Source organism: Cucurbita pepo, chromosome 9 (assembly GCF_057944985.1).
Source record: "Cucurbita pepo subsp. pepo isolate OVF chromosome 9, ASM5794498v1, whole genome shotgun sequence".
Taxonomy (NCBI): Eukaryota; Viridiplantae; Streptophyta; class Magnoliopsida; order Cucurbitales; family Cucurbitaceae; genus Cucurbita; species Cucurbita pepo.
This window is the reverse complement of record NC_141806.1, coordinates 7,272,074-7,344,162: the sequence shown is the minus strand read 5'-3', so window position 1 is coordinate 7,344,162 and position 72,089 is coordinate 7,272,074. Positions and strand designations below refer to the sequence as shown.

Below are 72,089 nucleotides of genomic sequence, written 5' to 3'. Positions count from 1 at the left end.
TTTAATAGACAAACATGAGTGGAAAATCGAGGATCAATATACCCAGGAGGTTGTTCCATATGAACACGTTCAATAAGAGTTCCATTGAGAAAAGCATTCTTGATATCAAGTTGTCGAAGAGGCCATTTATTTGTGACTACAATAGAAAGCACAACACGGACAGTGGTAGCTTTGACAACCGGACTGAAAGTGTCAGTGTAGTCAAGACCAGGAACCTGAGTATAACCTTTGGCAACAAGACGAGCCTTGAAACGCTCGATGGATCCATCAGGCAAATATTTAATAAGAAACACTCATTTAGAGCCCACGATGTTGGTGTTGGCAGGGCGAGGAACCAAAGTCCAAGTATCATTTTGTTGTAACGCTCGAATTTCTTCATCCATGGCAGCCACCCAAGCAGGATTCTTAGCCGCAGATTTGAATCCTTTTGGCTCAGTGGATGCAAGAAGAGCAGAAAGAAGTCCAGATTGCATTGTAAGTCTACGTCCGCTGGGGCTCGAAACGCGCCTCTGCCCGCGCGTTGACCGCGTTGACCGCGTTGACCGCGCGTACGCCCTACGCGTGGAGCCCGCGCGTGGGTATTTGTGCATGCACGTGGGAGTCCCCTGTAAGCACGTGTAGGCACGTGAGTTTCCTATTTTCACCCGTTTTTTCGTCCCGATTCCAGTGCTAATCCTATTTTACTGTGAACTTGGGGTCTGAATAGATAATTTGTAATTTTGGACTCTGTTACAACTGTAATCAAGCTCCGGAAGGCACGCAACATACTTGTAAGTAACCACACGGATTTAGGAAGTAATACTTGTAGGGTACGCTTGGTTTTGCATGCATGCTAGAGCAAATTATCCTTCGGTGGCTAGATCTAATGATCCTCTGTACTTAGGGAATTAAAAAAATATCTGTTGGACTTGCTGCCTTGATGAGATTTCGTACTCGATGTTGGTATGCTTGCTGGTCTATCTTACTACTGCTTTTATTTGTTCATACTATGTTGTTGGACGGGAGAGTTTGGTGTATCTACGCTCCGGGTGTTGATAGATGTTACCGCCGCGCTGAGCTTGTATGATTGTATGCATTGTTAATCATAAATAAACTCCTGTTGAATAATTTGTGTATCTGCGCTCCGGGTATTGATGGATGTTACCGCCCCGTTGAGCTGGTATGATTGTATGCATTGTTAATTATACATTCCGTTGAATAATTTGTGTATCAGCGCTCCGGGTGTCGATGGATGTTACCTCCCCGTTGAGCTTGTATGATTGAATGCATTGTTAGTCATACATAAACTCCTGTTGAATGATTGTGTGAACTTATGATATGATTGATAAGCTGTAGTGTTGTTCTATGCCTATGGTTAACTCTTGTAGGGATTGAGTTGGGTTTAATTAGGGGACCCTCCTGATGTTACAGTCCATGGTGTCGTGAGCGACGCTTAGAGGGAGAGACCCTTTAACTCTGGATTGTTATGATCTTGGAAGTATTGATTGAGTGAATCTTGAAGCCAGGACCCCTAACTCAATAGTTTTAACTACCCTTGAGATATAGAGAACCACATTAGGACCCCGAGGTATAAAGAGATGACCTCTTAGCCGACAGTATCTGGTTTAGCATTCGAGTATGCCCCGCTTCCCTTCCTACTCCAGTGTGGTACTGTTAAGCTAGGCGAGACGCCAATTAGGGAGGTGTTACTCTTTCCTTCCTACACTGGTACGCCACATTAGGACCCCAAAGTGTTACGCGATGGTAGATCGACTACTCTGCATGGGGATCCGTCTTATGGTAAGATGTTGATCACGCGAGTGGGTCAAGGTTGCCTGCATGATGGGTTCGTCCTGTGGAAGGACGTTGACCATGCATTGGCTAGTTCTAGCTAGGTTGTACGAGGGGTACATGTAGTTATGAGAGAGCACCTCATCCTCAAACGCTGAAATACCGCTTCAAAGGTTAAATCATTCTACCCCGATCTGTGTATTGAGAGTATTGAGACTCTAGGGTCTAGAGTATAGTTGGTGGTTCTCTCCTAAACTTGGATGCGATTAAGAGCCTACAAGTAGGTTGCTTAAGTATATTTTTATACTCACCTCGTTTTTCCTTCTTTTTTTCAGGTACCGGTCGAAGTGGGGAGGTGTTCGAGAGCTGCACTGTCACAGAGGAGTGTCGTTCCGGAGCGTTAGTCCCTTATCGGTTTTATAGAGTATTTAGTATTTCATTTTATACTTTACCTTTTTTATTAATTTGAAACAAAACTTTTCTCTATTTTGTTTTAATTAAATGGTATTTTTACGTTTTACTTTACTTTTCTTTTATTTTATTTTTGTTTGTTTTCGATTTCGTCTTTTTAGTCACAGTTCGGTTTTTCGAAGCCTAAAAAATTGGGTCATGACTGATAGTTTGAGTTGACCGAAACCAAACAAAATCTTATAAAACATATTAAGATGTTTGTGTGAGTATGACGGAAGTGATAATTTGGTGGTACTAGTAATCCTTCCATGTGCAAGTTTGATTATAGCCCCATACACTATCCGTTTTATTTTATTATTTTGTTTAATTTGTTTTATATTCTTTTATTCTTTTATTATTTTGTTTAGTTTTGGTTGAAGAAATCAAATATCATTTTTATTTCATATTATTTTTAAACACATAATTTATAAAGTAAATAAATTTAGTCTTACTTTTATAAATTATAATTTATGATAAGTTCATTGATTATAATTTAGGCAAACAAGTTCATTCATTATAAATGTTATGTTAGGAATAAAAATCATAAGACCTCATGTATGTATGTATGTCATATGCATCGGGATACTTCCCCGTTATGTTATATGCTAGTACAGACGCATACCTTCGACATTTATGCATGATATCATGCGAATCTTTTCTTTTTTGAGGCGTCCGATGACGTGTTTTGTGTTCTGCCTGACAAAATCAGGCCTAAGGGGCACGTTTACCAATATGCCTGATGGGTCCATGTATGCGTACAGGGGCCGTGTGTGATGAAGTACCATGCATCCAACTCTGCCCAGAATTAAAAAGAGCTTAAGGTCATGTTACGGTTTAAAAGATAGGTCCCATTCATGTATTGTGTGTAATTGCATTACTAACGCAATAATGGATTGACTTACTGAGTATTTCTTAAAACACTCCAACCACATCCTACCCTTATATTTTTTCAGGTAAAGGTAATGTTCACATGCATAGACGATAGTGAACGTTGAAAAGACAATGGAAGTAAAGATGTGTCATGAGAGAGCACTAGAACGCATTAAATTTCATTTTGTTTTGGATTAAGTATATAAGTCCATGACATTATTTTAAAAGTATTTATTTTGAGTTTTTTTAAGGCTCGATGACTATTGGTGGAGGTGGAAGAGCGTTTGACAATGTGTGATCACAATGGGAATAGTTTGTGCATCACATATTGATTAGCCATCCAAGATGGTAGTTTTCTTCTCGTGTTGATAAATGAATGGCCACAAAGTTGTCTCGCCTCTTGCCCTCAGGCAAATGTCTTAAATGCCTTGAAAACATTGGAAATGACACATCCAATCGTGAGGAGAGTTGTTGAAAAGGAGTTGTGTTTGTATATCCCAAAACAATTTTTGCCTTTATAAAAAATTTTAATAACAAGGTCTTATAATTAGATATTATTATCTTTATTTAAATTTAAATTTTATTGAATTTTCATCTTTGTTATTTTATTTTTCTTTTCATTTTATTTTTGTTTTTTTCTTCATATTTTACTTTTTCTTTTTTTTTTTTTTCAAGAAAGAGGGTGGATGGAACTAAAATAATATGTGACACTTTTAATGTGCCTACCATTTGTTTTCAATTTTATTATTCTAAAATGCAAAATAATAAGATATATGAAAATTGAAGGATTTTGTCTAGCATCCTATTTTAAAATCGATGTGAAGATTGCAGTAACATGAGCGTTTAATGCCTATTTTAGATTTTATTATTCTAAACTTTCTTTAAGACTAGTTAATAAAAATCATTATTTTTTTTTAGTTTTAATTTAAAAACAATATTACAATTTTGAAAATTTATATTCATATACAAATTTAATTTTTTTTTAGGTAATTTAAAATTTTGAAGAAAAACACACTTAATTATCAAATATATTTCTATATACAAAAAGTAAAGAAAAGAAAAAGAAAAAGAAAACAACAACATTCAATTCCACCAAAGGTAGATAATAAAGCTTCTCTATCTTTTATAGATCCACTTGTGAATCAATTCATCAACATTAGCAACAAAGTTTCTCAAGTAAATTCCATCATCTTTAGCCGTCCAAATACAAGTTCCTACAGTTCCACGTTTGCACCTATCACGGAGCCATAGTGCTGCGTTTCAGGCCAAAAGCTTTCAAAAGAGACATATGCATGTGGCGTCTCCAATTTGCACCAATAGAGGGTTGTTCCCCAAAAGTTAACCTTGAAGTTCCATTGGTAATCATCTCCATGATTAAACAAACGATGATACCCCAAGTCATCGTCTTTAGACTGACAATGCACAAGCAACCCAAGTTTGCTTAGCCCGTTAACCACATGAATGTAATATCTAGAAGGTACTGGTAGTGGTAACGCGACCCTTGGAACCTGAGCCCCAACGAAAGCCACCGTGAAAAGAAAGAAAACGACAATATTCTTTATCATTTCCTAATCAACCTTTAGCTTAACTATCAATTTGTGTTGGACATGTGAATAAATATACATACTTATAGTACATGCAAGAAACTATGTAAATGCATGCTGTGGTTGTAGCTAATTTCCCTTATGCAACACATTTTAAGGTTAATTTTTGGATAATTTTAGAGATTTATTAGATTTTCAATAACAAAATTCCTTGAATAGATAAGATTTGATTTAAGTTGTTATTAGTCCAAAATAATAAATATTTCATTAATTTTTAAAAGACTTTCCTTGGACAACAAAATATCAATTTTTCTAAAAAATAGAGAAAGCAATTCAGAGATTACATCAAGTCCAACAAAGTATTAAATACTTGATTTTTTTTTTTCTAAGTTGAACTTTCAAACTTTTTATAAGGCCTTGGAAGTTGAATTTTATGGTTCAAGTTCAAAAAATTCTAGAACTATAGTTTCAAATAGGAATTGCGCAAGACTTCCTTCTAAGAATTACTCGATGCCTTTTGGGAGAACCATTCTCGGGTTTTGATTTCTTCATGTCACACCATGAATTTCTAGGAAAACTTTCGCCAAACAATGTGTATAAAATAAGAGGGAAATCAAAGTGTGTATTAATATATGCCAAATTCATGTAATGAGGGAACGAGGAATGAGATACATGATACCCCAGGTCCATAATTCCTCTATTACTTTCGAACTCTAGAGGACCCTCTCGTCACGATGAGAAACTTCATGGACCTAAAAAAAAAGATGTATTAAGGAATGAGTATGAATATACCGATTAAGCAACCTACTTGTAAGCTCTCATCACATCCTTAACCTAATAGGGAATCAATTGTTTACTTCGGGCTTTAGAGTTTCAACACTCTTGATACAAAGACCTGGGTAGAAAACTTAGCCTTCACAATGGTACAAGGTGGGGGACAACATGGTGAGTGTTAGCCTACTTGTCATCCATGGGGGAGTTAGCTGGTGAACCCGTCCCACAGGCCATGAAGTAACCTAGGTAAGAGGGTGCTACCCCCCGGTACATGCCACATAAACTAGTTACTCGCATGATCAACACCCTCCCATAGGACGGATCCTTCGTGCAGGGTAACCACTACCTAGCTTCGTGATTAATGTCCTAAAACACGACGGGTCAACAATGCAGTGTAGTTGATCTACCACAGATTAACACAACCTTCACAAGTGTCACGCCTAGCTCGAAAATATCGCATCAGAGTACAAAGTGTAGTGGAAGATCCTCAACCACCATACCGACTGGTATCAACCTGGGAACCTATCTTTATGTTTAAGAGATGTCAAGGTTGTCTACTAGGTTTCAAGGGTAGTTTGGCGGTCTTGATAGGGACTTGCGTCTCAAGTTTCATCAAAGCCAACTCCTTAAGTTTGTTATTGCCAGTAGTTATAGGGTCTCACCCTCTGATTGTCCTTCATGATTCCACTGTTCTCAGACCTCTAAAGGTATTCAATCTTAAGTCCCGACCCACCAATCTACGTGCTTACCCTAGATTTAACTCAATTTTGATGCTTATTCTCAAAAGGGAGGGATCACACAATCATTCACCAGGAGTCACACATGCTCAATGGGGCGATAACATCCATCTAGTACCCAGAGCACTGATAAATAAACATCCCATCCACCGTCATAGTATGATTACTTACTAGCAGTAGTAAACTATATCACGACAGTATACTGGGTCAGACAAGAAATTTCAACAACTAGCAAGTCTATTTTCACACTTGGAAATTTCCCTAGGTAGTTGTTAATCAAGACTGGCTATCTAGGATTAATTTTACTAGCATGCATAAATAACCAAGCGAATCCTACAAGTACTGCTTTATAAATTTTCATGTTGTTACTTACAGGTTTGTCGCGCCTTCTCGAGTAGGACTATAGGACAAAAAGAAACTCCATACATGGTGATAAGATAAGGAATCACTACAAGGGGAGTAAGATTCGGATTACCTTGTTGATCGAATATCCCAAGGCAAGAACATTGTTTGAGATTTGAATCACTCCACAAGCAAGATCGATCATGTCTAGCTTGAATGATTCTTGTTGATCAAATATCTCAAAGCAAGAATACTTGCTTGAGATTCGAATCACTCCACAAGTAAGATTGATCATGTCGAGCTTGAATGATTCTACATGCAACCTAAACTACATAGAATTGCAAAGAAACTTAGCCATTGGCTAAAAGAAAAGCACGAATGCTTCATTTAATATATTCCAAGTCTGCTTACAAATACAACATACAAGGCTTTTATATAGCCTAAAAAAATGAAACTATTAAAGGCCTCCCAAGAGTTGTAACATTCCTACTTTATGGCCATAATTAGCCATGATGTAAATGTAACCGAAATTAAATAAAAAGTCTTAAAATACAATAACTCTAAATTACTCTAAATTGTAACCCACCCAAAATTTACAACAATCAAACTTCATTCTTCTTCAATGTGGCATGAATTGAAACATCTTTTGATAATTTTGACAACTTTTTCTTCACATCTTCATTAAAGTATATTGTATGATTGATGTCTCTTGGTTCATATCACATGGGTTCACGTGCTTTTCAAGCACAACAAAAGAAGTTCTCTTCGCACGTTTACCACACGCCTGGCGGAGCTACAGTTTTGAAACACATGTCGGGGGTTAGAGAACAGGTCGGGTAGGATTTTGAGCACGCGGATCGAACTCCAGTTCTTTGGTACTATTTGAGTCGATGAAGGACTAGGTTGTGTGCAGTTTAGCGAGTCAAGTCGTGTCTCACAACACGTCCTCGTTGATTGGTTGACCCGTCATTCCTGCCACGTTGTGATACATTTAACCTTTTTGCTAATATGCTTTTCTCTCTTTTCCAGCAGCTGTGTATCCAAGGTCGATTATTCCAGTGTTTAATTTTTCTAGATTTCGTTTAGCGACACGTTTCAATCTATTTTTTTGGATTGCTTTTTATCTTCCAATCCTTAACTAGAAATGACTTGGTTTCTTCACGAAAAATAAAGATCTCGAATCAACCAATTTGATGCGATTTTTTTTTTTTTTAATTTTTAGGAACACACACCTTAATAATTGAGTTAAAATTTTAGAAAAAATATAGTTTCTTGAAATTATAAATCTCTTGATTCTATTTCTGAAACAAATCATGGTCGAGTTTCAACACAAAACTGGTAAGAATCCTTTTCTGGAACATCGTATCATAGAGTGAAATTCCAAGAAAAAAAAAAGACCTGTAGACTAACCTTATGTTCTTGCTCGTTTCTTGCTAACAAAACTGACACTCTTCGATCCTCTTACTAAGCCTAGAGATAAATCTTTGGCCAAAATTTTCATTCAAGTGTCGGATCATGGCGTTCTCTTTGCTTTCTTCTTCTTCCTCCTTCCACAAAAACTCAAATTCTCCCTTCCTCTCTCTTCTTTGCTTTCTATCCACCCAGCCTAGACCCCCCAAATTATAAGGTGGGGAAAATTACCTTTTTGTCCTCGTGGACTTTTATCGGTAGGAAGTTACAAAATTTATAAGAAATTAGATAGGTAATAGAAACCTCATCGTTTATGTAGAATATTGAATGTTGGCAAAAAGGGAGAAAGCACGCGTCAGACGATGATGGCGGCAGTGCATCTGAAGCTGAGTATAACAAGTGGCAAATGCTGAGTGGAGAGACTCATTCGGCTACTAATTGTGACATGTATGTCCTCCTTGTAAAGCATGTTTATCTACACAAAGCTAGAGCTTAGAGTTAGGTTCGCTTGATGATGACCTAGATCACGACGCCTCCAATAGACTAAGCACCTTAGGATCGTGAGCGCCCCTAGCGCTCCCATACTAAGAAAGATTGGAGGATTCAAAACAAAGAAACCTTGTACTTGAAGTCTATGTTAAGCCACATTGCCTCTCAAGGAATCCAATAGACCTTCTCAACTCACAAAAAAGACCCAAATGACGTTTAGATCATGCTATCTTATCCATTAGGCGATCAGTAAGTTTATTTCCCTAACAAACATGCACTAGAGAACCTTGGTAAAATTAGGACGCGATAGCGTGTGTAGTTTATATGTTGACCAAGGTCAATAGGTTTCTAGTAGACTAAATACCCAAGGAAAGTGAGCGGTGATAAAAAAATCTAAACCTGTGTTTACCTAAAGATGTGATAATAAGCCCCTAATAAAATAGTGAATCTCCATGACTCCAAAGAATGACAAAGGTAGCTATCTAGGCTATGAGAAGCATGAACGCTACTTTATTTTTAGACCCTCGATACCTTTTACACTCCAATACTAATACTATTGAGCTAGGCACATACTAGTTAGGGTACTTTGAGCTTCTGTTTCGCTGAATGGCTAGTGATCTCTTGAATATGCCCACTATGTTGTTAACTTGTTCCTTAAAGGGGAGTGTGGGACAACATCAGATAGCCTAGTAGCTGGCTAATGAAAAAGGATCACATCCCCCAAATATAGGTGACTTTATGGTCTTAAGGAATAAACCAACCAACCTCTTTTCGATGATGTTCAAACTAGAAATCACGGTATTGTCTGATTAGAATTTTATGAGGACGTGAATCAACCTAGATATTTGATCCCTTACAGCATAAGCAAAGCAAGTTGCCATGATCAAAGAATAGAAAGATGGTACAAATAAGCAAGAAAAGGTAGCATCGAGGTCGTTAGCCGTTGGTATGGTGTCAACATTACTACAACTTCCTTTTTCACTTTGGTACAAGTACCATCGAGCCAGGCCTAGGCCAACTAAGATTGTGTGAATGATAGTTCATTTTGATTATCTTGCATAATAGATCAGTCAAGAGAGGGGACGTAGGATTATGCGGGTAATCTTAGTAGTTGACAAGCATAGGGGATCACTTCCCTATTCTTGGGTGACCAAATTGTCTTGTGGGTAGGGTTCGCCAACGAACCTCCCATGGATGATGAGAGCAGACTAGCACTTATCATGCTATCCTAACTAGAAAGAGTTTTACGAGGTGACGCCTCAACCAAGAATATAAGTTACATGGTGCTTAGGCAGAGCAAGCTACCTAAGTCTAAAAACAAGAAAGTAGTTCACCCTAGAGATAAGATTTGTCACTTAAAAATTTGCGATAGCTAAAATTGGTGAACCACCCTCCCAGTACCAAGAGTGGATCCAAGAGCAGCTAAAGTACCTAGATGCTCAAACTTACTAAAGCCCAGAGAATAGTTTGTGGATATCTACTAGGTTAAGGATGTGACGAGAGACTATGAGTAGGTTTCTTTTTTAGTATATTTTTATACTCACTCATTTTTCCTTTCTTTTTCAGTGTTCGCATGTTTGGTCGAGATGGAGAAGCATCTGAGAACTGTGCAACCATAGAGGTCGTTGAGAAGCCTCAATCTACTTTTAAATTTTGGAGTCTTTTATATTTTGATTAATCTTGCTTTAATTTTGCATATACTTTTGGTTGTTGACGTTATTTTGATTTAGATTTAATCAAATTTTCATCTTTAATTTTATTTTACTTTTATTTTTGTTTTCCTCTTCTTAGTCACATTCTAATATTCAAAGCCTAAAAAATTTGGTTATGATATATGATACAAAAACTTTGGTGAGATCATCCAGATGAGAATATTCTGTTGAGTACATGTCCATTTTTTATAAATTAAAAATATAGTTAAGGTGAGTAACGACAATACTTTTAACGTGTTATTGTTACAAACATATCTTGGAAGCTTTTAAGACAAGTTCAAGTAAAAATAGTTGGATTTTAAAACCTTTGCAAAAATACTGAAATTATTTTTTGGGTTCTAAGAAAACTTAGATTAAATCAAACAACTAAGTAAAAATGAAAAGCTAAACAAAGTAACCTACTTGACTAAAATAAAAAGTGCGGAAGCTAGCTATAATGAATCGTGAGGACGATCATAACTAATGTCATCACTTGTCTAACTGGAAAAAAGTTGATATTTTATAAGTACCAAAAAAAACTTGTGTCATGCCTAGTATGACGGCTGATACCTAAAATATTGAAGCACCCAAATTTTAAAGTACCAAAAAAAACTTGTGTCATGCCTAGTATGATGGGTGATACTTAAAATATTGATGCACCCAAATTTTGTTGTAAATAAAATACATACTTTTGAATTATAAAATAATTGAGAAAGAAATGCATAAAAGAATATTTGAAAATAGAAATAGGAAAATTAGAACTAGAGGTTGTGAAATCTAAATTTCAAACTTATGTTCATCCATCTTTAAGCCATAATTGGTTCTTACTTTTTTAGGGTTTTTGAAGAGAAATTCCTCTTCATCATAGTTTCCGTGGATTTAGAGAAAGAGCAAAGAATCATATTCACGAGCAATAAATTTTATGGTTTAGAACTAATTATTTTCTCAAAATTGTCCATCCATAGTGCTCCTCAGGTATCATTATTGTACCTTTAGTTTAAGAGGAAGATTGTGCACACCTTTCCTTAAGGAAAGGAAGGATGAAAACCTCTAAATTAACCCATTTGAGCACTGATGTATCTTATCGTCCATGTGTCACACCCCAAAATTTTGAGGCATCAAAAGATCAAAAGTGATTCAACTTACTATGCAATGCATGAAAATGAAATAACACATTACAAAATTCAATTATAAAATTTCCTTGTGAGTTTATAACTTTACAAGTAAGAAGTTGGAATAAAAGTATGTTCAGAATATATCTATACATATGCAAAGTTCATATAACCGGAAAAGGGAATAAGGATACATGGTGTATGACAAATGCAAATTATGCGTAAGTAATCTAGAAAAACTCTCTAGGTCGACATTTCCTCTATGACTTTCGAACTCTCGAGCACCCCAACGCCAGAATTTGTAACTTTCCAGACCTAAAACAAAGTGTAGAAAGGGGTTAGTATAAATATACCTAGTAAGCAACCTACTTGCAAGCTCTATCGCATCCCCATCTTAGGAGAATGCTCTAGATCATAGAGTCTCAGTACTCTCAGTACACAGATCGAGGTAGAAGAATCTAACCCTCGTAGCAGTTTTTGGCATCTAAGGATGAGGTGGGAGACATCATGATGAGCACTAGCCTACTTGTCGTCCATGGGAAAGTTAGTTGGCAAACCCATCCCATAGGCCATGAAGTCACCTAAGGATTGGGGGTGCTAACCCCCGGTACAAGTTAGCTCGAACAGGTCACCTACGTGGTCAACATCGTCCCATAGAAAGGACCCGCCATGCAGACGATCTTGACCTACCCGTGTGATCAACATCCTTCCATAAGATGGATCCAACATGCATAGTAGTCAGTCTACCACTAAGTAACACGACCCTATCAAACTAACACCTAGCTCGACGATACTGCAAAATAGTAGAAAGGGAAGTGGAAGGTCTTCAAACACTATTCCAACTCCTATCAACTAAGAAATATCTTTCATTCAACTTGGGGTTTTGAGGTGGTTCTCACGATATTAGGGGTGGTTGGGTGGTTTTGATATGGGCTCTGACTTCCAAATTTATTCAAAGCTGACTTGCCGAGCCTGTAGCGGTCTGGGGTTAAAGGGTCTCACCCTCCAGTCATCCCTCACAGTGCCATTGAACTCGATCACTATTAAAATACAACCTACACTTAACTCAAACACTACTTATCGTCCATAGAATAAGTTTACACAATCAATTAGCAGGAGTTTATTATGTTTAACTATGCATGCAATCACACAAGCTCAACGGGAAAATAACATCGTTCGCCAACATAACTCAAGGATCCAGAGGGCATATACACAAATACCCCATTTGCCAACATAGCATGATTAAATATAAGCAGCAGCATAATATTCTAGATAGAAATACAAAAGTCAAAATTTGAAATTCCATCGAGTAGCAAGTCCATCCCATGTACTATTAATTTTTGAAGTAAAGGTGTTTCAGATCTAACAACCTAAGAGCAATTTTCTCTAGCGTGCATGCATCACCAAGTGCAACCAAAAAGTTTTACTTCCTAATTCCGTGGGGTTACTTACTTTTTTTTATCACGTGCCTTCCCGAGCTCAATTTCTAGCTGTATAGGACTCAAAAAATTAAGAATTCCTTTTGTAGACACCTAACTTATAATAAAATAGGATTAGCATTGAAACTTGGACAAAAAACTGACAATCGAAAATCAAACGCCAAAAATTAGGGTTTCTCACGTGCGCCCTCCACACATAAGGCTCACGCAGGAAGAGTACTAGTATATGTAAACTTACCCTTTGAATTTTGTTGGTGCGACGTGTGGTGTGTAGGGGTTGGCGGTAGACGTCGAGTTGGACAGCTGGTTGTTGGATGACTTCACGACATGCAGGTCGACAGTTTGGGTAGCAAGTGAGCGACATATTTCCCCTCTCGCTGGCCTTCGTGTGTTTGCCGTCGATTGCCTACAACATTTTTATTTTCAAAATTGTGGTAAGTTTCGCATTACAATGTATTTATTTCTGATTTTTGAAACTTCAAATCCATAATTCAAATCGACTCGCTTCTTTGACAAAAATTCAAGACCTCATGTCTACCTATCCATATATATTTTTTGTTGTATTTATTTTAACTCTCTTTTATTTTACATTGAGAAAAATCTAATTATTAACTAAAGTCTTACGCTTCTCGATTCTGACTTCCGACCAGTTTTGGACCAAGTTTCAACATAAAATTTGCAAAAATCCACACTTAAGATAATTTTGTTGAGTATTAAGAACCAAATAAAATAAAATAAAATAAAATAAACAAAAAAAAAAAAAAAAACCCTAGATCTAGGTGGAATCCCTAAACAAAAGAACCATGGACTTACCTCGTCAATTTTCATGCTTAATCACAGGTTTGTATTGAAATTAAAATAATAAGAGAAATAACATAAAAGTAAAATGTCTTGTACCAACCTATATGCTATTAAATGGAAATGCAACTAACCTATGCTAACCTATTTTAGACTAAATTCAAATTGCAAAACTATCCTAAGCATGTGTCATAGTCTCCCAGTTGTGATGCCACCGTTAACCGTACATGGGAATCTTGCCTTTACCAGAAAAATGAGAGTAGCACATGACTCGAATATTTTAAGAAATACTCAGTAAATAGGATACTTGATGTGACTTATCATTAGAGTCTATTTTCCTACGACGACTATCCTAAATAGGATACTTGATGTGTACTTAATTTTCCTACACACGGTCCACACGTGCGAGCATTCTCCTAGGCCCCATTCTGGTAGGGCGAGCATTCTCTGGTAGCTTTTGATACCAGATACTCATTAGGAATAGCGATCGTTCGACAACATTATGGTAAACATAATTAACGCATCCATACTATCGTGAAAGGAGAAGGAGTATCTCCCGATGCATGAGCACAAAATAATACATGAGGTCCCAACATTTTTCCATTTTCATTATCATATAATACAACCTCTACTTGTCCATCATTTTGCATGTCAATCATATCATATCATATCATTCATATTAGACACATATGTCATATCATAACATTTTCATGCTTCCAAACATAACAATCATCATGAACAAATCATATCATTTCATATATCACAACAGTCACATAACATATCACGAGTCATGCCTTCAACATATCATATCTTAACATATCATATCATAAACATATCAATTCACGCAATGCAACATAGCAATCATATAGCATAACAAACCATACCATAATATATCATCTCATATCAGTTTGGATATAGCACGTGCGAAGCGACGAGCACATGTCATCATACAGCACACAATTATAACCAAATGACGGTAGAACCACTTACTTGGTTGGCCTTAGCCATCATAACGTTTCCATGCTTCCAGACATAACAATTCTCATTATTCATATCATATCATATCATATATCATAACAGTCACATAACATACTATGAGTCATGCCATCAACATATCATATCTTAACATATCATATCATAAACATATCAATTCACTCAATACACATAACATAACATACACATATCATTTCATATCAATTTGCAGCGAGCATGTGTCATCATATAGCACACAATTATAACCAAATGACAGTAAGGCCAATTACTTGGTCGGTCTTAGCTGACATTTTTTCTAACTTGAGTACGCTGTTAGGTTGAATGGCACTATGACCTAGGGTCACGACCTCATATATTCATAGATATGTATAATGAAGATTACATTCTAAATCATAGATTTAGTAACAAACCATGAAATCATAGATTTGGTAACAAAACTATGAAATCATAGATTTGGTAACAAAACTATGAAATCATAGATTTGGTAACAAACTAGTAAATCATAGATTTGATAACAAACTAGTAAATCACTAGATTATCTTACTCTATACAGATATGATCTATTCTATGTTTAACACCCCCCTCAATCTGGACGATGTACTACTAAGTTCAGATTGCGCCTAAAATTGCTAAAGAAGAAGCTGGCAATGGCTTTGTCATGATATCAACGAGTTGATCCTTGGAGGAAATGAGTCGAACATCAAGCTGACGAGTTGATACTCGTTCACGAACGAAGTGATAATCAACCTCAACATGCTTCGTCCGTCGATGAAAGATTGGATTGGCGGACAGGTAGGTGGCACCAATGTTGTCACACCACAGGCTAGGCGCTCGCGCTTGCGAGATCCCGAGCTCACGCAAGAGAACTTTGATCCAAATTAATTCGGCGGTGGCATCAGCAACTGCCTTATATTCGGCCTCCGTACTAGAACGAGAAACTGTAGATTGTTTCCTCGAACTCCAAGAGATAAGATTGCCACCAAAGAAGATCACATAGCCTCTAGTGCTTCGACGATCATCAGGATTCCCGGCCCAATCAGCATCCGAAAAGGCACTCAACAAATCAGTGCTGGACTTTGTAAGACACAAACCCATATCAATAGTGTCATGTAGATAACGGAGAATTTGTTTGACTACCGCCCAATGTATAGATGTCGGGGAGGACATGAACTGACACACTCTATTGATACAGAATGATATATCAGGACGTGTCAGAGACAAATATTGGAGAGCACCAACGACACTCCGATAGCGAGTAGTATCCTCAGGCGAAAGCTTTTCACCACCATCCAATAACAACTTCTCACTAGGAAGCATAGGTGTGTGCACACCTTTGGAGGTGAGCATATTGGTTCTGGACAATAAATCTTGAATGTATTTATGTTGTGTCAGAATAAGTCCATTGGAAGTATGGCGGACCTCAATCCCAAGAAAATAACTCAAAATGCCAAGATCCTTGACGGCAAAATCATCCTGAAGTTGTGTAAGAAGTTTCTCAGTAGCCGTAGAAGATGAGCTGATAATAATAATGTCATCAACATAGATGAGAATATACATCTGAATGCCCGTCTTGTTAAAAATGAAAAGAGAAACATTAGCCTTTGAAGGTGTAAAATCCAGCTGTAATAGTTTGGAGCTAAGGCGAGAAAACCAGGCACGCGGAGCTTGTTTAAGGCCATAAAGCGACTTATTCAGTTTGCAGAGATAACCAGGGTGTTGAGAATCCACAAATCTAGGGGGTTGCTTCATATAAACATCTTCATTAAGAAAGCCATGAAGAAAAGCATTTTGAATATCAAACTGCCGAATAGCCCAACCACGAGAAATAGCAAGAGATAATAAGAGACGAATGGTAGTGGGCTTAACAACTGGACTAAAGGTATCATCATAATCAACGCCATACTGCTGTTTAAAACCTTTAGCAACCAGACGTGCTTTGTAGCGATCAATAGAGCCATCTGGCTTTTGCTTGAGTTTGAAAACCCATTTACAATCAATAACGTTAAGACCAGCACGAGGAGGAACTAAGTGCCATGTCTTATTTTTTTGAAGTGCCTGAAATTCATCATTCATTGCCGGACGCCAGAGGGGATGCTCCATAGCAGTAATATGTGAAGTAGGTTCAGAGGCAGAAGACCGAGCTACAAGATATGTTACTGTTCCATCTGTACGCACCTTGGGTTTCTTGATATTGTGCTTCAATCGAGTACCATACGGATGAGTAGTAGGTGCAGGATCCACATTTGAGGGGACAGCCGTATCAGCCGTTGCGAGGGGAGCAACCGATGCTACAGTAGTTGGTTGACCAGCGGCCGAGGATTCGACCGGACATTGCGCAATATCATCTGCTGGCGGAGAAGCCAAGGCCTCAATCATTGGCGGAACAACCAACGTCGATTTGCATGGCAGCGACGCAGAGGATTGCTGTGGCAATTTCGAAGCTGATGTAGACACCAAATTTTCTGCATCCAAAGAGTTAGTAGGCCCAGACATATGCATGTGATTATTCTCCAAATTAGTACTGCTATTACCCAAATGCAAGGTGCACAAATCAGGGGCATTATGCGTCGACTGCATGATTGGGGAAGAATTAGGTGGGGCTCTCTTGAATGGAAAAACATTTTCATCAAATATGACGTCTCTAGACATATAGACACGACCAGAATCGGTGTCAAGACACTTATACCCTTTATCTAAAGAACTGTAGCCTAGAAAGACACATTCCTTTAGTCGAAAAGAGAGCTTTTGTTTGTTATGAGGACGAAGATGAGGCCAACAAGCACACCCAAATTTTTTTAATAAGGAGTAATTTGGTGGGGTATGAAAAAGAAGCTTTAAGGGGCATTTTTTTATCGATGACATGAGTAGGAAGCCGATTGATGAGATATGTGGCTGTAAGAAACCCGTCGTTCCAAAATTTAATAGGTACATGAGCATGAGCTAGAAGGGCTAGGCCAGTTTCGACAATATGACGGTGCTTGCGTTCAGCAGACCAATTTTGTTGATGTGTGTGAGGGCACGAAACACGATGAGCAATTCCAAGGGAACGAAAAACTATGTTATGAATTTTCTGATATTCTCCACCCCAATCAGATTGGACCCACTTGATTTTAATATCTAGGAGGCGCTCAACATGAGCTTGGAATTGCAAAAATATACGAGGAGCTTCTGTACGATCATGCATCAAATAGATCCACGAAAATTTACTGAAATCATCAATGAAACTAATATAATATTTAAAACCTCCAATAGATGGAGGTGCAGGGCCCCAAACATCCGAAAAAATAAGTTCCAAAGGTGACGAAGACCTATGGGAAGAACTAGTATATGGTAATTGATGACTTTTTGCTAACTGACACGCATTACAAACTGACAAAGATGACTCACTAGCACATGAAATATTATTGAGACGCAAAATTGATTTTACTACTTGAGATGAAGGATGTCCAAGACGTGCATGCCATTGGGCGTGAGTAGTAGATCTGCTCACCAAGGCGTGCTTGAGATCATCGACATCGGATGACTTAATAGGATAAAGATCAGATTCACACCTCCCATTTAGGAGACTTTTCCTCGACCGTTGATCCTTTATAGAAAAGTGCCAATGATGGAATTCAAAAAATACGTCATTATCACGAGAAAATTTATGAACGGAAAGAAGATGTTTGGAAATTTCAGGCATATGCAAAATATTACGCAATGCAAGAGGACGAGTAGCAGTATTAATTAGAGAATGACTAGTATGCAAAACACGCAAACCTACTCCATTGCCGACTTGAACTTGTTCAACTCCATGATAACGTTCACGCACAACGAGACGATCCAGGTCACTGGTGATATGATCCGTAGCGCCTGTGTCGCTGTACCAATTTGGGTCAATCTTGTAAGAGGAAGTAGCTGCCAGTGCCGTAGGAGGAGCAGAAGAAGGTTCATCTTGATAGGACTCATCCATCCTATGCCAGCAGCGGATAGCAGTATGCCCCACTTTGCCGCAGATCTGGCAGGAAGGACGAGCAGAAGGGCCACGACGATCACCAGCAGGACGAGAGGGTGCATAACCTTGAGAACGACCACGACCACGATCCCTACGCCCACGATTCTTCTGCTGACCACCACGACTAGCATAATTGGCAGAAGATCCAAGATTTAACTGAAGTTCAGCACGACCAGTATAATAGGCAGAAGATCCCAGATTTAACTGAAGTTCAGCCTGGTGTTGTAGTTGGCGAGCTTCATACGTCATTAGATGTGCAAACACATCATCAAGCGTGAGGGCTTCACTCTTGGTAGTCATTGAGGTGACGAAGGGATCATAGTCAGCGCCAAGACCAGCGAGAAGATACGCGAACACATCATCATCCTGCAAGGCAGAGCCGGCAGCAGCAAGCTCGGTGGCCAGCCCTTTGATCTTGCGAAAATAATTTGTAGCAGATTGATCTCGTTTCTTGGACGTGGCGAGCTCAACACGAATCTGAGTAGTGCGAGCACGAGTTGACGATGAAAACATCCGCTGCAGGGTATCCCACGCCTCCTTGGACGTAGTAGTGGCAACCACATTGTGAAGAATCTCCTCAGACATGGAGGAGAGAAGGCCGCTAAGGACCTGTTGATCCTGATCATACCACTGATTATAGGCCGGATTAGAGACCAGTTCAGCACCAGCAGCAGTTGAGGAAGGGACCAGCTTGGCAGGTGCGGCATTTGTGCCATCAAGGTAGCCCATAAGCTTCGTACTCCATAGGTAAGGGAGGAGCTGGGCGCGCCATATGATGAAGTTGTTTTTGGTTAGACGAATTGTGACAGCATGGTGTAGAGGGATTGGACCAAAGGTCGCCATGGTAGTTGAGACGGTGTTGGAGATGGTGGATGGAGAGGAGGAAGAAGATATGGTAGACATTTAAAAAATAAACCTTGGCTCTGATACCATGTTAGGTTGAATGGCACTATGACCTAGGGTCACGACCTCATATATTTATAGATGCGTATAATGAAGATTACATTCTAAATCATAGATTTAGTAACAAACTATGAAATCATAGATTTGGTAACAAAACTATGAAATCATAGATTTGGTAACAAAACTATGAAATCATAGATTTGGTAACAAAACTATGAAATCATAGATTTGGTAACAAATCAGTAAATCATAGATTTGGTAACAAATCAGTAAATCATAGATTTGGTAACAAACTAGTAAATCACTAGATTATCTTAGTATATACAGATATGATCTATTCTATGTTTAACATACACCACTTACTTGGTTCGCCTTAGCCGACATTTTTCTTAACCTGAGTACGTTCGCTCCCATTCCTCTAAATTGCTCCAATTATCATCAGTTGTCCTTTTCTATTAAAATAAGTTGTCCTTTTCTATTAAAATAGTCATCTCATATTATAACCAAATGATGATAGGTCCACTTACTTAGTTGGTCTTAGCCGATCTATTGAGAAATTTACCCTTATCTTAGACCTTTTGCCTAAAACAAGGTCAAAGTCAGCTTTGAAATGGTGAAAACGGTGAGAATTTGCTCATTTTTCCTTTATCCAGTCGAAGGAGCGAGTTCTGAGCCGCGAAGCCGAGCCGTTTAAGTCGACTGAGTCGAGGAGGTTTTTGTTGCAGGCCAGGGGTTGACGCGTGGGGCATAGTAGGTAGTGGATGTGTGTTTGAGGCTTGGGCCAAGGGTGTGTTTGGGTCGTGGGTTGTAGGTGGGAGCACGCACAGATTGGGCCAGGTTTGTTTGTGTGTTTGGGCCAAGTTTTGTCGTTTTTCCTTCGGTTCTTCTTTGTTGATGGTAAACACCTCAAATGTGTTAAACTAACGTGATAACCAACTGGATCATGACACCATATGATTTACAAGTTTTATTTTTTATTTTTTATTTATTTATTTATTTATTTTCCTATATTATGATACAAGGTTAAAAAACCATAACTGGAGTAAACATTTTTATGAATATTTGAAGGGACTTTAGTGAGGATATGTGTTCTCTAAATGAAGGTCGAACATTTTAGTCAACCACAATGGGATTCAAACCCACGACCTTCTATATGCTACTTTGGAAATCAATGACAACTCACATGATCAATGCCCTCCTATAAGACAGATCCAATGAGTAGGGCGATCAAATAAACTATCAAATGATCATGCCTAACTCTATGGTTCCACACGGGAGTTGAAAGGAAAGTGGAAGCTTTATAGACATTGTATCAACTACTGTTAGCCTACATGCTAACTTGAAAATAACATCAACGGTTTTTTCCCTTTAAAGGCATTTGCTTTAAATGATTTTTTCCCAAGAAGCTATTCTACCCATTTTTTATGGATGCACTAATGCATTTAATAAATTGGAACTATATGAATAAATATCTAACATTCTCCGTTCGCAGGATAAGATTTATTTTAATAAAAAATATAATTTTTGTGCGATTCGATAACATAAATTAGTGCCCAATAGTTTTCACAAATCTAATATACAACATCTAATCATCCACTTTCTTCATATACTTCTACCCAACCTACATAAAAAGAATTTGGACATATGAGACTATAAGTAGTGGGTAGGTAAAAAGAATACCTAAGGGTGCGAGACAACTCTCTCTAAGGAACTCAGCAAAATAGCCTCGTAACTTCGAGAAAAAGGGTGCCTTCTCACAAAGAGGGTCGCAGTGACCAGGCCCGGGCGACTATTTACCAAAAATACAAGTCTCCACAAAGTCGTAAGACCATGTATGGGGGCTGACGCCTGCCCAGTGCCGGAAGGTCAAGGAAATTGGTGACCTGATGACAGGAGACCTGGCGACCGAAGCCCCAGTGAATGACGGCCGTAACTATAACAGTCCTAACGTAGCAAAATTCTTTATCGGGTAAGTTCCGACCCGCACGAAAGGCGTAACGATCTAGGCACTGTCTCGGAGAGAGGCTGGGTGAAATAGACATGTCTGTGAAGATGCAGACTACCTGCACCGGGATAGAAAGACCCAATGAATCTTCACAGTTCCCTAAGATTGGCTTTGGGCCTTTCCTGCACAGCTTAGGTGGAGGGCGAATAAGGCTCGTGATAAGTAGAGGAGTAACTATAAATGTCTTAATAAGAAGCAATAGAAACCGCTTAGAAACTAAAAAATATAGATTTTAATAAATTGACATTGTCTATCCAAATCTTAACATTCAATAGTTTTACTTTTGTGTTCAAATGTGTGACTAAACTGAAACTATCAAACTAAAACTTACATTATGTAATAACTTCAACTATTTTTTTTCTAATCCTTAATGTTATTACACCTATTCGTATAAATAATTTTAAAATAATCAAACTTTGCATCGAAAATTGATAATACTATTTGCACATGGATTTCATTAATATCCAAATCAAATAAATGAATGAAATAATGATGTATTAAATAAAATTCTTTTTGTCATAAGTGGGCATTTGGTCTAGTGGTATAATTCTCACTTAGGGTGTAAGAGGTCCTTGTTCATGTTTATCTTCTCTTATTAATTCTCCTTTTCTATCCGAGGTACATACATGAGATTGTAGGTAGTAGTGTAAAATATGATATCATATTATGTTGTAAACATACACAAACTAAAAAACCGAAAGCAATTGCATTATCAAACAAATCAACTTACAAACGCTTTTATAGCCTCCTTACAAACTAGCAAACGTTTTTATAGCCTCCTTACAAACTAGCAAAGGTTTTTATAGCTTCCTTACAAACTAAACTAACAAATGCTTTTATAGCCTCCTTGCAAACTAACAAAGGCTTAATGGTTCTACCCTTCTTAGGAGTGGACATCCTAAATTTAGTGGTCTTAACATTTAATTTAATGGTTGTACCATTTCTAGGGTGGACATCCTAAATTTAGTCGTCCTCACATTTAAACAGACTAATTAATCTAGTGGTCCTAACATTCTTACCGGAATGGACTTCCTAAATAAATGGTAGTCATTCCAACTGTAGAGAAAAGGTATAGTATGACCATCTTTAACAATTTCTCCCCTAAACTGATTGCATGGATGCCTTCAGTTTACTCGTGTTACTACACACATACCCACATTAACTCATTTAGTTTTATGAACGCATCAGCTTTAGTGGTTTTGTCATAATATCTGCAACTTGTTCCTGTGTGACACAATGCTTCAGCTCAATAACTCCATCTCTGGTCAAATCACGCAAGAAAAGAAACCTCACATCAATGTGTTGTTAGGTTTTATGTCCTAAAACTCATAGTTTGTAAACAAAAACATATTCTATTTTCAATAAAGTTAGTGTTGATGTTTATTAGTAAAGATTGTTATTGAATAAAGTAAATTTTACGATTATTAATCTAAATCCAATAAACTAAGAACACTCTAACTATAACATGATTACTTGAACTATATGTAGAGACATAAGAGTGGATCAAGTTTAAGTATATAGTCAAAATGATCTATAGTATAGGGATAATAAGGCTAAGTACCTTATCCTGGGGACACTATGGATGCAGCCCACTTTTGTATATGATATAAACAATGTGACCACTAAATTATACATGTGGAGACATGTGAGTGGGGGCGGTCTATGCAATGAGTATTGCATAAGATCGGACCATGAAGAAAATCACTCTCACTTTATAATGTCGTTTACTATTGAGACTGATTTTTTCATTTGATGACCTAGGTAACTCGATCTTAACCCTGAGCTAACCATGAACTCCTGTTTATTCAAAATTATCCTTAGATTTTCATGGGTGAGAGTGGCTCGAGCTCGCAGACTCAATAAGCCTCCCATTTCAAGGGTAAGACTGGGTGAATAGCTGGAGACATAGGGTGCAAGATGGAATCCACTCCTACCCACTTTTAGGGATAGGAGAGAGATTGTTCCCTTAAGTACTAACTCTAGGTCTTGATCAAGGGGCTCCACACTCTCATTGGACTGAGAGGGATTCGATTTACTAGTTGGACCACAAACCAATTGTTCATTAGAGGATAAGTGGAACATAAGGAACAAGAAGTAACTTTAGGGGTAAAACGGTAAATTGACCTAGCTCTAGTTATGAACAACCTGTGACGGATCGACTTACTAATCATGGTTATATCAAATGGACAAAAATATATCTATAGTGAGGGGAGTGCAACTACTAGGCTATAGTGGAGTGTCCTAGTAGTTAACGAATGTTGGTTAACAAGGTTAATGAGTTTAGTCGGTTAATCTTGGATCGTTGGAACCCATGATCTTTAGGTCCATTAGGTCCCCTGCTAGCTCATATCGGACTAAACCATAAAATAGTGTAACGAATGAGTTCGAAGTGTTCGAATTCAAATTAGGGAATATGCGCTAAATAGAGATGATATATTTAACCGCATTTTTGTTTTATATACCAATTAAACAAAAAGAGAGAATTGGAGATATTTAAATAAGATTTAAATATTTTAATGAATATGTGTCATGGGATTGACATTTGAATTAATTAGATTATTTAATTAATCATTTAATATTACTTTAATTTGAAATTAATTATTTAAATTAATTGTTGAATTAAAATGGAGAAAGTCAAAACGTTGACTTCACTTCATGAAAAAATTCATGCTTGAGTTAGTGGAATTTTGTCAAAATTTGGTAATCTCAAATTTCCATGAACATGCAAATATGACAAAAATATAGTGATCAAGAAGTAAACCGGTTTAGTCACCAACTCAAACATGAAAAAATCCATGTTTGAGTGGGTGGAATTTGCATGTACATGGAAAGTCTTCTTGCATGAAAAAATCCATGTTTGAGTGGGTGGAATTTGCATGTACATGGAAAGTCTTCTTGTGAAAAACTTGAAGAAAATTCCTCACAAACTCTCCCTTCACATATACTAAATCCCTTCCAAGTTTAGTCACTCATCGGATTCCACAATTTCATTCTAAGGCCAGAGAATAGTAGGGAAGACACTAGTGGTGGTTCAAAACCGGTTCGTGAGGAAAAAGGAATTTGAACTACAAAATGTTAGTATTCAAACTTCTTGAGTTTTAATGCTTAAGAACATGCTAGCTAATTTACTATAATTGATGTACTTAGAGTGCCTAAGATCCAAATTGCTTCCGCATGTGTTATAACAACACCATCATATGTTTGCTACGTCCATGCATGATTGGATTCTTGGATAGCTTAACAGTGGAACTGTTATCACCTAACCTAGTTTTTCATAAACTCTCCTCATCCACACCCATTGACAAGCACAAGAGGCGGCTGCCACAAATCCTGCTTCAGTAGTAGACAAAGTAACTACACGATGTTTTTTGGAGGACCAAGACACAACTCCATCATTGTGTAAGAAGACATAACTAGAAGTGTTTTTCCTATCATCTATATCTCCCGCATAATCATTGTCAGTATATGCTATCAACTCTCCATTACTCCTTTTCCAATAAAGAACTCCCAAATCTAGAGTACCTTTTAAGTATATCAACACCCTGTTTGCAGCTTGCAAATGCAACTCTGTTCGATTTGTCATAAATCTACTAATGAGAGACGTTACATTCATTAAATCCAACCTTGTTGCAGTTAGATACATAAGGCTTCCAATCAATTGTATATACATGGTAGCATTGATCTTGGCTCCTTCTTCATCCTTTGTTAGTCTAACCCAGGAACAACATGGTTTTTCACACTATTACTTTTTTCATCATAAACTTGTCCAAAACTTCTTTTGCATACTTTCTCTAACTAATATAAATTCCTTCTGAATTTTGTAAAATCTGAGAAAATATTTCATTTTTCCCAAATTAGACATTTCAAATTGATGTTTCATGGAATTCTTGAACTTAACAAACATGCTCTCATCATTACTAGTAAAAATTAGATCGTCAACATATAGACTAATAATTAAAATTTTACCTCTATCTCCTGTTTGTATAAGTATGGTCATAGTTGCACCTCTCAAATCCTTCTTTGACAAAGTGTGCTTCAATTCGACTATATCATGCACGTAGGGCTTGTTTAAGGCCACATAATGTCTTCTTCAATTTGTATACCTTGTATTCTTGACCTTTTTTCTCATAACCTTGTAGTTGCTCGACAAAGATGACTTCTTTTAACTCTCCATATGAGAAAGCACTTTTTACGTCAAGCTGATATACGTTCCAACTATTTCGAGTTGCTAAAGCAATTATCATTCGAACAGTATCCCACCTAGCCACAGGTGCAAACACCTTGATATAGTCTATACCATGTTGTTGTGCATAACCTTTTGCTACCAGCCTAACCTTATATCGGTCAACTTTGCCATTTTCATTGAGTTTGATTTTGAAAACACATTTTACTCAAATCTTCTTCATTCCTCTAGGCAAATTTGTCAACTCCCAAGTTTCATTTCGTTCGATGGCTTCTATCTCCAAGTCCATTGCAGCTCTCCATTTTGAACTTTGAACAGCTTCTTCAAAGGTAGTCGAATCTATAGTTGAGGTTAATAGAACTAAATTGTTGTGCTCAGCTTCTTCAAAAAATTCTCCCCTTTTCACATAATCTTCCATCCATAATGGTGCTCTTCTATTCCTCACTTCAGGTGTGTTTTCTTCAGATGTTGAAAATTTTGATTCAGATGACTCGTTGGAAAATATACTAACTTCCCATTCTTCTTCTGCTATCACCTCTTCTAAAGATTTTTCCTCACTTTGGTCATGTTCACTTCCTTTTATATTACTATCTTTCCATTCGAGGGTATCAAGTCTAACTTCTTCATTACTTTTCCCCCAATTCCAACCTTTGTTTTCTTCAAAAAAAAAAAAATCACATATTTGCTTACAATTATGTTCTTCGACACTAGATCATAGAGTCTATATGTTTTAGACTCTTCACTCATCCCTAGTAGCACACACTTAAAATTTTTATCATCTAAATTCTTTCTCTTACCGTTTGATACATGAATAAATCTCCACCCCTATTTGTTTGTAGACAATGAATAAAATCTCTGGTCTCTTTCTCAACAAGATTTTTGAAATTCCTGAAGATGGTAAAGGCTTTAGATTTTTCAGCAAGAAATATATTCACACATTGCAGCTGTAATCATCCGTAAAACTTATAAAATACCTCTTGTTACTGTTGGAAAGAGGTTTGATGGGTCCACAAATGTTTGCATGTACCAGTTGTAGCCTTTGCATTGTTCTCCATAAACTTCTCTTTGGAAATGCACCTATGTTTCTTTCACATCATGCAATTAATGCATATTTTAGACGATGTTTTCAATTGAGGTAACTCTCTCACCATTTGCTTATGTTGCAATGATCTCAAACCTTTGAAACCTAGATGCCCATATCTGCGATGCCAAAATTGAGTGTTGTCTTCTATAATTGTTTGGAAGTAAGTGGCAGTTTGTTGCATGATTCTTGCAAGTAATATGAACATTCTATTTGCAGACATAATTGTTTACATAATAAGCCTCTTCTTGGGATGATAGATTTTGCATTCTACATATTGTATCAAAATAGATACCCCTCTTTCTTGCAATTGTTCAAGACTTAATAGTTGGTTTTCAACTTAGGTATATATAAAACAACAGTGATTACCTGAGTGACTCCAGCAACTTGCAATCTAATGTTACCTTTTCCTAACACTGCCATCTTGAAATTGTTTCCAAGCTTCATTGATTATCAGAATTCCTCGTCAAAATCTGAGAACCATTCATTGTTTGCACACATATGATTGCTACCCCTCAAATCAAGGAACCAAACATCTTCCCTCCTTGATTGATTGAACTCCACGTATGACATCAAAGACATTTCTCTTCATCCTCAAGTTCAACATAATTTGCTTCTTTTGCCCATTGAGGACACTCATATCTAAAAAAGTGTCCTAACTGATGACACTTATAACACTCAACTATACTTTTGTTGAATGGATGTCTACCTCTTCCTCTTCCTCTACCTTTTCCTTGAAAAGCTTCACGAGCTCGATCACCTCTTCTTCCACCGAATCTATTATCGTATGTCACCTTTAGTTCTTGTTCATCACCTACACGTCCATTCAGTCTTTGTTCATGTACCAGCAAGCTACTTTGCAATTCATCGATTGTTAAAGTGTCTAAGTTACTAGACTCTTCAATCAAACATAACATAGTCAAATCTTGTAGGTCATTGATCTCAAGATTTTTTCAATAATCACCATTTGTTTCATGTTTCACCATGAATTTTCATCTTGTTTGCAATGGTGAGAGTTTGAGCAAAATATACATCAACACTCCCGCCCTCTTTCATTTGTAAGACTTCAAACTTTTCCGTAAGAGCTTATAGTTGTGTTCTTTTGACTCTTGTGGAACCCTGGTACTTCTGCTTCATATGGTCTCAAATTTGTTTTGCAGTATCTCTATTAAAGATTGTTTTCATAATAGTTCGATCAATGGCTTAGAAAAAAAATAATTCTTGACCTTTAAGTCTTTCAGCGTCTGGGAATTGTTCTTTGTTTTGCTTTGATAATCTCTACTCCTTTGGCTACGACAGGGATTCCGATCTCCACCAAGGACCAATGTTCCTTTCAACGAAGAAAGTTTCTATAAGTTTGACCAATGATCATAATGGACATCAAACTTAGGAAGTGACGGTTGAACGAAATTGGTTTCAACTGTCATATTTTGAATTTCTTTCAACTCACTCTTCAAGAAAAAAGACCATAGTTTCTTCTTCTCACAATTAGGCCTTGCATTGTGGCTCTTATACCAAATGACACTCAAACTAAAACTATCAAATCAATTATGTGATCAAATAAATCAACTTGGTTGACTTCTTGGTTGACTTTGGTTGACTTCTTGGTTGACTTTTATAGCCTCCAAACTAACAAATTTAGAAAGATAAAATAGCAAACTCCAAAAAAATAAGAAATTCAAACCCAACTTAATTAAGTGGTCCTAACTTTCCCAGACAAATCCCAGAGAAAAGGTCTAGTATGATCTTCTTTAACCATGTACGTCTTGACAATCTATATTTTATTTGTATGTCCTTAGAATGCGAGTTGAGATTCTCAACGTGACACACATGGGAGAATAACTTTCGTTGTTTTTTCTTTTCTCACTATTAACTTTGTATTTATTAGAGGTTGTATTAATAAGTTGAGAATGACCACACTAAGTAACTGTTTAGATCTAAATAGTCATGGACATATAATACGTAGCACATGGGTTTCATTATTGTCTTCTTTTTATAAAAATAGAGTAAACACAAATAATTTGATTTTTTTCAAATAAACTTACATAGAATAAACCTTTAAAAAATGTGGAGGGAAAAACTTATTAAATAAGCATCTTTCTTTTAACATTAAATTTGTTTCAAAATTACCTTTTGTCAACTCTATTAAAGTGGGATAGAAATGAGTGAAGAAGAATGGTTGCATAATTGTACCCATGATCTAATAAATTATAAATTAATTAATTTATTGGGTTAAAACCCTATTAAATACAAAACTAAAAACAAAGACAAATAATTTTCAAAATTTAGAGTTCTATTAAAAAAACAAATAAGATACTATTATTCTTTTTAAAGTTTATAGATTTATGACACACAAGTTTTTAAATATTTGTGGTCCTATGGTCCAGTGGTTAGGAAATTTGACTCTGACTCTGAATCCAATAACCCAAGTTCAAATTTCGGTGGGACCATTTCTATATTTCTTTACCTAAAATTCACATACATAATAGATATGTATAAAGTAATTAATTTAACATCTATGGTCCCCATGGTCTATGGGAATAAATTAGGAGATTGTCCTATGGTCTTTGCTTTGAGCATTTATTTCTCTTCTCGATCTCTTTTTGAAACTTAAAAATGGTGATGTCTTAAAGGTGGTCTTAATTTTGGAATATGATCCGTTATTAAAGAGAATATGTCCCTTATTAAAGAAAGCAGAATTTTGTTTCCTTAGTCAACCTTATCTAGGACGTATTAACTCCCTATTTCTTCATTAAAAGCGCTCAGCGTAATCTTCTAAAGCTAAAGAAAGGCTCAATTTTGAAGAAAATAGATTGTAAGACTTCGATCTTTACTCCCAAATTTTAAATGAAAATAATTTTCTTGAATTGGACATGCTCTGAATCTTGTTAACCTCCGTGGTCTTCTATGAAAATATTCCTTGGAGGTGCGAAAATCAAAATGATAGATTACTCTTGAAAAATTTGCATGTAGGCTCATATTTAATTTTTGATCTTTAACCATCTTCCTTTAATGGCGGACCAAATTGGGAAGTTGTGTTTGAGGTAAATTTCATCACCAAACTTGTGGATAATCTCATTTAGAAGGTGTAAAAGCAAGTTTGATGGAAAATGGTTAACTATGGCTCTCAAATTTGGAAGAAATCTGAGAGTAAGAAACTCAAAATCTCAGAGGCTATAACAACTAACAGTTGAAGGCTCGACTTAGCTCGATTCTTGCTCCAAACGAAAGCCCCTGCTTCAGGCTGTATAGAGAGAGCTTAAGTTGACATTAAAAACTTATAGATTTTCGTAAATTTGAGATTAAATTTTATAAAATTTATGTCAGACATATTCTCTCTAATTAGTGGGCAACTAATCTCCATTTTAAATTTGGTCATTGGATTCGATGAGTTGTGTCTCTTTTGTAACATACTTAGAAGACCATTTGAATATGTCATGGTTCAAATGTTTTATACAAAGTTATAAGGCCATTTGAATATGTCCGAATTTGAACCAAGATTTGGGGTGGTAAATGACCAACATACCCATATAAGAATTCTAAAATGTTTTCAAGATTCCAAAAGACCTAAATTGTTAAATAAACTTTTTAAGAGACTCATTTATGACATTAAGGGTAAGTATGCAAGATCACATGAGGAAATTAAAACGTGTTTAAGGTATGAACTCTAAAAAAAAGGACGAAATTACCCCTAAAAACCTTTTATAAGAATCAAGGTTTGTTATGAATACCAAATGACAAGATGTGTATATGAAACTATACCTAAGTATCTCAAGTTTTAGTACATATAAAAACATTTATTATGCTTTTGCAATATGAGTCTTAGATGAAAGTTTTATTAAGTCACTCCTTAGTGTATAAACACGATTGTAGGAGGAAATATTAAGAGGAAGCTTTGAGGTTGTATGAGTAAAGTGGTCGGTGATTAGATACTTTAGCAAGATTTGGAGTCTGTGACTTAAAAGATAAAGTAATATATAAAGACTAATCAAGTCATGATCTAGTTAAAGGAAGAGACCAAGCCACCTAGAAGAAATTAGGAAGGTTTGAATCAAGGTTGAATGTTATATCTAAGTGATTTCAACATTAATATCAACACGAGATCTGTGCCTTGAATCTACTTGATTTTTTTAGATTATGGCTAGGTCAACTTGGTAGAGTTGAGGTAGGCTGAGCCATAGGCACATGAGCTACTAAGTCAAGACTTCACACTCCTTAACATTTGTTTTAGAGAGCAATAGAACACAACAGAAATTAAGAAATTATGTAGTATGAAGTCTCCTAAAATGCAAACAATAGTTAGTAATGGACAAGAAAGCAGAATATACACACCAACACCTCCTTTTCCGCAAAGAATAAAAAGAAAGAAGGAAGAAGCCCACCTTGAGTAGTTCATGGATATATTTAAGGAAATTCACATAAATATACCATTAGTGGAAGCTTTGAAGCAAATACCAAATGATGTAAAATTCTTAAAGGATGTGCTCACCAATAGAAGAAAGTTTGAAGAATTCAAGATGGTACCATTGAATGAAGAGTGTAGTGCAATATTGAAAAACAAGATCCCACTAAAGAAGAAAGACCCCATTTCATTCACAATTCCAATATCAATAGAAGGGAAGAAGCTAGATCGAGCATTTGGGATCAAGCATTAATCTAATGTCGCTGTCTATTTACAAAAAGTTAGGTATTGGTGAAGCTAGACCAACTACAGTCACTCTTCAACTAGCAGATCGATCTTTCACTCATCTAGAAGGAAAAGTCGAAGATATCCTAATTCAAGTGGAGAATTTCATATTTCAAGCTTATTTTATCATTTTGGATTATGAAGCGGATCGTGATGTGCCAATTATCTTGGAGAGACCATTTTTGAAAACTTGAAGAACATTGGTAGATGGCCACAAGGGAACAATAATGTTGAGAATGAATGATCAACAAATAGAATTTCATATGAATGACAACATGAAATATCCAACCGTAACATGAAAGACGTTGATGATCAAAGAGACAACCTATTTCACACACGTTGTTTAGTCAAGGGGATTGCTTGTAGTCTTGTCATTGATAGTGGAAGTTGCACCAATGTAGTGAGTACCATGTTGATCAAAAGGTTGCAAATTCCAACTCAAGATCATTTTAAACCTTACAAGCTCCAATGGCTCAATGATAGTGGAACAATGAAGGTAGTTTTCCAAGCTTTAATATCTTTTACTTTGGGAAAATATAAAGATGAAGTTCTTTGTGATGTGTTACCAATGCATGCTCGAGACATATTGCTTGGCCGACCATGGCAATTTGACAGGAGAGTTATGTATGATGGCTATTTGAATAGGTATTCTTTTGTAAAAGATGGTAGAAAAACCACTCTTGTACCTTTGAATTCTGCAAATGTATTTGCTGATCAATTAAAGTTGGAGGAAAAAAAAAAGAGTTTGAAGAAAAAGAGTTGAAAGAAAAACAAAAGTTAGAGTGAAAAAACAGAGAAAAATCATACAGAAAAAAATAGTGAAAAGAAGAATGAAAGAAGAGATGAAGTTGAAGAAATAAAGAGAGAGAATTGTATGGCTAGAGTTGGAGATCTCAAGAGGTTTTCACAAAAATCAATCTTTGTACTTATATACAAGGAAGGATATTTGGTCTCTAACGACAACAATTTGTCTTTGCCTAGCGTGTTTCAATCTCTTTTACAGGTATTTGAAAACATGTTTCAAGATGAAGAAATACCTCCCATTAAAGGTATTGAACATAAAATAGACTTCATTCCAAGGACTGTCATTCCTAATAAGCCAACTTATCGAGTCAATCAAACTGAGACAAAAGAAATTTAAAGGCAAGTGGAAGAGCTCATGGAGAAGGGCTATATACGAGAAAGTTTGAGTCCATGTTCTATACGAGACTTATTGGTGCCAAAGAAAGATGAAACTTGGCGCATGGGCATGGATAATAGAATCATCAACAAAATCACTATAAAGTATCGACATCCTGTTCCTAGTTAGACGATATACTTGATTTATTGCATGATTCATGTCTATTTATAAAGATTATTTTGAAATCTGGATATCATCAAATTAGAATCCTGTAGGAGATGAATGGAAAACAACTTTCAATATTAAGTTTGGATTGTATGAATGTCTTGTTATGACTTTTGGGTTAACTAATGATCCTAGTACACCTATGCGCTTAATATATAATGTTTTCGAAAAATATATGAGAAAGCATGTGGTTGTTTATATTGATGATATTATAATTTATTTGAAGATCTTGCTTGAGCATGTGGAGCATGTTAAGTTAGTTTTGATTACACATAGAAAAGAGAAATTAAATTTTAATAAGTGTAGTTTTTGGAGGAAAAAGTTCACTCTCTTGGTTTCATAGTTGGTAAAAGTAGAATAGCATTAGATAGAAAGAAAGTTAAAGTCATTATGGATTTGCCAACACCAAAAAGTGCACGTAAAGTTTGGAGTTTTCATGAGTTATAAAGTTTGGAGTTTTCATGAGTTAACTAACTTCTATAAGAGATTTATAAATGATTTTAGAACCATAACTAAACTATTGAATGATTTAGTGAAAAAGAAAGTTGTTTTTAAACGGGGAGAAATGCAAGAGAATGCATTCAATTTGCTTAGGAAGAAATTAAGCAATGCATCATTATTTGTTTTGCCTAGCTTTTATAAAACTTTTGAAATTGAAGGTGATGTATGTGGTTTGGTCATAAGTATTGTTTTAATTCAAGATGGAAAGCTGTTAATGTATTTTGATGAAAAATTAAATAGGGCAACATTGAAATATCCTACCTATGATAAGGAATTGTTTGTTGTTCATATATTGCATGTGTCGCAACACTACTTGTGGCCTAGAGAATTTGTGATTCACTTTGATCATGAAAACTTCAAGTATGTGAAGGGTCAAAGCAAACTGAACCGTAGACATGCAATGTGGGTGAAATTTATTTTAAACATTTCCGTATGTCATCAAATATAAGCAAGGTAAGGATAATATGGTAGTTCATGTGTTATATAAAAGGTATGATCTCTTTACTTCTCTTACTGCAAAAATTCTTGGATTTGAGCATATTACAGAATTATATAAAGATGACCAAGACTTCAGAACTATTTATGCATCTTGTTTTGCAAAAGAAGCGGTGGACGATTATTATGTGTTTCATAAATTTTTAATTAAGAAAAGTATGCTTTCTATTCCTAAATGCTCTATAAAAGATTTGTTTTTGAGGGAAGCATATGGTGGTGCCTTACTGGGACATCTTAGGATTAGTAAAGTTTATAAGATGTTGCATAAATACTTCTGTTGGCCGAAGATGAAGCATGACGTCCATAAATTTTTTAGCAAATGTTTTAAACACAAATAAACTAAATCTAGATCACAACCAAACGGATTTTAACAAACTTTGGACTAATATATCTATAAAATTTGTTCTTGGTTTACTGATGTGGTAGATAGATTTATAAAAATGAGTTGAAATGGATGATGTAAAGCATGCTGCTGACTTATTTTTTAAGGAAGTAGTTTATGGATTTAATACCCTTCATTTGCTTTAAAACATTTCTAAAGGAGGTGAAGGAAAGAAGGTGATGATTTTTCTGATTCGAGGACGAATCTTGTTGAAGAGGGGTAGATAATAAGAATCACGGTGTTCCAATGGCAGATAGATTTATTAAAATGAGTCGAAATGGATGATAAAAAGCATGCTGCTGACTTATTCTGTAAGGAAGTAGTTTATGGATTTTCATTTGCTTTAAAACATTTCCAAAGGAAGTGAAGGAAAGAAGGTGATGATTTTTCTAATTCGAGGACGAATCCTTTTGAAGAGGTGGAAGATGATAAGAATCACGGTGTTCCAATGACAGATAGATTTATTAAAATGAGTCGAAATAGATGATGCAAAGCATGCTGCTGACTTATTCTTTAAGGAAGTAGTTTATGAATTTAATACACTTCATTTGCTTCAAAACATTTCCAAAGGAGGATTTTTCTGATTCGAGGACGAATCCTTTTGAAGAGGGGGAAGATGAAAAGAATCACGGTGTTCCAAATGGACCTCGAATCCTTTTCTGGTTCGAGGATGAATCCTTTTAAGGAGGGGGAAGATGAAAAGAATCATGGTGTTCCAAAGGGACCTATTGCCAAAAAGATTCAAAAAACTTTTGAAGAGGAAGAAGATGAAAAGAATCATAGTGTTCCAAATAAACCTATTGACAAGAAGATTAAAAAAATGTCATGATTCAAAAATCTCAACAACAGAATTCAAGCCTACACGCAGAGAGCTCAATTCATTTCAAACCTGTCGCATTAGCCACTCAAGCATATCAACCTTGGTTAAAAAGTATTATTTTTAATTTCATAAAATATGTAAGAGTCAAATGGTCAATTTGACTCCGTCTTTTGTGGAGATTAAAGGGGATTGGGAATAAATTTCGGCCACAAACGTCTTTTGTCGGATACTATAAATACCCACAATATGTTATGTAAAAATCAGATGGGTAAATGAATGAAATTGAGATCTCGAATTGAGACGGTTTCTTAAAATTTGAGCATCAATTTTGTAATTTCTAAGTTTCAAGCAATTCTTGTGGTAAAATTGCATCCGAGCCATTCAATCAAGCCTTGATCAAGTTCGATTGTGGAGTGACTCAATTTAGAACAAGGTTCCAATTCTTGCTTCTAGATCTTCGATTGTAAGAGATAATCTAATTCTAGCCTTATCTCTTGGTTGATCCAAATTTCGTATAAGGAGGTGTTAATTACTCTGATGCAAGGGTTCTTGCTTCAACAAAAGTTTGGATCGTTGGGCTGAGGATTAGGGTTGCCTTGTCAGGAGAGAATGATTGCTCAAGGATGAGCAATCTCTTAAATTGGGGGGTGTGATAACTCTACAAAAGTAGAGTTATATCAAGTCTTTTTGTACTTAATTTTGCACCCATACTCACTATTTTCTCATTAATTGCTCAATTTATTCTAATTAGTATACATGAAATAGTAAATTGTGGTTTAATATGAAAAGAAGATTAATTTGCATAAATCAAGCTTAATTGTATACTTAATTGAGTTATTTGGTAAAATTCCATAACATTCATGCTGAACGATGATGCTGTAGCGAATCTGGAAACAAGACTGTTTGCATCTGAAGGGAATAAACACTTCATCCATGTAGCGAAAGCATTGGGAACCGTTTTGATTTTTATTAAGAATTAAACAAAGAAATAAATAGAAGAGTAAGAACTCTATGTTTGTAAAAACCCTAGCTTGCAAAACTCCTCGGAGTATTCCAACCATGCAGAAGTTCTTCAACATTCCACAAAGCAATAAATAGAAGAGTAAGAACTCTATGTTTGTAAAAACCCTAGCTTGCAAAACTCCTCGGAGTATTCCAACCATGCAGAAGTTCTTCAACATTCCACAAAATCTTCCTTGCTATGACTCGAACACAAGGCCAAGGCTTGTAAGAGCCTCTTGAAATAAAATCACAAAGGGATTGGAGAAGAAGAAAGAGTTTTGAGAATTCTTTGGAGATGTAATTTCATTCCCCAAAAGAAGTGGAAGAGATTGATGTGTCCTATTTATAGGGACTCTTGGAGAATATTTACCAAATAATATATTTGCACATTTAATATATTAGGATATTATACCTCATACAAATCATATTTAGATATTATAAGATATCCTAATATATATTTAACTAATTTCAATCTAATTCAAATTTCAAATATATTTTTATTTAATGTATCATACATTAATTGATTTAATATTTAATTCTATCAAATACAATGAATATATTTTTCCTTTAATATATCTAATATATTAAATATTAATTTGAACCCTTCAAATTAATATATTTTTCTCCATTTATATTTAACATATCTAATATATTAAATATTAATTTGAACCCTTCAAATTAAATATATTTTCTCTATTTATTTAATATATCTAATATATTAAATATTAATTTCACATTCCAAATTAAATTTATTTTCTCTTATATATTCAATATATTTAATCTATTAAATATCAATTTGAACCCTTCAAATAAATTGAACCTTTTAGCGTTACTATGAGCTAGCAAGGGACCTTATGGACCTACAGATTATAAGCTCCAATGATACAAAATTAATTAATTAAACTCTTTAATTAATCAATTTCTATTCATTAACTATAGGACACTTCAGTGTAAACCTAGAGTTGCACTCTTATGCATTGTAGGACAGGTTATGTCCATTGATATAATCATTACAAACAAGTCGATTCTTCACGAGTTGTTCATAATTATAGCTGGGTCAAAAGTCCATTTTACCCCTGTACTTACATCTTTCACCTTAAGTACCATTGATTCTCTAATGAACAATTTGTTTATGATCCAATCATAAACCAAGTCCCTCTTGGGCCAATGAGAGGGTAGGGCCCCATTGTTCAAGTCCCGAAATCAGTACTTAAAGAATAACTCATCTACTTTCCTTATATGGAAAGAAGTGAATTCCATCTCATGATATTATGTTCTCAATTCCCTATTTGGTCAAGTCCTCAAAATGGTAGGCATATTGAATCGGCTAAAAGAGTCATTCTCAACCATGTAAATTAAAGGACAAGCTCTCACAGGCAGAAGTTCATAACTCATTTAGGATTAAGATCAAGTCGCATGATCATCATGTGAAATATTAATCTTCTTAATTAATGGATTTACAAAGAGAGATTAAATATTTCTTGGTTCAGTCTTATACAAACATTGTATAGGATACCCCCACTTACATGTCTCCACATAAACGATTTGGATCAAATCATTTGCAACGATTACAAAGTGGGCTGTATCAATAGTGTTACCAGGATAAGGCACCCAACCTTATCCATATACTATAGACTCTTTAGGTTATTACTTGAACACGATCCTCTTGTATGTCAACCACATACTGTTCAAGATTACATTAATATCCTTGGATTGTCATACCATTGATAACAATTAAATTACAAATAAAATAATAAAAATTATTGTTAAAAACTAAATAATTAATTACGAGGCTTTAGGGCATAAATCCCAACAGCATATGGAAGTAAATTCCTGACTCTAATGCTGAAGCAATTCAGAACACAAACTATTCGGGGATGACATGGAAATTTTAATCCACATCAGCAGTTCATGTGGGTAATTGACTTCCAAATTAGAAACATCCTAGGTGGACGATTTTATCCTTTTTCAACCCTAAATGAGAAGAAACAACTATTATAAAAGGAAAAGGATACCTAAAAAGGGGAGAGCCACACTTTGGGAGAAAAATCGAATTACACAACAGCAGGCTCTATTGCAGTGATCTGCTGTGAAACCAGAGAAGAAGAAGAAAACCTTAATCCAGTAGTTGTTGACAGTAGAAGGAAAAAACCAGAGAAGAAGAAGAAAACCCTAATCCAACAGTTGTTGACAGCAGAAGCAAAATGAGACCAACAAGAATTGATTAGGGCAAAGAGATGGACGTGAGAGCTCAAGAGAAGGGAACTTTCATTGACGAACGACAACAAACCAGGATAACTCTCTATTTTCTTATACTCTTTTCTTATTCCATCAATTTTACATGATTGAGATCCAGATTCCTCTGTCTAATTCAGTTTGTATGGAGAGATAAACTTTATAGGGGAGGCGAGAGAGTTTTATATAGTTTAAGTTTGTTGACGGTATGATTTTAGTTAATTAAAGAGTTGTTGTTAATGATTTACATGTGTATTTAATTAGCTACTTTACATACATAGTTGTTCTCTTATTCGGGAGAAGTGAGGGAGCAATGAAATCCTCTTTAACACTCTAGTTCCATAGCCAGAAGACTTGAAGGGTAACAGAAGGGTTAGGAATAATTCTTCTCCTAGAGTATTGTTAATAGAAATTACAACGATTATGGAAATAATCACCATTGATGACCCTTGGAAGTGGGCTTGGTAATATATTAAAAGGAACTAAATGTTGGTTTTATGTTCTAAAACTCATAGTTTGTAAACAAAAACATATTCTGTTTTCAATAAAGTTATTATTGATGTTTATTGAGTAAAGATTGTTATTGAATAAAGTGAATGTTAGGATCATTAATCTAAATCCAATAAACTAAGAACACTCTAGCTATAGTATGATTACTTGAATTATATGCAGAGACATAAGAGTGGATCAAGTTCAAGTATATAGTCAAAATGATCTATCGTATAGGGAAAAGGCAGAGTACCTTATTCTGGGGACACTATGGATGCGGCCCACTTTTGTATATGATATAAACAATGTGATCACTAAATTGTACATGTGGAGACATGTGAGTGGGGGCGTCCTATGAAATGAGTATTGCATAAGATCGGACCATGAAGAAAACCACTCTCACTTTATAATGTCGTTTACTGTTTAGACTGATTTTTTCATTCGATGACCTAGGTAACTCGATCTTAATCATGAGCTAACTATGACTTCTGTTTATTCAGAATTATCTTTAAATTTGCATGGGTGAGAGTGGCCCGAGTTTGCTGACTCAATAAACTTCCCATTTCAGGGGTAAGACTGGGTGAATAGCTGGGGACATAGGGTGTAAGATGAAATTCACTCTTACCTGCTTTTAGCGATAGTAGAGAGGTTGTTCCCTTAAGTACTGACTCCAAGTCTTGAACAAGGGGTCCCACCCTCTCATTGGCCTAAGAGGGATTCGGTTTGGTGGTTTGACCACAAACCAATTGTTCATTAGAGGATTAGTGGGACTTAAGGAAGAAGAAGTAACTTTAGGGGTAAAACGGCAAATTGACCCAGCTCTAGTTACGAACAACCTACGAAGGATTGACTTACTAATCATGGTTATATCAAATGCATAGAAATATATCTATAGTGAGGGGAGTGCAACTACTAGGCTATAGTGAAGTGTCCTAGTAGTTAACGAATGTTGGTTAACAAGGTTAATGAGTTTAGCCGGTTAATCTCGGATCGTTGGAGCCCATGATCTGTAGGTCCATTAGGTTTCTCTGCTAGCTCATGTCGGACTAAACCTTAGAACAATGTGATGAGTGAGTTCGAAGTGTTCGAATTCAAATTAGAGAATACACTCTAAATATATACGATATATTTAACCGCATTTTGTTTTAATTATGAATTAAACAAAAAGAGAGAATTGGAGATATTTAAATAAGATTTCAATATTTTAATTATGAATAGGGATTCATAATCAATATGGCCCGAATTGATTGAGATTGACATTTTATTTAATGTTAAATATTAATTAAATTGTTTAATTAATCATTTAATATTATTTTGATTTGAAATTAATTATTTAAATTAATTGTTGAATTAAAACACCTAATGGAAAAATCCATGCTTGAGTTAGTGGAATATTGGGTGTCAAAATTTGGTAATCTCAAATTTGGATGAACATGCAAATATTATGACTCCATAAATAGAGTGATCAAGTTACATGGAAATTGTTCTTAAAAAAACTTTGAGAAAATCTCTCAAAACTCTCTCTTTCCATATACTAAATTCCTATCAAATTTCATCACTCACCAAATTCCACAATCCTATTCTATGGCCGGAGGATAGTAGGAAAGACACTAGTGGTGGTTCGAAACCGTTCGTGAGAAAAAGAAAAATTGAACTACAAAAGATTAGTATCCAAACTCATTGAGTTTTAATGCTTTTGAACATGCTAGCTAATTTACTGCAATTGATGTAATAAGAGCGCCTAAGATCCAAATTGCTTTCGCACGTGTTATAGTAAAATCATCACTAAAATCTACCACAAAACTCAACAACTTATCTATTTAATCTCTCTTAGCCGAAACCTTCCTCATTATAGTTGATTTTCTCATCATTTTCTGTTTTTCAACAGCAGTGGTACTCTGTTTTAGTTTTGTTTAAGTAGTTAAAATCATCAACTCCCATTTGAATGTTACCCAAAAACTCACCTAATTTCCAGCAATAAAATTAACCAAAAAGATAGATTCCCTATGGAATCGATAATTTACTTATTACTTTTATTTGTGATAGTGTATACTTGCACTTATTCTTGTGAATTTTCCATCATTTTATTATATACATCCACAAGCGATCAACTTGGTCGGTTCAGTTGAGCCGGCCATGTCATGTCGTCTTCCTCTGGATAGGAAGAAGACGCGCGTGTCCGTTCGCGCCGTTGTCTGAAACTCGAGCTTCACTGCTCCGTTCACGCTATTTCTCCACAAGTGTCACGCCTAGTTCGACAATATCACATCAGAGTATGAAGTGTAGTGGAAGATCCTCAGACACCATACCGGCTAGTATCAGCCTAGGAATCGATCTTTATTTTTAAGAGATGTCGAGGTGGTCTACTAGGTTTCAAGGGTGGTTTGGGGGTCTTGATAGGGACTCACGTCTCCAGTTTCATCAAATCCAACTCTTTAAGTTTGTTGTTGTAAGTAGTTATAGGGTCTCACCCTTTGATCGCCTTTCATGATTCCACTGTTCTCAGACCTCTAAATGTGTTCAATCCTATGTCCTAACCCACCAATCTACGTGTTTACCCTAGACTTAACTCGATTCTGTTACTTATTTTCAAAAGGGAGGGATCACACAATCATTCACCAGGAGTCACACAAGCTCAATGTGGCGAAAACATCCAAACAACACCCAGAGCGCTGATAAATAAACATCCCATCCACCGTCATAGCATGACTACTTACTAGCAGTAGTAAAGTATATCAAGACATTATACCGGGTAAGACAAAAAAAAATTTCAACTAGCTAGTCTGTTTTTCCACTTAGTAGGTTTCCTAGGTAGTTGTTAATCAAGACTAGCTACCTAGGATTAAATTTACTAGCATGCATTCATAACCAAGCGAATCCTATAAGTACTGCTTCGTAAATTTTCATATTGTTACTTATAGGTTTGTCGCGTGCCTTCTCGAGTATGATTATTGTAGAAAAGAAAGTCCATACACACGCTCACGTGCTTTTCAAGCACCAAAGAAGGTTTCTACATGCATGTACCATGCGCTATTCAAGCACAAAATTAGTTCTCTACACGCGTTTACCACACGCCTGGCGGAACTATAGTCGCAGGACTGTGTCATAGGTTAGCAAACAAGTCGGGTAGGATTTTGAGCACGCGGATCGAACAACAGTTCTTTGGTACTGTTTGAATCATAGAAGGTGGACTAGGTCGTGTGCGATTTAGCGAGTAAAGTCGTGTCTCACAACTCGTCCTTGTTGACTAGTTGACCTGTCATTCCTGCCACGTTGTGATACATTTCACCATTTTGCTAATACACTTCTCTCTCGTCGCCAGCAGCCTGTGTATCAACGGTTGATTGTTCCAGCATTCAATTTTTCTAGATTTCACTAAGCAACGGACTTGGTTTCTTCACAAAAATAAAGATCTCAAATCAACCCATTTCATGCTTTTTTTAAAAAAAAAAAAAATTAGGAACATAGAGACCTTAATAATTGAGTTCAAATTTTGAAAAAAAAAATTAACGACCCTAAAATTTCCACATATCCAGAGTCGCCACTAACGTCTCATGCTCATCTCTAATGCAGAATAAAAATCTAAGCATGCTCATCTTTATTAGCGGAAAAATTTAAAAGTTCAGAATACATTAAAACATTGGAAAACACTGCCGGACTTACGTGTTTCAAATATCGTGCTGGAGTTCAAAAAGATAAAATAAAACGATTACAAATTAATTAATTAATATAAATGAATGAAATGCGAACACCCTATCCTAACCAAGACTAGGAATTAAATATGCAACTATCCTATGCACGCGCCACAGTCTCTGATCACGATGCCACCGTCAACCGTACATGGGAGCCTTGCCTTTACCTGAAAAACAATATGGCACACGGCCTGAGTATTTCGAAGAAATACTCAGTAAGTGACACCACTATAGGGGCCATGCTAATGCAAACACATGCAATCATGAATAGGGACCTATCTCTAATCATCTTAGGGGTGGCCTCCAGTCTCGGACAAATTGGATGTGTAGTACTTCCCTACACACGACTCACACGTGCGAGTGTGAGTCCCCAGGGCGCTCGCACACCCCCTGGACCCTCTAGTCAAGCTAATCTGTAGCGACGTCCAGAGGTCAGCGGAACCCCATAGTGTCATGCGCCTCATGAACACCCTCATCTGTGTGCTTTCGCACCTGTGCGCATTCGCGCTCATCATAAGGTGCGCGTCCGCACTCATCATATCTAGGGGAAGTAGCCCTATGCTTATGAACATACAAAATGCATGAGGTCCCTCTAAATCCATCGTAATGTCTCTTCTGACACAACCCTCTAGTCTCATCTCTTTGTTACTCTAGGTAACGTATATCGTGGATATTTATATTAATATCATTTTCATGCAATTAGGGTTGTGTCCTACGTCGATCTAACGACATGATGCAGTATGGCACTCATCATCATCTAGCATGCTCAATATGGAAAACATCATCATATTAAGGTAAAAATCATGCAATCATCATGCTCATCATAATGCCACAACGTGCGTCAAACATATTAAGGGTCACTCAACAAAATATGTATAAACTGGCACATATCATCAAGCATCATACAATCTATTTAGCCTATCCTATAGTAAGGCCACTTACTTGGTTGGCCTCGGCCGAAGTACTCCCTAAATAGCTAAACGTAAGCTCCCGTTCCGTGAGAGCTGCTTCCTACTTCGCTGGGTTTGTTTCCTATCACGCCGTTCACCACTTTCCGTTAGTATTTCACAATTAATTTACCTATAATTTAATAAATGTGAAATACGGCTCTAAAACGGCCTGGGATACCTTAATCGGGGCCGAAAACAGATCCGGGAGGGTCGAAACAGTGGAAACCGGGCTGAAAATAGGTGAGCCGAGCCGAACAGCCGCTGGAGCCGCCGGAGGAGCCGCCGGAGCATCACCGGAGGGAGCCCGAGCCGTTTGCGCCGAGCCGAGCTGAGGACTGCCGCGCCGCTGTGTGACACGTGGCAGCAGCAGAGAAAGCCACGTCGGGCGGTAGTGTCGGGTCGAAGTGCGGGCCGGAGTCCGGTTCGGGTCGTGGTTTGGGTCGCGGGCTGTGGAAGGCTACTGGGCCAAGGCTAAACGTTGGGCCTCGGCTTACTGGGCTAGGCCGCAAGTGTTTGGTTTGCAGGCCGGCTCAATTGGACCGTGGGTCTAGTCTGGGTTGGTTCAACTGAACCGTAGCTTCTGGGCCGGTTTGAGATTTGGGCCGCTGTAGTTGGGCTGGGCCGAAGGCAGAGGCCAAGGGAGGAACGGGCTGGCTCTCCCGGGTTCTGGGTTCGGGTTGACCCGGATCCGTGGATCTCGTCTTCCTTACCCGACTTTGGCCGATTTTCCGGCGAGCTTTCTCTCTCCTTCCCGCGGCATTTCCGTTGCCGATTTCGGTCCTCTTCCTTCCCTTTTCCTCTTTGTTCGTCGTTCTTCTTTCCTTTTTAGGAGTTTTGCGGCCTTAAAGCTCCTGAAAGCCATAGATCTAAGAATCGATTAAGAAACCTAACTTTCCGACCTCGGTTACCGATGACGAAGCTTACGAAATAACACAAAACGCACCCTCAGTTAATGTGCTTTCGTTAGAGATCTCTCTTACGGTAGTAACAGGTCGTTTGGTGTCGGTTTAAGGGTGGTTTGAGGGCTCGTCGGAGAAACTGGACACTCGCCGACGTTTGTCCGAACTCTCTCTCTCTCTCGAAATTTTCTCTCTTTTCTCCCTTTGCAGACGTTCTGAAGATGCTGGGCTGAGGGTGGGCGTGCTGTGGCCGTTGTTTCGCGTGGGTTCCGCGAAACTCGGCGGTCGCCGGAAAACTCGCGGGTTTTCCGGCGACTGAGTTTCTTTTTTTTTTTTTTTTTTTTTCGTTTTCATTTATTTATTTATTTATTATTAATATATATATATATATATATATATATATATATATTTTTATTTTTTTTTTTTATTTTTTTTTTTCTTTCTTTCCCGGGTCGTTACATTATCTACCCCTAAAAAGAACTTTCGTCCTCGAAAGTCTCAAACTCTTGTACCAACTCGGGGTATTTCTCTCTTATCTCGTCCTCACGCTCCCACGTGGCTTCCTCACTATGGTGATTCTGCCACAGTACCTTAACAAACGCAATACTCCTGTTGCGTAAGGTTTTTACCTCTCTAGCTAAGATTCTTACTGGTTTTTTCTCGTAGCTCAGATCTTCATTGAGTTGGAGTGGTTCGTAGTCTATTACGTGGATAGGATCCGTAATGTACTTCCTCAGCATCGACACATGAAATACATCATGTACTCCTGAGAGGGCTGGAGGTAAGGCTAACTTATACGCTACCGGACCAACTCGCTCTAGGATCTCGAATAGTCCAATGAATTTAGGACTTAACTTGCCCTTATGTCCGAATCTTAACACACCTTTCATAGGTGCCACCTTGAGGAATACTGGGTCCCCCACCTCAAACTCCAGGCTTTTACGCCTTACATCGGCGTAGCTTTTCTGTCTACTTTGAGCGGTACGCATCCTCGCTCGAATTTTATGGACAGCCTCATTGGTGAGTCGAACCAACTCGGGTCCTACTAATTCTTTCTCTCCTACCTCGTCCCAACACAGTGGGGACCTACACCGTTTCCCGTACAGGGCCTCAAACGGTGCCATTCCAATAGTTGCTTGGAAACTGTTGTTATACAAGAATTCCATTAGGTGTAGTTTGGAATCCCAACTTTCCTTAAAATCTAGTACGTAAGCACGTAGCATGTCCTCTAGAATTTGGTTTAAACGCTCCGTTTGTCCATCTGTTTGGGGGTGAAAAGCGGTACTAAAGTCGAGGCGGGTACCCAGTTCTTTTTGAAGTCCGCGCCAAAACGCTGACGTAAAGCGTGGATCCCGATCCGACACTATAGACACTGGGACTCCATGTAGTCTTACTATTTCTTTCACGTACAGTTGTGCCCAATTGTCAACTGTATATGTAACCTTCCCAGGTAGAAAGTGTGCCGACTTGGTCAACCTATCGACAACTACCCAGATCACTGTATAGCCCTTGGGCGTTTTGGGTAAACCTACTATGAAGTCCATCGCTATGTTTTCCCACTTCCACTCCGGTATGCTTAGGGGCTGCAACAACCCCGCCGTCTTCTGTCTTGGAGCTTTCACTTGTTGACAAACTAAGCACTTGCTCACAAACCCAGCCACATCCCTCTTCATGCTCTTCCACCAAAAGTGTTGTTTTAAATCTTGGTACATCTTAGTACCTCCTGGATGCATCACAAATGGTGAGTTGTGAGCTTCCATCAGTATTTCCTTCCTTAAATCTTCTATTGCTGGAACACATAAGCGTCCCTGATACAATAGTCCTTCATCTGATGACTTCGAGAATCCATCTACTAGACTTTCGTCTAGCTGTCCTAGGACTTTCTGTAGGTTAGGATCCTCTCGTTGGGAGGCAATAATTCTCTGCCTAAGCGTAGGTTGTACCGTGAGTCGGGCCAGCTACTCCCTCGGTCGCTACAGCTATGTTGGCTCGCTCGAACTCTCTTTGTACCCTTACTTCCCTCGTAATGAGGGCCGACGAGTGGACCGTCTTCCTACTCAAGGCATCTGCAACCACATTTGCTTTCCCAGGGTGGTACTGGATATCTACGTCATAATCCTTCACCAATTCTAACCACCTTCTCTGCCTCATGTTTAACTCTTTCTGGGTGAATAAGTATTTCAAACTTTTGTGGTCGGTAAAAATTTGGGTTTTCTCGCCATACAGGTAATGTCGCCAGATTTTCAGCGCGAACACTACAGCGGCCAACTCTAGGTCATGGGTAGGTTAGTTCTTTTCATATTCTTTAAGTTGACGAGATGCGTATGCGACAACCTTGCCGTGTTGCATTAACACACATCCCAGTCCTTTCATGGAGGCATCACTATAGATCACATATCCTTCTGAGCTCTCGGGTACTATGAGTACCGGGGCGGTTACCAATCTCTCTTTTAGGTTTTGGAAGCTTGCCTCACAAGCATCATCCCATCTAAATGGCACCCCTTTTTTTGTTAACTTTGTTAAAGGCGAGGATATTTTAGCGAAGTCCTGCACGAACCTTCGATAATATCCTGCCAATCCTAGGAAACTCCTTACTTCCGTTATCGTAGTTGGGCGTTCCCACTTTGTGATCGCTTCGACCTTGGTGGGATCTACAGATATTCCGTCCTTTGACACCACGTGTCCTAGGAAGGAGACTTGTCGTAACCAAAATTCGCATTTGGAGAACTTGGCGTACAACTTGTGCTCTCTTAGGGTGGTTAGGACTTTTCGGAGGTGTTCCTCGTGCTCTAGGTCGGTTCTCGAGTATATGAGGATGTCGTCAATGAACACAATCACAAACATGTCTAGGCATTCTTTGAATACCCGGTTCATTAACTCCATAAATACAGCTGGGGCATTGGTGAGGCCAAATGACATCACTACAAACTCGTAGTGACCGTACCTTGTCCTAAACGCTGTTTTTGGTACGTCTTTTTCATTAATCCTAATTTGGTGGTAACCGGACCGAAGATCTATCTTAGAGAATACTGTTGCTTCTCTGAGTTGATCAAACAAGTCTTCTATTCTAGGCAGAGGATATTTGTTTTTTATGGTTCTCTTGTTTAGCTCTCTATAATCGATGCACAGACGCATCGATCCATCTTTCTTCTTAACAAACAACACTGGCGCACCCCAGGGGGACACGCTAGGTCGAATGAATCCTTTATCTAGTAAGTCTTGCAGTTGCGCCTTGAGTTCCTTCAACTCTGCTGGCGCCATGCGATAGGGTGCTTTGGAAATAGGCCCAGTTCCCGGCTCGAGTTCGATGACGAAGTCGACCGCTCGGGAAGGGGGTATACCAGGCAGGTCATCCGGAAATACATCCGAGAACTCGTTTACTATTGGCACGTTTACTAGGGTCTCTTCCTTTCCTCTCACGTCTACAGCACATGCTAATATAGCCCATCCACCTTGTTGAACTAACCTCTTTGCTTTCATCATCGAGACTACCTTGGGGGTAATCTCGGTATTTGTGCCTTTAAATTTAAAGGTAGGTCCTGTCGGTGGTGAAAATTTTACTTCCTTTTTGCGACAGTCTATACTAGCTCGATTTTCAGCTAACCAATCCATGCCTAGTATGACGTCAAAATCTGTCATGTTTACCACTATCAGGTCAACGCTTAAAGTTTGGTTCCCTATGATTACTTGGCCATCCTTTACTCTATCCCTAGACACTAAGTCTACCCCCGCAGGGGTGCTTACAAACATTTCATGCAATAAGGGTTCAAATTCGAACCTTGCTTGTACAACAAAAGGCATGGAAATAAAGGAATGCGTGGAACCAGAATCAAATAAGGTAAAAGCGAAATGACCTAAAATGGATAGTGTACCTGTCACCACGGCATCGGACCTCCCAGTGTCCTTGCTGGTTGACGCGTATGCCCTAGCTTGAGCTCGCGGTGGTGCTGGTTGATCCGTTCGCTCTACTACTCTGGGCGGGTTTGCTTGTGCTGCAGCATTTCCGGCCGTGCAGTTCACGGCGATGTGCCCCTCTTGACCACATCTATAACACGCTCGGCTGCCAGCCAGGCACCTCCCACCGTGTAGTCTTCCACAGATAGTGCACCCTTCCTCTCTCCTCCCTCTGGCCCCATCTTGATTCCTGGGATTCCTATCAGTATGTCGGGGAGGGCGTCGCTCATCCCATCTAGGAGCGGGTCTGTTATTGGAACGGTGCCTACGTGCTGGTGGTGGACAGTCAGAGCCTCCTGATTCATGAGGACGCTTCTGCCCAATTATAACTGGCTCTTCACGTCGTTTCTCATCCTTTGGTTTCTCTAAAGCTTTGGCAGTTCTCAAGGCTTCCTCATAGGTCTTTGGGTTGAACGCCTCCAACATGCGGCGGATTCTTGGTTCCAAACCCAATATAAATTTCTCTGTCATCTTTTCCTCAGTGTCCACCATGGACGGTGCAAACCTCTTGAGTTTATTAAACTCTTGGTTGTACTTCTCTACTGTGAGTCCTCCCTGTACCAGGTGGGCGAACTCCTGCTGCCTTTTAAGTCGCTCTGACTTAGGATAATATTCTTTAAGGAAGGCCTCCTTAAATCGTTCCCAGTTCATTGGTCCCCCTTCTGGGTTAAGGAGGGTTTTGTTATCTCTCCACCATATCTCTGTGTCCTTTTGTAGGACGAAGGTTGCACAGGCGACCTTTTGATTCTCTGGGCACTCCATAGTCTCAAAGGTGGTTTCCACCACTGCAATCCACATTTGGGCTTCTATGGGGTCTACTAGGGAACCAGTGAATGGTCGAGGGTCGTATCTCTTGAAATCCCTTATCCAGTTTGAACATCTAACAGGTTGTGGAGGGTTTACTGGGGCATTGGCCTGAGCAGTGGCCTATGCCTGTGCCTGTGCCTGTGCCTGTACCTGTGCCAGTGCCAACGCCTGTGCCTGGGCCTGTGCTTGGGCTTGTTCCTGGGCCTGTTGTAGACTGGCTTGCTGATTGGTTATCAAGGTTTGAATTAGGGCTTGGATGGAGTCACACATTAACCTAGTATTAGCATCTACTCCACCCACTGGGGGTGCAGCTTCAGGTGCGACTTGGAGTGGTAGGGTAGGCTGGGGTGGAGGTTCTACTTGTGGTGGAGGCTGTACTGGTGGTGGAGGCTCAGCTTGTAGTGGAGCTAGAGGAGGTAGCTCAACTGGAGGTAAGATTGGGGGCGGCGTAACTGTTACCGGCCCAGTCTCTGATCTTTCTTGAGGTGGGCCCTCTACCGCCACACCTCGTCCTACTTCTCTACGATGGGGTCGCCCCCTTCCTCGTCTTCCTCTTCCTCTTCCTCTTCCTCTTCCTCGTCCTTCGGGCATGGTTCTATAAACCAATATAAGGTTGCTTAAGTCTAAGGCCTCAATACTATGCATATATATATATATATATATATATATATATATAACAATACGTACACTATACAATACATCGTAACGCCAAAGAAGTAAACATTTATCATGCTACTAACAAAATTACTCAGCATGCAACACATGACATCATACTCTTAAATAAATACATGAAATATCACAACCATTTCAGTAATGTCAACAAAAAAAAAAAAAAAAAAAAATGCATGCGAGTTTTAAAACATTTCTCTTTTCTTATCTTATGCAAGGCGTACCTGATGGTGACGGGGCGTCGACATTGGGACCGTGGAGCGTGCCAAGCCTACATCGTAGGCTAGTCTACAGAATCTAAAACCTAGAGCTCTGATACCAACTGTAACGACCCTAAAATTTCCACATATCCAGAGTCGCCACTAACGTCTCATGCTCATCTCTAATGCAGAATAAAAATCTAAGCATGCTCATCTTTATTAGTGGAAAAATTTAAAAGTTCATAATACATTAAAACATTGGAAAACACTGCCGGACTTACGTGTTTCAAATATCGTGTTGGATTTCAAAAAGATAAAATAAAACGATTACAAATTAATTAATTAATATAAATGAATGAAATGCGAACGCCCTATCCTAACCAAGACTAGGAATTAAATATGCAACTATCCTATGCACGCGCCACAGTCTCTGATCACGATGCCACCGTCAACCGTACATGGGAGCCTTGCCTTTACCTGAAAAACAATATGGCCCACGGCCTGAGTATTTCGAAGAAATACTCAGTAAGTGACCCCACTATAGGGGCCATGCTAATGCAAACACATGCAATCATGAATAGGGACCTATCTCTAATCATCTTAGGGGTGGCCTCCAGTCTCGGACAAATTGGATGTGTAGTACTTCCCTACACATGACTCACACGTGCGAGTGTGAGTCCCCAGGGCGCTCGCACACCCCCTGGACCCTCTAGTCAAGCTAATCTGTAGCGACGTCCAGAGGTCAGCGGAACCCCATAGTGTCATGCGCCTCATGAACACCCTCATCTGTGTGCTTTCGCACCTGTGCGCATTCGCGCTCATCATAAGGTGCGCGTCCGCACTCATCATCTCTAGGGGAAGTAGCCCTATGCTTATGAACATACAAAATGCATGAGGTCCCTCTAAATCCATCGTAATGTCTCTTCTGACACAACCCTCTAGTCTCATCTCTTTGTTACTCTAGGTAACGTATATCGTGGATATTTATATTAATATCATTTTCATGCTCTTAGGGTTGTGTCCTACGTCGATCTAACGACATGATGCAGTATGGCACTCATCATCATCTAGCATGCTCAATATGGAAAACATCATCATATTAAGGTAAAAATCATGCAATCATCATGCTCATCATAATGCCACAACGTGCGTCAAACATATTAAGCGTCACTCAACAAAATATGTATAAACTGGCACATATCATCAAGCATCATACAATCTATTTAGCCTATCCTATAGTAAGGCCACTTACTTGGTTGGCCTCGGCCGAAGTACTCCCTAAATAGCTAAACGTAAGCTCCCGTTCCGTGAGAGCTGCTTCCTACTTCGCTGGGTTTGTTTCCTATCACGCCGTTCACCACTTTCCGTTAGTATTTCACAATTAATTTACCTATAATTTAATAAATGTGAAATACGGCTCTAAAACGGCCTTGGATACCTTAATCGGGGCCGAAAACAGATCCGGGAGGGTCGAAATAGTGGAAACCGGGCTGAAAACAGGTGAGCCGAGCCGAACAGCCGCTGGAGCCACCGGAGGAGCCGCCGGAGCGTCACTGGAGGGAGCCCGAGCCGTTTGCGCCGAGCCGAGCTGAGGACTGCCGCGCCGCTGTGTGACACGTGGCAGCAGCAGAGAAAGCCACGTCGGGCTGTAGTGTCGGGTCGAAGCGCGGGTCGGAGTCCGGTTCGGGTTGTGGTTCGGGTCGCGGGCTGTGGAAGGCTACTGGGCCAAGGCTAAACGTTGGGCCTCGGCTTACTGGGCTGGGCCGCAAGTGTTTGGTTTGCAGGCTGGCTCAATTGGACCGTGGGTCTAGTCTGGGTTGGTTCAACTGAACCGTAGCTTCTGGGACGGTTTGAGGTTTGGGCCGCTGTAGTTGGGCTGGGCCGAAGGCAGAGGCCAAGGGAGGAACGGGCTGGCTCTCCTGGGTTCTGGGTTCGGGTTGACCCGGATCCGTGGATCTCGTCTTCCTTACCCGACTTTGGCCGATTTTCCGGCGAGCTTTCTCTCTCCTTCCCGCGGCGTTTCCGTTGCCGATTTCGGTCCTCTTCCTTCCCTTTTCCTCTTTGTTCGTCGTTCTTGTTTCCTTTTAGGAGTTTTGTGGCCTAAAAGCTCCTAAAAGCCATAGATCTAAGAATCGATTAAGAAACCTAACTTTCCGACCTCGGTTACCAACGACGACGCTTACAAAATAACACAAAACGCACCCTCAGTTAATGTGCTTTCGTTAGGGATCTCTCTTACGGTAGTAATAGGTCGTTTGGTGTCGGTTTAAGGGTGGTTTGAGGGCTCGTCGGAGAAACTGGACACTCGCCAACGTTTGTCCGAACTCTCTCTCTCTCTCTCGAAATTTTCTCTCTTTTCTCCCTTTGCAGACGTTCTGAAGATGCTGGGCTGAGGGTGGGCGTGCTGTGGCCGTTGTTTCGCATGGGTTCCGCGAAACTCGGCGGTCGCCGGAAAACTCGCGGGTTTTCCGGCGACTGAGTTTCTTTTTTTTTTTTTTTTTTTTTGCGTTTTCATTTATTTATTTATTTATTATTAATATATATATATATATATATATATATATATATATATATATATATATTCTTTCGTTACAATAGAGACCTTAATAATTGAGTTCAAATTTTGAAAAAAAAATACAGTTTTTTTTTATGGAAATTATAAAAAACTCATCTAATTGTGAAACAAATCATGGTAGAGCTTCAACACAAAATTTGTAAGAATACTTTTGTGGAACCATCTTAGTCAAATATTAGGATATAAAATCACCCAAAAAAAACTTCATATCATAGAGTGAAATTAAAAAAAAATATATAAAAAAAAAAATAATAATAATAATAGACGTGTGGACTAACCTTATGTTCTTGCTTGTTTCTTGCTGAAATGGAACGATCCTACCGCCCAAACTGACACTCGTTGATCCTCTTACTAGGTCTAGAGATAAATTTTGGGCCAAATTTTTCATTCAAGTGTAAGATTAGTGTCCTCTTTACTTTCTTCTTCCTCCTTCCCCAAAAACCCAAATTCTCCCTTCCTCTCTTCTTTGTTTTCTATAGCCTAGACCCTAAGGCGGGAAAATGACCTTTTTTTTTTTGTACCCGAAGATTTTTTATCTAAATTTTTTCTTAATTCCATAAATATTGATTTTTATTTTCCAAGGGTTTCCTGAGGCTTCTCAAGTATTTTATTTTTATTTTTATTTTTATTTTTATTTTTATTTTTAATTTTTTTCACCTATTTGAGATTAGCCTATATGTTAATAATTTTCAAAATTGAGGTATTAAAGTAAGAGTTATGTATTTGCTGTGCCTTTGGCATTACCATTCAAATAATGAATGAAGTGCAGACAAGCATTTCTTGTTTCTTGAAATTAAGTTCTAATAGGTTTATATTCGAGTAATTTCACAAAAGATTTATAAAGGAAGTTAGAGTTCATTAGGATAAAAAAACAATATTTTGGTGGACGTAAAGAAATGGTAAATTTCTTTAAGTTTTAAATTCTGGACCGTCTTTGCACTTTATTATTTCTTGTTGTGGCTGGAATAAACTTAAGAGAAAAATACCTATTTGTATCCATAAGAAGCTACAAAATTTAGCAGAAATTAGATAGGTAATAAAACCTCATCGTTTTCTTTAGAATATTGAATGTTGGCAAAAAGGGAGCAGGCACGCGTCAGACGACGGTGGCGGCAATGCGCCTGAAGCTGAGTACGACAAGTGGCAAATGCTGAGTGGAGAAACTCGTTCGGTTGCTAATTGTGACATGTGTGTAGGTTGACCCGATCCCTGAACCTACATTCGATCAGAGACTTGCGTGTGCAACTTGTTAACCTTCGACCCTAAAAAGAAATGCAACCTGAACCCAATCTAAAGTCTCAATGACTAACCGAGATCTACAAAAAAACCTCCATGCGTGAAATTGCACTCGAAAAGCCTTTCCGGCATGTGTAAGAACATGTGAGTTTCATTTGTCCCGTTCAACCTCTGCTTGTCAGTTTTTGTCTTAATTTAGATATTAACATAATTATGCTTGAATTAGGATCTACCATAGAAATTCTTTAAATTCTTGAGCTCCAAAAACGTGAAATAGTTAGCTGAAGAAGGCAAATGTCATTCAAGTAAGTAACCACATAGACTTGCAAGTAATACTGGTAGGGATCGCCATTCCTTCAACTTAGGTGGTTAAAAATACATGTCAAGGACCTCAAAAAAAGCTTTTTTTTTATGAGTAACTATTGTATGTGTGTTTTTTTATGTATTATATGCATGACTGAAATACGAGCAATATGGATGAGTATGTTATGCATGATGTAAGAAATTACCAAAATACCCCTATGATGAAATTTCTGATGAATGTCGTTTTCTATGCTTACCGTTGTGTAGGAAATTAGAATTGGTAAGAGCGACTTGTGCTCTGGGTGATTGATTGATGTAATCTCCTCATTGACCTTTTGCACCCGTATGTTAACATGATACAGTTTGTTTTAGCTCAAGGTGTTTGACTGTGTGTCCTCCTTGTAAAGCATGTTTATCTACACAAAGCTAGAGCTTAGAGTTAGGTTCGCTAGATGATGACCTAGGTCACGATGCCTCCAATAGACTAAGCACATGAGGATCATGAGCACCCCTAGCGCTCCCATACTAAGAAAGATTGGAGGAGTCAAAACAAAGAAACCTGGTACTTGAAGTCTACGTTAAGCCACATAGCCTCGCCAAGAATTTAATAGACCTTCTCAACTCACGGAAAAGACCCAAATGACGTTTAGGTTATGTTATCTTATCCATTAGGTATCAGTAAGTTTATCTCCCTAACAAATATGAATTAGAGAACCTTGATAATAATAGGACGCGATAGCATGTGCAGTTTAAGGTCAATAGGTTTCTAGTGGACTAAATACCCTAGAATGGAGAGCGGTGATAAAAATCTAGACCTGTGTTTACTCAAAGATGTGATTAGAAGCCTTTAATAAAATAGTAGATCTCTCCAGCTCCAAAGAATGACCAAGGTAGCTATCTAGGCTATGAGAAGCGTGAAAGCTACGCTATCTTCAGACCCTCGATACCTTTTCCACTCCAATATTAGTACTATTGGGTGAGGCACATGCTAGTTAGGGTAGTTTGAGCTTCTGTTTTGCTGAATGGCCAATAGTCTCTTGAATATGGCCACTATGTTGTTAACCTATTCCTTAAAGGGTAGAGTGGGACAACATGATAGCCTAGTAGCTGACTAATGAAAAAGGATCGCATCCCCCAAATATAGGTGACTCTATGGTTCTAAGGAATAAATCAACCAACCTCTTTTCGATAATGTTCAAACTAGAAATCACTGTATTGTCTAATTTGAATTTTATGAGGATGTGCCTCAACCTAGGTATTCGATCCCTCACTGCATAAGTAAAGTAAGTTGTCATGGTCAAAGAATAGAAAGATGGTACAAATAAGCAAGAACATGTAGCATCTAGGCCGTTAGCCGTTGGTATGGTGTCAACATTACTTCAACTTCCTTTTTCACTTTGGTACAAGTACCGTCGAGCCAGGCCTAGGCCAACTAGGATTGTTTGAACAATAGTTCATTTTGATTATCTTGCATAATTGATTCGTCAAGAGAGGGGACGTATGATTATGCGGGTAATCTTCATAGTTGACAAGCATAGAGGATCACTTCCCTAACCTTGGGTGCTAGATTGTCCTGTGTGTAGCCCCATGGATGATGAGATCAGGCAAGCACTTACCATGCTATCCCAACTAGAAAGAGTTTTAGGATGTGACGCCTTGACCAAGAATATAAGTTAGCTTAGGTAGAACAAGCTACTAAGTTTAAAAACAAGAAAATAGTTCACCCTAGAGATAAGATTTGTCACCTAAAAGATCTGCATGGGGTGAAATTGGTGAGCCACCCACTAGGTACCAAGAGTGGATCTAAGAGCAGCTAAAGTAAGGAGATGCTCAAACTTCCATTCATTTTAAGGATGGGACCACCGACTATAAATAGGTTTGTTATTGAGTATATTTTTATACTAACTCCTTTTTCTTTTTCTTTTCTTTTTTAGTTGTTCCCATGTTGTTGGTCGAAATGGAGAAGCATTCGAGAACAGTGCAGTCATAGAGAGGGTCGTTGCAAAGCCTCAATCTACTTTTAATATTTGGAGTCTTTTGTATTTTGATTTATTGTACTCCAAACTCCTTTTTCCCTTTGAAATATTTTAGACAATAGAATCTTACTTTAATTTTGCAGAATTTGGCGTTGTTGACATTATTTGGATTCAAATTTAATCAAATTTTCATCTTTAATTTTATTTTACTTTTATTTTTGCTTTCCTCTTTTTAGTCACATTCAAGAATTAAAGCTTAAAAAATTTGGTCAGTACAAATGTTTGCATGATAAACACTTTGGTGAGGTCATCAAGGTGAGAATATTCTATTGAGTACATGTCCTTTATTTTGTAAATTAAAAAAATAGTTAAGGTGAGTAGCGACAATACTCTTAACCCGTTATTGTTACAAACATATTTGTAAAACTTTTAAGACAAGTTCAAATAAAAATAGTTAGATTTTAAAACTTTTACAAAAATGATGATATTATTTTTGTGGGTCTTAGAAAACTTAAATCAAACAATAAAAGCTTAGATTAAAAAAATTATAGTCAAAATAAAAAACGAAACAAATGTGGAAGCGGACTACACGATGAATTGTCCGGACCATCATAATTACTGGAAAAAAGTTGATTTTTTTAAAATACCAAAAAAAGGGACTTCATTTTCGAGTTGAAAGTAAAAACTTGTGTCATGCCTATTATGATCGGTAATACCTAAAATATTGATGCACCCAAACTTTATAGTAAATAAAAATAAAATAATTGAGAATGAAATGCATAAAAAAAAAAATATTTGAAAATAGAAATAGGAAAATTAGCACTAGAGGTGGTGAAATTTAGATAAAAATTATTAAAAAAAAATGGCTTAATTGAAGAGTTTCAAAACACAAGTTACACTTAAATTTCGGAGTTTCGGTTCATCCATTTTTGAGTCATAATTGGCTCTTACTTTTTTTAGGATTTTTGAAGAGAAATTCCTCAAATTCCTCTTCATCACAGTTTTGTGGATTTAGAGAAGGAGCCAAGAATCATATGCACCAGCCACAAGTTTTATGATTCATAACTGATTATTTTCTCAAAATTATCCATCCATAGTGCACCTCAAGCATCATTATTGTACCTTTGGTTTAAGAGTTTAAGAGGAAGAATGTGCAACTTTCCCAGGAAAGAAGGACGAAAACCTCTAAATTAACCCATTTGTGTTTAGTGTGATTGATGGATGTTATACTCTGAAAATAAGCATATGTATCACACTCCAAAATTTTAAGCCATCGAAAGATCAGAAGTGACTCAACTTACTATGCAATGCATGAAAATAAAAGAACACGTAAAGTATGTTCATAATATAACTATACATATGCAAAGTTCATATAATGAGAAAAGAGAATAAGGATACAAGGTGTATGACAAATGCAAACTATGCGTAAGTAATCTAGAAAAATTCTCTAGGTCGACATTTTTTCTGTGACTTTCGAGCTCCCAGCACCCCAACGCCACAATTTGTAACTTCACATACCTAAAACAAAGTGTAGAAAGGGGTTAGTATAAATATACCTCATAAGCAACCTACTTGCACACTCTATCGCATCCAAGTCTTAGGAGAGAACCACTCATTATGCTCTAGATCATAGAGTCTTAGTACTCTCAGTACACAGCTCGAGGTAGAAGAACCTAACCCTTCGGCGTCTGAGGATGAGGTGTTACCTCATATGACTCTATGCCAAGGTGGGACACATCATGGTGAACACTACCTACTCGTCGTCCATAGGAAAGTTAGTTGGCAAACCCATCCCATAGGCCATGAAGTCACCTAAGGATTGGGGGTGCTAACCCCCGGTACAAGTTAGCTCGAACAGATCACCTGTGTGGTCAACATCCTCCCGTAGAAAGGACACGCCATGCAAACAACCTTGACCTACCCGCGTGATCAACATACTACCATAAGATGGATCCAACGTGCATAGTAGTCAGTCTACCACTAAGTAACACGACCCGATCAAGTGTAACACCTAGCTTGATGATACCGCAAAATAGTAGAAAGGGAAGTGGAAGGTCCTCGAATGCTATTCGAGTTCTTGTCGGCTAATGAATCTCTTTCATTCAACTTGGGGTTTTGAGGTGGTTCTCACAATATTATGGGTGGTTGGGTGGTTTTGACAGGGGTTCTGGCTTCCAAATTTATTCAAACGTGACTTGCCGAATCTGAAGCGGCCTGGGTTCAAGAGTCTCATCCTCCAGTCGTCCCTCACGGTGCCACTGAACTCAATCACTATTAAAATGCACCCTACATTTAACTCGAACAATACTTCTTAGTATTAATAGAATAGGTTCACACAATCAATTAGCAGGAGTTTAGGGGTTTATGTATGTTTAACTATTCATACAATCACATAAGCTCAACCACGAAATAACATCTATCAAGGATCTAGAGCACATATAAACAAATACCCCATTCGCCAACATAGCATGATTAAATATAAGTAGTAGTATAACATTTTAGATAAAAATACAAAAAATATATATATATATATATGAAATTCCATCATGTAGCAAGTACATCACATATAGGATTAATTTTCTAAGTACAGGATGTTTCAGATCTAGCAACCTAGGAGTTGCTAGGAGTAATTTTCTTTAGCATTCATACATCAACAAGTGTAACAAAAAAGTATTACTTTCTAATTATGTGTGGTTACCTACTTTTTTGTCGCGTGCCTCCCGAGCAAAATTTCTAGACGTATGGGACTCAAAAAATTATGAATTCCTTTGTAGACACCTAATTTATAGTAAAATAGGGTTAGATTGAAACTTGGTCAAAGAACTAACAATCGAGAATCAAATGCCAAAAATTAGGGTTTCTCATGTGCGCCCTCCACGCATAGGGTGCATGCGCGGTCAATGCAAGTAGCACGCGGGCAGAGATAACCTACTAGTATATGTAAACTTACCCTTTGACTTTTTTTGGTGCGACATGTGGCGTGTAGGGGTTTGGCGATAAACGTCGAGTTGGACAGTGGGTCGTCGGATCTTTTCACGACAAGCGGGTCGATTTTGGGTCGACAGTTTGGGTAGCAAGCAAGAGACGAATTTTTCCTCTCGCTGGCTGTCGTGTGTTCGCCGTCGATTGACTACAACATTTTCATTTTCCAAATTATGTTGAGTTTTGCATATCAATTTATTTATTTTGAATTGTTGTAACTTCCAATCCATAACTCAAATGGACTCGTTTCTTTCACAAAAATTTAAGAGCTCGTGTCTACCTATCCATATATATTTTTCTTGTATTTATTTCAATTCGCTTTTTTTAACATTAAGAAAAATCTAGTTATTTACTAAAGTCGAACGCTTCTCTATTTCGACTTCCGATGCGGTTTTTGACCAAGTTTCAACACGAAATTTGTAAGATTCCACAGGTAAGATAATTTTTTAAGTATTAAGAACCAAAAAAAAAACCTCAGATTTAGGGTGGAATCTCGAAATAAAAGAACCATGGACTTTACCTCATATTCGTGCCAGTTTTTTTCGATAGAATCGAACAACCCAGACAGCTCGTCCTTGATTCTCTGAGTAGTTCAAGAGAGAAATCTTTGGCCAATCGGTTCACCATGTGCTAGATTTAACTTTTACTCTCTTCTAATTCTTCTTCTTAAATCCCTAGTTCTATATACTTTCCCATTTCCTTTCTTTTTTTTTTTTCTTTTCCTTGCATGTCTATCAAGACCCACTCAATAGAGTGTGTGGGGGCAAAATTACAATAAGTTGTGTAGGGGCAAGGTTGATCGGTCCAATTTAAGGGCATTGTAGTTAGCGTTTACCATGCACGGTGGATCTGCCTATGTGATGGCTTTAATCATGTTGGTAGCCAATGGACCTTCCCTGTAATAGGGGTAGAACCCACAACCTTAGGCTATTACATGACCTGTGGGATGGGTTTACCAACTATCACCTATGGATGATGAGTAGGCTAACACTCACTATGCCAACTTGATAGAGAGAATTCGTTAAGGTTCCACGTTAACTTCGGATATCAGTTACCGCTGCGTAGGTAAAGCTAGCTACCTAAGACTATACTCAACAAGAATAATACCCCTTTAGCCTAGTGTTAAGCTTGTGATCTTTTTCTAGGTCAAGGCTAAGATAAGAACCTAGAAATAGGTTGGGTACAGAGTATATTTGTATATTCACCCCTTTCCTTTTTTTTATGTGCATATCTCACAAGGGGTTGGTTGAGGTGGAGAAGCATCTGAGAGCTGTATAGGCACAGAGGGGGTCGTCCTGGAGCCTCAGTTCATTTTTGTATTGGAGTCTTTTGTTTTTGTTTTTTTTTTTTTTTCTTTTTTTTTCCTATAAACTTTATCCCAAACCAATTTTTCCATGTTTCCTTTTCGATATTATTTTTTATTTAATTTTTGTGTTAGCGTGTATTTATTTCAATTAAAGTTTTATCAAAATTTTATCTTTTATCTTTTATTTTATTTTATTTTATTTTCTTTCCTTTTGTCTTCGTCTTTTTTGTTGAGTCCAACATTCGGTACCTCAAAAATCAGATCATGACATCAAAAAAGATCGTGAAGCTACAATATAACATGTGAAACTTTTAATAAGATATATGAAAGTTGTAGGATTTTTTTCAAAGATCTTATTTTAAGTTTGATGTTAAAATTATAGTGCTTATGTGTTGAGTACCTATTTTCAATTTTATTATTTTGTTGTTTATGAAACATTCTCCAAGCATCCATTAAAAAAATCATTGTTTTTTTTTAGCTTTATTTATAAAAGATATTACAATTTTGAAAATAGACATTTCAGATGTGAAAATTCCATTGAGCACATGTCCTTTCTATTCAAATTAAGAAAATAGTTGAGGTGAGTAATGACCCTACATTTAACTTGTGGTTGATATATACCTATCATGAAATCTTTTAAAACAAGTTCGAGTAAAAATAACTTAGACTTTAAAATCTTTATAAGAATGCTAAAATAATTGTGTTGGTGTAATCTCCAAAAGTATTGGAATTAAAAAAAAAAAAAACAGAAAATGGATCATCCCACCTTGCTTAATGTTGAGAAGTGGGGTGTTGGCTTCCACTATAAAAGTGAGGTCCTAACTTCATTTTAGCATTCCACTCGAACAGTTCAAGCTAGTCGGATATTACACTTTTTGACGGTTTAAGGTTAGCATTTAGGCTGATCCGACTTCTGTCTGATACGTTTGTGTTGGGTCTTATGTCCTAAAACTCATAGTTTGTAAACAAAAACATATTTTGTTTTCAATAAAGTTATTATTGATGTTTATTCAGTAATGAGTATTGCATAAGATCGAACCACGAAGAAAACCACTCTCACTTTATAATGTCGTTTAGTGTTGAGATTGATTTTTTCATTCGATGACCTAGGTAACTCGATCTTAATCCTGAGCTAACTATGAACTCCTGTTTATTCGAAATTATCCTTAGATTTGCATGGATGAGAGTGGCCCGAGTTCGTCGACTCAATAAGCCTCCTATTTCAGGGGCAAGACTGGGTGAATAGCTGGGGACATAGGGTGTAAGATGGAATTCGCTCCTACCCGCTTGTAGGGATAGTAGAAAGGTTGTTCCCTTAAGTACTAACTCAAGGTCTTGAACAAGGGGCCCCACCCTCTCATTGGCCTGAGAGGGATTCGGTTTGGTAGTTGGACCACAAACCAATTGTTCATTAGAGGATCTTAAGAAACCAAAAGTAACTTTAGGGGTAAAATGGTAAATTGACCTAGCTCTAGTTACGAACAACCTGTGAATAATCGACTTACTAATCATAGTTATATCAAATGGACAGAAATATATATATAATGAGGGGAGTGCAACTACTAGGCTATAGTGGAGTGTCCTAGTAGTTAACGAATGTTGGTTAACAAGGTTAATGAGTTTAGTCGGTTAATCCCCGATCGTTGGAGCCCATGCTCTGTAGTCCATTAGGTTCCCCTACTAGCTCATATCAGATTAAACCTTAGAACAGTGTGACGAGTGAGTTCGAAGTGATCGAATTCAAATTAGGGAATATACGCTAAATATATACGATATATTTAATCGCATTTTGTTTTAATTAGCATTTTGTTTTAATTATGAATTAAACAAAAATAGAGAACGGGAGATATTTAAATAAGATTTAAATATTTTAATTATGAATAGGGATTCATAATCAATATATGCGGGAATTGATTGGGATTGACATTTGATTTAATGTTAAATATTAATTAAATTGTTTAATTAATCATTTAATATTATTTTGATTTGAAATTAATTGTTGAATTAAAATAAAGAAAGTCAAAAGGTTTACTTCACTTAATGGAAAAATCCATGTTTTGAGTTAGTGGAATATTGAGGGTCAATATATGGTTGGCATGTTTGCCCCATAATCCCACAAATTTGAGTGGAATTTTGAGTGTCAAAATTTGGTTACTCAAACTTGCATGCTTCCCACATAATCCCACAAATTTGAGTGGAACTTTGAGTGTCAAAATTTGGTAACCTCAAGTTTGCATGAACACGCAAATACGACTCTATAAACAGAGTGATCAAGGTACATGGAAATTCTTCTTGAAAAAAGCTTGAGAAAGTCACTCACAAATTCTCTCTTCACATATACTAAATCCCTTCCAAGTTTAGTCACTCATCGGATTCCACAATCCCGTTCTAAGGCTGGAGAATAGTAGGGAAGAAACTAGGGTGGTTCGAAACCGATTCGTGAGGAAAAAGGAATTTGAACTACAAAAGATTAGTACTCAAACTCTGAGTTTTAATAGTTATGAATATGCTAGTTAATTTACTATAATTGATGTACTTAAATGCCTAAGATCCAAATTGCTTCCTCATGTATTATACTAACACCATCAATTGGTATCAGAGCATGTTTTAGGCACTTTATTTACATTAATTTGAGCATGGTGGGTACCATTTCATGAATGAAAATTGTGGTGGTTAAAGTGGATGTTTATAGTTTTTGGCATTTTATATGCTTCCTTTTGATACAATTATTGTAATTGGCCTAATGTGTATGGACTTTAATGAGTGAAGAAAGGTCTGTAATTTTTATGGAGTCATTAGAGGCCCTTTTAGGTTGTAATTGATCTAAAATGGAAGAGATAGCAAGTTGAACTGAAGAAGAAAATGGAAGAGGCGGTTCGAGTGTTCTTTTGCCAATTGGGGTCCAGTTCAACGTTTCTAAGGGTTGGTTCGGCCAGTTTGTGATCCTCGGGGGCGGTTCAAGTAATTTTTAATTATTAATGTAATAATTTAGTTAATTGCTTGCTTTAAAATGCCAAAATCAATCGACTTGAGTGTGTTTAATTAATTGTGCTTTATGAATGTATGTTTTAATTAAATAGAAAATGTATATGCATAAAGTATGTCATATTTAAAATCCCACCATAGGCTAAGCATGTTTCATGCATTACAAGTATGTTATAAGTATTATAATGTATAGTATGCATGTTTAGGGTTCCACGAGTGATAGATATAAATTGTTATATTATTGCATGGAATGGATGATTATATAATTATTATATAAAGCATGTTAGATGCATGTTATAAGTTATTTTGAACGTCATAAAACGAGATAGACGTTAAAATCTATAACAAAGATAAATGCATGCTCACGTAAGGTTAACAACCAAGCACGATCAATTTTAATAGTTAAAATAGAACGAATCCACATCCTTAAACACTTAGGCAGACTGGTGACATCGTGAGGTTAAAAGTACATCAAAATCAAGCCACAACGGTCCAAACACCATAAAAAAATGCCATGAGAATCGCGGGGAGAGAAATGGAGGAAAAATCACAAAGAGTATGGTATATGATGATATGTGCTCGTGGTTTTGCATGTTTCATAGATCATATATGTATGCCGTTATGAAATAATACGAAAATACTATGCAATGTGACTGTTATGCTGTATTTGATAAATTGATATGCTTTATGATGTGATATGCTATGATATGATTTGTTGAAAACATTCTTGGGATATATTATGTGACTGTTATGATATATGATATGATATGTGCACGATATGGATTGTTATGTCTAAAAGCATAAAAACAATATGATATGAGTTCTATGTTTGATGAATGATATGATATGATTGACATGAGAAATGACAACTAGCATGAATACAACCCCGACATACGCATAAAAGTTATGATAAATGATATGAGAAATGATATGAAAAATGTTATGATATGAAGAAGACACTAATGGGATTGTATTAAGGATAATTAAAATGGAAAGATATTGGGACCTCATGCATTATTATGTGCTCATGCATCGGGGATAACCCTATTCTTTTACGGTAGTTTGGATGTGTATGCTAATAGGTAGGGGAACGATCATTATGTTTGACATCGTGTAGTCGGGACGGTCACTACTCCTAACGGGTGTCTAGCATCAACAACTCCTAGAGAATGCTCATCTGACTAGAAATGGGCCCAGGAGGTGTGCGAACCGACTGGTTGGTCCATACTCACACGTGTGGGTCAAGTGTAGAAAAATTAATTACACATCCAAGTTGCCCGTTAAGATAGCCACCGTAGAAAAATAAACTGTTATGATAGGTCCCATGCATGTAACTACATGTCTTTGTATTTTAACCCCAATAGGGGGTCGCTTACTAAGTATTTCTTAAAATACTAAAGTCAAGTGCTACTCTATTTTTCAGATAAAGACAAGGTGCTTCTGTAAAGCTTGGCAGTGACATTGTAATCCTGAGACTGTGACAGATGCTTGGATAGACTGTTACAGATGTACCCTCTAAACCTAGCCTTCAACAAACGTACACTCTCATTGCCGGTAAACCACAGAAGGAAGGAGCATGCATAGTATTCTGGTGTATACAATACAGTATCATAACATCATGGCGAATATACACTACGTTAGGTACGTGTTCGTACCATTCATAACAGGGAAGTATCCCAATGCATGTGCACATACAATATGCATGAGGTCTCCATAAATTAAAAGCAGGGCATGTATCTAGGGTGCAATGCATATCTTTTGTTCATTTTATACATTACATAACCATTTCTTATCGTTACATAAGGGGAATGTACTCTATGCTACCATACTTTCATAATATGTCATATTCACACTAGCATAACAAGTAAACATGAAATTACATAATCAAACATTTCTCATCATAATAACACGTCATAACATAATATACAAATATAGAAATCACAAGGGACGATACATGCAAGGGTCACAGGGCAACCGCTACTCGTGCTTCAAACAATTCATCGAACCAAAAGAGTAGTGAAGTCACTTACCAAGGTAGCTAAGTTCAAGTCCCTAAATTTAAGTAAACCCATGCGAGTTCATGACACCGAATTAGCAAAAATCGAGCGACCTAGTTTTTTGAAACAATAGTCGTACTCATCTCAAAACCATTTGGAAATATCAAAATCGACTTCTGGAGGGCAAGCAATTGTAAGATTTGGTCTAAAAATTTCAAACAGGGTTAAAAACCGGTATCCTGAGTTAAAAGCATCAAATATTAAGTCGCGGATCAAAGTCAAATAAAGTCGTCACTGAGTAGAGGCACAGGTCACAACATTAGGTTGGGTTGGTGTAAGGGTTCAAAAATGCAGGTTTTGGCGAAGGGACACGCGCAGGTGAATGTCTAGGTTAGGTCGATACTGGTAGGAGTTAGGTAGGCGTGTAGGATGGAACTCGGGTCGAGTCTAGTAGGCAGCAGGTTGGAATTTGGGTTGAGTCAAGTAGGCACATGGGCCATGCAACATGAGGTTGGTCGAGTTCATTGGGGCAATCTCTTGGCATTCTTTTATGGTTATTTGGTAGCTGAGAGACTTGAGCGCACAGGTATTGGGTTGCCAAATCTGTTTCCTCCGATCACGAACCTGGGATTCGGAGGGACAGCTTGTTCAGGCTTAGGTTTGATTTTAAGCTTTGTTTCGAGCCAGATTTAAGTATTTTAATGAAATTTTACCAAATTAACAACAAGACTTACTAATTCATATTCTTCTAATGGCGAACTTTTCTTCATGTGCCTGAAAGGCCGATGGATGTTATGGTTGGCCTCCGGGTGCTTGATGGATGTTATCGCCCCATTAAGCATACGTGTTATATGCATGAATATCTATATATGAACTTCAAGTGATTAAATGTGAAATTCTCCCTATAGAGAGTAGGTAGATAAAACAAATTAAGACTAGGGTGAGGGTATCAGCTTGGCTAGACTGTAGCCAAGGATAGAATGTCTCTAGTAGTCAGAGCTAGTAGAAATTTACAAGATAACTAGAGGTGTGGCCCTAGTTCTCTTGACTGATTCAAACTCATATAGTCAAATTTGAGAAACTTGGAGACCTGAATCCATGTCAACATAGTTTTGTTTTAAATGTTTTTGTTATGAACTCTATTTTGATATAATGTAAAGATATTGTATATTATGTTTAAAATTATTATTATTATTATTTTTAATGTAAAAACGTTGTCATCTTTTTATACTATCGAGTCAACTCTAGTTGCAATCTATGCATCGTTCTAGCTAAAAAATGAAGTCATGAAAGTAATGGTATTAGAGTCAAAGGTTTCTCTATTACCGAGCGGAACGCCTTACCGAGACTAAGTAAGTACACCTCTAAGACTGTCTAGTATTCCTAAGGTTTTAAGTTATATTGGGTGCATGATTGTAGGGTTACTATTTATGATAAGATTTAAGATAACCTTAAGACCCTAACGATAAGTAGGTGGGAATTAAAAATCTAGAAAGTTCGTTACAATATTTTGAATATTTTATTATTATTTTTCTAAAAAATAATTAAATTATGATGACGGTAGTGACTCTAGATAAGCAGAAATCTAGGGTCGTTATAGTATTCTTGTTTGAACCGAAGGATATGCTCCTTATATTAGAAATTTATGTTAGATAGACACAAATTAAGTTAAAAAGACATGGATTAAGAGATAAGAAATTTGAACTTGCCACTTTTTTCTTTTTTTTTTTTTAACAAAAAAATTAAAAATAATAACCGAGACTATATGAAGTTGTAATAAATCATAAAGCATTAAAGAATTCTTCACTTTTGAACTTAAAGTATTAAACTTCTTATTAAAGATTCAAATTATAATTATTTTTTTATAAATCGTAATAGAAGTTGAATAACCATAATGACGTTTTTTTTCCTTTGTATATTATACTTTCAGTGGTTGAACTTTTTATTTTTAAAAAACTATCAATTATGTAAATTTAGAGATACATAAACGTATATATATAAAGACGGTACCATTGTAATTTTGAAATCATATATCACCCTTATTTACCTAAATCATTGGCCTTCAACTTGCAAGAGACCGTTAAAGGTTCTCCTTCCTTATAATTGAGAATGGTCACTTTCCAAGGTGACCCTCGAGATTGGAGAGATAAACAAGTGAAGGCATTAAAAGTTGATGCAAAAGTAAACAACAAAATCACATAGAGATAATTCATATCATTCATTTTTTTGATGTTTTAGAATCTATAAGGACCCTAGATTCCTATTTAACCTAAAGCCATATCATAAAATATTTTATGGAAAAAGACTTCATTCAAAAGTTTATCATAAAACGTTTTTGTGGATTTACATATTTTCTAGAAGGTCTTTAAAATAAAATACAAAAAATTGAAATGACATAAAGTAAGACTGCCCTATACTAACCTATATGCAACAAAATTAAATGCATACTAACCTACACTAACATGTAGTATACGAAATTAAAATTTTGCAAACTCCCCAATGCATGTGTCATGCTCTCCTGAATTGGGATGCCATCGTCAGCCGTACAGGGGAGCCTTGCCTTTACCTGAAAAAATAAGAGTAGCACATGACTTGAGTATTTTGATAAATACTCAGTTAGTCACCCTGCTATTGGAGTTAGATGCAAGCACATACAATCATGAGTGGGGCCTATCATATCAGTCTATATTTCTTAGGCAGGTAAACTAAGCGGGGTCAATTTGATGTGTATTTACTTCTCTACACACTGTCTACACGTACGAGTATGGACCCACCAGTCGACTCGCACACCTCTTGGACCCCTTGCTTGTTAGGCGAGCATTATCTCGGAGCTGTTGGTGTCGGACACCCGTTAGGAATAGCGACCTTCGTAGCATTATAACAAATATATTGGTCGTTTCCTTGTCTTGCAGTGTAGGCGTTCGTATCATCGTAAAAGATGAAGGGTTATCCCCCTATGCATGAACACACAATGATACATGAGGTCCCAACATTTTTCCTTTCAATAGGCTCTATAATAACCCCTCTATCATTTTCCTTTATATCATATCATTCTATCATAACTTTTCACGTGTATATCGGGTTTGTTCATTATTTCAATTCATCACGTTGCTGGTCAATCCTATCACATCATATATCTCATAATGTCAAACATATGTCATATCATAAATATCATACAACATTGTATAGAATCATCTAATCACAGAATCACATCATCATATATCGTACATCATCATCATACAATATAGTCACACATCATCATATATCGTACATCATCATCATACAATATAGTCACACATCATAAATATAAAGGATAAATGACACATGCAGGGGCTACTAGGCACGTGTCATCGTCATACATTAAACAAGTCATTCAACCTGTCCGATAGTAAGACCACTTACTTGGTTGGCCTTAGCGCCTGTGTTCTCCCTAAATTCGAGTACATTTGCTTTTCATCCCTCGAAATTTCTCTTGGCATTATTAGTTGTGGTTTCCTATTAGAATGTCCATCTTGTTTCGTTAGAAACTACAATTTCTTAACTCTGTTTAACATAAATCGAGAAAGTGAACTTTATACTGAATTTAATTTCCATAAACAAGGTCAATTTCAGCTTTAGGATAGTTGGAGCAGTAAAAATTGGGCAAAATACCATTTAGCGAGCCGAAGAGCTTGATTCTGAGCCGCGAAGCCGAGCTTAGCCGTCTGAGCTGCGTAAGCCGAAGAAGTTTCTGGCTGCCGACGCGACATGTGGCGCCATGAGGTGTGAACGCATGTTTTCTGACGATCGTGTTTTTTTTTTTTTTTTTTGGCCTTTACAAAATCTATTTTTGTTTCATTCTGGAGAATGGTGTATGACTTTCAAATTTATTTCAACTTTGTGCTTGAAAGTTTTCTATAAAATCTAGACTTTGATACTAAGGGTGACGTCAATATTTTATTTTTCAATAACAACTTCAATATTTTATTGAGATGTACTCATTTATATATTAAATGTTTCCATATATTTTAGAACTTAAATGATTAACCGACATTTTGTAATAGTAGTACTACGCAAGCACACAACTCACGTAGAAAAGAAAAGATTTGATGTGAAGTAAGGCAAAGGCGATGGATTTGTCTAAGGACTCCATGGATGAATGAGCTCGAATACCTTTGTTTTGCTATTATATAAAGAAAAACCCTTCTCATCTGCACGCCAAATGCAGTGGGAATAGTTGCATTGTTCTTCAAGCCAAATTCCCTTCTCTGGCCAAAAAACCTAAACGGAAGCTTCCCATAATTGTTGTTAAAGTTGTATCAAAACAATGTTGTCTGCAAAATATTCTCTTTGAATTCCCAACTGTATTCGTGTTTGAACCGAAGAATATGCTCCCTATATCACAATGTTATGTCACATGGGCACCAATTCAATTGAAAAACTGAACAAAAAAAAAAACAAAAAGAAAAAAAAAAAATAGAACTATAAGAGCCTATACAATTACATAGTCAAACGTTCAATTAAATAAAAAATCTTAAATACCAATTTAGGTTTTAGGTCTCACAAGCGGTTGGTTGAGGTGGAGGAGCGTCTAAGAGCTATATAGTCACGGAAGGAGTGGTTCTAGAATTTGGTTGAGTTTCGGACTGGTGTCGAGATTTCCACGGGCAAAGAAACCGTGGTAGAGAAACTTGTACTAGAAGTTCTTGAGAGGAAACTGACGGAGGCTGAAATATTATTAGTCTATTTTAGATTTTATTATTAATGTATTAGAGTTTAGGATGCATGGGACAACCTAATCAACCGAGAAACCCATGTTTTTCACTTGATCGTACGTTTGTTCTAGAAGAACAATATATATAATAAAAAATAATATTATATTTATTTTTAAATTTAAGATGGGTGTCTATCTGATTAATTATTTTTTTAAAAAAAAATAGATTTAAGTTTGTTTCACAAAAATCAAATAATAAAAAAAAAAACTTCCAAAATTTAATACTAAAATTGTAATTTAACTTCAAAAATAATATAAAATGTAAAATATTAAGTAATTTTAATCAAAATAAGATTCTATAATAAATAGTAATTAATATTATTATTATTATTATTATTATTATTTGTAATTTATCGTGAGACCAATAAGTCAAGAAATCAACCTTTGACTAAACAAACTTCAACAGTACAGACAAAAGAGAATGTTCTATTTCCAGACGACCAATATCACCCTCGTGGGCTTGATTCCCATAAAGTGAAATACCCAAAATACCCTCCAAAGTATACTTCCAAATCAGTCCATGTTTTCTGAAGTATTTACAGCCAAAACCACAAACTTCAGTCCCTGTTTGAATCAAATCGCGACTGAAGCAAATACATAATTTTTCTCTATCTTTCTACCATGTATGATCAACATGAATGAAGGATTCCGAGTCTTCCGCCTCTCGTGCCTGCACAGGCCACAATCACCGGTCCATTAGACTTATGGTTCGGGTTCGTACAATCATTAACCTTGTATATTTTGTTCTTAATCTCACCTCACAAACTTCTTCAAATTATCTTTAAAGCACGTATTTGATATCGTTGCCCATATATTAACAAATTAGCCATAAGAACGGCTTGAAATAATAGAATAAGATTTTTTAGCTCTTTCTTCCCGGTTGATTTTATCATAATCCTAAAATATCTCTTGAATTAATTATATAATTTTATAACTTAAATAAAAAATAATTAATAATTAATGTCAAATTTTACCTTAAAATGGAAAATTACTAAAATAGAATATAGTTCCACATCTATTAATTAATGCTTTCCAAATTTTATAAATAAAACAATACCCTATGTTACAAGAATAGTTATAAATTAGGGTATTGTTTTATAAGCCCAAAAAATCTCAACCAATTTTGGTGCAATCAGTGGGCTTGAACGATACCATCATATTGTCAATATCATACCCAACTAAAAAATTCGCCATCATACTGTTACCGATGAGTGCACTGTCGTCGTCAACGCCCATCGCGGCGAAGCAAAATGACCCATCCGGCATCTGATTGAACGTCTGAACCGTACTCAATGGCAGATCCACGTCGCCGTCAAAGTGCAAAGTCATCACCAAATCCCCCAAATTATCTTTGTAGCAAAGAGTATCACCAATGGGCTCCGATGGGATCTGCCGCCGAACTTCGACAGTCAATCGTTCATACAATTCTTTGGGGAGGAGAGTCGGGGGCGTGCCGGTATCGAGAACCGCATTCCCCTTGGCCGGAGGTCCTGACATACTGTACGGAACGAGGGTATTTCCGACAGAGATTCCCGTGAGGGTGAGAGAGTAATATGTCGGGTCGGATATTTGAACGAGTTGGGTTGTGATGACTCCGGGTCCTTTAACTTCAGAACCCGACCCGATAGAGATGCTGCTTGAGATTGTCGGGTCGGTGTTGGTTGGCATCAAACAAAGGGAGAACTTTCTACCGCCAACCGATGGACCTATCTATGAATATAAATTTACATTAACTATAAGGTGAATTTTTTAGTTATTTGAATAAGAATATAAACGTTTCATATTTTTAGAAAAATAATAATAATAGAAAGTGATAATATATGTATATACCTGAGAAATGAAGGAAATCGCTCCTCTTCCAAATCCGATCAATCCCATTTCATTTGCATTAAACGTTCCAGTATTATTATGTCCGCAACCAAACACCACCTCTGGAAACGGCGTTGTTGCTCCAGAACTCGAAGTAACAGCTATTTGTTCAGTCGCCAATTCTCCCTGCGTCAATCCGCTTCCATACCCATAGTTGTACTTACACATGTCGGTGCCGGAGCACGCCGCACCAGACCCCGTCAAATGGCACTGCGGCGACTCGCAAGAAAGGGTTTGAAAGGTTGATGATTTCGAAGGGTCATATATCGGATTCGTTTGCCGATAACAGTTTGCACATGGAAGACACTGAGTCCAAAATAAATCGCTACCAGTGTCGAAGATTGCATGCACCTCCGTCGGCGGCGTTCCGACGGCGATTTTCATTATAAATTGGC

The 72,089-nt window shown here is 37.3% G+C and overlaps 1 protein-coding gene, 2 long non-coding RNA genes and 1 other non-coding gene across 4 annotated transcripts in view; all 4 read right to left on the bottom strand.

Moving 5' to 3' along the window:
- Positions 1–18,648: 18,648 nt before the first annotated feature.
- Positions 18,649–18,788, bottom strand: LOC111783745 (small nucleolar RNA Z247). Its single transcript, XR_002813426.2, has one exon. It is a non-coding gene; the product is annotated as a small nucleolar RNA Z247 (small nucleolar RNA).
- Positions 18,789–20,777: 1,989 nt separating this feature from the next.
- On the bottom strand, positions 20,778–22,230 carry LOC147791219 (uncharacterized). The gene is made up of 2 exons (XR_015422545.1): positions 22,052–22,230; positions 20,778–21,379 (listed from the first exon to the last, which is right to left on the bottom strand). It is a non-coding gene; the product is annotated as an uncharacterized LOC147791219 (long non-coding RNA).
- Positions 22,231–42,292: 20,062 nt separating this feature from the next.
- On the bottom strand, positions 42,293–43,881 carry LOC147791218 (uncharacterized). The gene is made up of 3 exons (XR_015422350.1): positions 43,362–43,881; positions 43,176–43,265; positions 42,293–42,400 (listed from the first exon to the last, which is right to left on the bottom strand). It is a non-coding gene; the product is annotated as an uncharacterized LOC147791218 (long non-coding RNA).
- A 26,958-nt stretch (positions 43,882–70,839) lies between these two features.
- LOC111799598 (aspartic proteinase CDR1) overlaps positions 70,840–72,089 on the bottom strand; it is a 1,359-nt gene continuing 109 nt past the window's right edge. The window contains exons 1-2 of the mRNA XM_023683003.2: positions 71,656–72,089; positions 70,840–71,535 (exon numbers count right to left, since the gene is read on the bottom strand). The exon at positions 71,656–72,089 is cut by the window's right edge and continues 109 nt beyond it. Coding sequence (XP_023538771.2) covers positions 70,939–71,535; positions 71,656–72,089 — 1,031 coding nt within the window. The 3' untranslated portion in view covers positions 70,840–70,938. The remainder of the gene's footprint in view (positions 71,536–71,655) is intronic.